At 31.3% G+C, this 72,089-nt stretch overlaps 3 long non-coding RNA genes and 2 other non-coding genes across 5 annotated transcripts; 2 read left to right on the forward strand and 3 right to left on the reverse strand.

Annotated features, from left to right (window-relative positions):
• Window positions 1–19,061: 19,061 nt before the first annotated feature.
• Window positions 19,062–19,134, reverse strand: Trnar-acg (transfer RNA arginine (anticodon ACG)). The gene has a single exon. It is a non-coding gene; the product is annotated as a tRNA-Arg (tRNA).
• Window positions 19,135–19,647: 513 nt separating this feature from the next.
• On the forward strand, window positions 19,648–19,720 carry Trnak-cuu (transfer RNA lysine (anticodon CUU)). Its single transcript has one exon. It is a non-coding gene; the product is annotated as a tRNA-Lys (tRNA).
• A 1,363-nt stretch (window positions 19,721–21,083) lies between these two features.
• LOC126886380 (uncharacterized) lies at window positions 21,084–25,316 on the forward strand. Its single transcript, XR_007698586.1, has 4 exons — window positions 21,084–21,353; window positions 21,463–21,623; window positions 21,745–21,978; window positions 24,773–25,316. It is a non-coding gene; the product is annotated as an uncharacterized LOC126886380 (long non-coding RNA).
• Window positions 25,317–25,804: 488 nt separating this feature from the next.
• Window positions 25,805–32,042, reverse strand: LOC126886379 (uncharacterized). Its single transcript, XR_007698585.1, has 2 exons — window positions 31,720–32,042; window positions 25,805–27,757 (listed from the first exon to the last, which is right to left on the reverse strand). It is a non-coding gene; the product is annotated as an uncharacterized LOC126886379 (long non-coding RNA).
• A 15,055-nt stretch (window positions 32,043–47,097) lies between these two features.
• Window positions 47,098–50,192, reverse strand: LOC126887511 (uncharacterized). The gene is made up of 3 exons (XR_007699094.1): window positions 50,105–50,192; window positions 49,419–49,558; window positions 47,098–47,241 (listed from the first exon to the last, which is right to left on the reverse strand). It is a non-coding gene; the product is annotated as an uncharacterized LOC126887511 (long non-coding RNA).
• Window positions 50,193–72,089: the final 21,897 nt, after the last annotated feature.

Genomic DNA, 72,089 nt, shown 5'->3' on the forward strand with positions numbered 1-72,089 from the left:
GTAATTCCCAATATTTTTGGATCATGTACCACAAAATACTTTTTATTATTTTTGTTACCTCCTAACTGAAATAGCTAGGTAATCTTAGTTACCTTTAATAATTGTGGCTGATTTTAGCTGTTTTTGTGTTTTGTGAACCACCGCAAATATTGATATGTACCACCAGTGGTACATGCACAACAGATTGGGAACCGCTGGTGTAGATATTTATTAATTTGGCTGGTCTTTATTATGGCTATGATATTCCAGCTTAAAATGTACCTCTCTGTTACGTTGTTCAAAGATATTCAATATAATAGGCTAATGGGCAAATGCGAGACTTGCAAGACTCTTTCTGCAAGACCAAGATCGGGAGCACAATACCAAGACCAAGACCAAGACTAGGTGTACTGGCGCAAGACCAAGACCAAGACTGTTTAAGTCTCGTTTTGATCTTGCATTTGGGCAACACTAACCAAACCCTAATAAGGGTTTAGACGGTGCGATAATTGCGAGCAATTTATCATAACAATCGAGTTGTTTCAATTTATCGTCGTGGTTATACACGGTGTATAAATAATTTATTGTCGATATATCGCTGCAATGTACCGTAATAAAAAATCGATAAATCTTAACGATTTATCGTTACGATAAATTGCTCGCATTTATCGTAGCGTCAAAACCCTGCCTAAATTATGGCCTCTGTACCATATTTTTATTGTCCTGTGGAGCCTCGAATTGTTTTCCGTAAATGTTCGGTGAAATGACACAGTTCAAAGAAATTTAACATACAGGTGCTAAAACGGCCACCCTTCCAATACGGAGCTACGATCAATGCCGTGGTAATTTTACTATTTGGTGATCTAACCACGTTGTGTTAAGAGTTTTATCATTGTATGAATTATACAACTTAATAAAAATCTACCGCCCACACTGGTAGTGTATCGTCCTTACTCTAGCTCCGACCGATTTTATCAAAAAATAAATATTTAATAATTGCACAGTAACAAGGTATGCTAACCGTGTTCTCTTTCTATTGCACTATTATATTATTTTCTATCTCTCCTTGCCGACGTTTAAATTGGTAAACCGCTTCAACGCGGGCTTCAAGCGTCGTTGGAATTGGGCTTTAAATTAAATTCATTCTACTTTGGTTTTGTATAGTGTCCATTTCCATATAACGCGATAGCTTTTATTTGTCACACTATCATAACTTTCTCTGACAAATAATTTAATCTTTTAAATACTGTGTTGACAATAGTGCAAATAGCACATCCCGTTCTGCCATAAAACCACCCAAATGGACGGCAAACACACATTTATTATACGACCCCTACGAACTATCACCTTCCTGTGTAGTTTACTTACATACAGGCAGATTAATAGCAAACAATATGGTCAAGGGTGGACTAAATGACCACCTTTATGGAATTAGAAATTTCGGAAGAGCCTCTGTTACAGGCAGTTAATGACATACGTACAGAAGCGGCTTAAGGAGTAATACAAATTGTAATAGTACTAAATTGGTAGCAACAATAAACCGAAGTATTTTGTATTTTGACAACGAAACTCGATTTGGGCTTCGAAACGTTAATAAATTCATTTTTTAGTAAAATTGTGGCTTATTTCCAATAGAAAATACTTAATTATAAAAATGCCACAAGGAAATAGCTTCAGAACAACATTAATAAAAAGACGGTGGTCTTACTACTTTTACTTAAATATACATTTGAACAGGGTTAATACAAACACCAACTTGGTTATTTAACCCTTTCACCACTCTGAGGAACTTTAGTTCCCAACCGTTAGTTTGCTTACTTTATTTACTGATATAAGATAATTCATTATAATAATTCATTATTATCATTTATTAATTGCCTGACATCACATCAATTTATTATGGCATGCAAAGGGCTGTCTGACTAATTTTTTATGAAATTTCGAGAACCTGTTCCTGTTACTTATTTAAAAAAAAATTAATAAATACATTAATCGCGATCTTCAAATAAAGGTTATCATAGGTTAAATTGCCAGCTACTCCCAAAAATGCGACAGCCGACTGCAAAACCACCCCAACAGGCTAGCGACGAACCTTATGAGGCCCCAGGCATACAGAAGGCTTAAGCGTCACACCCCAAGCGACCTACCAACAATATTTTAAATTTTCAAAAGTTTTTAATTTATTATACACATTTATTCCAAAGTCACAAATAGAAACAGTATACAGTCTTCTGCAAGTGTCTTGTAATGTAATTAAACAATTTACTACTTTTTACAAATTGTAAATAAATGGGATGTAAAAAAATGCCCCAGGAATTGACAAAGCTAAGCTGATTTTCTCTTTTTTATACTATTCCAAAAAGTTGTCAATCCATGCCCATTTGCCTTAGAACTTATCATTTTAATGTCCATGAAATCTTTAGCAAATACCCACCATATCCAAGCTTTTGCAGATTTCGCATTACCACGTTGACGGACAGAACGTCTACAGACGTCTAATTTCCATTGATGTAATGTGACACAACGTCTATAGACGTTGCATTTCCCCCTATTCTACTTTGCAAAATACATACAGGGTGGGGCATTAGTATGACAAAGTATAATTACTCGTTTGTCGTAAGAGATACGAAAAAAAGTTATTTAGGTAAAAGTTGGGGCACTGGTAGGACCATAATTCAAAAATATTTTCAAATATACCGGGGCGTGCGTATTGACAGGGTGACACAAACGTATGTTTTTTTAAATGGAATACCCTGTATATTTTTACATTTTTGGATTCTCTTCAATGTTTCCATTCTTAAAATATATGGTTTTGTCATATTATACGAGATAGTTTAAAAGGTAATTACGTCTTTTGGTTAATTTCGTAGCAACATTTATACCCTGTAGAATTGTAGTGATTTGACATCAAATTTTTATTTTATGTTCAAACGATTATAAATATAGTCTATTATTGTTAAACATTAACAATATAGCGAAATGTTAAAATTTAGTATACAGGGTTGGTCGAAACTCGGAATGAGTATTTTCTTAGTTTTCTTAAATGGAACAACCTGTATTTCAGTATTAGGTATAGTGAAATTATATTTTATGGTACTTTTTTATTTCTTAAGCATTCTCTATACCTAAGTGCTTTAATTTGTAAGTTATTCGTGATTCTTTAAGCCAAACATTAATTGCAAGAAAAATTACGTCAAATTTTGTAAGGTGGCCGTGAAAATATTCAATCAAAAATAATTTTTCAAAAAAAATTCGTCACAATCTAGCCTGATCCTTAATTTATTAATATTGGATGAGATATCCAAATAAATTCGTAGTTAAGATTGTTGGTGCGGAAAGTATTAATAAAAACATACAATATTCTACCTAGTGGGCTATGACACTAAATTTCCTTTAAAATTTGACATTATACTATTTTTATAGTTCCAGTTGCTTTGTTACCATTACTAATATGAATTTTTCTAATGAGGAACTGATTAATAAGATTTTTGTGCTAGTGGAGTATAACAAAAATGTGCTACTAGCAATAAGAATTTTTCATCAGAAATTCCCTGATAGACGACAACTAAGAAGAGAAACGTTTAAAAATATACTAGAACGGTTTCAACGGACTGGACACTTAGATTGTGATAAATCTGATCGAACAAAAACTATTGTAAGTGAAGAAAACAGGAATTAAATGTAATCCTTAGTGTCACTGAGGATCTGCATATTAGTACAACCGTTCTTACAATCTAAGTATCTAGTCTGTTGAAACCGTTTTAGTATACTTTCAAAAGTTTCTCTTTTTGGTTGTCGTCTATCAGGGAATTGCTGATGATAAATTTTTATTGCAAATAGCTCATTTTTGTTATACTCTCCTAGCACAAAGCCATTTTAATCAGTTCCTCATTAGAAAAATTAATATTAGTAAAGGTAACAAATCAACTGGAACTATATAAATAGTATAATGTCAAATGTTTAAGCAAATTTTGTGTCATAGCCAACTAGGGAGAATTTTGTATGTTTGATTAATATTTTAAGCACCAACAACCTACGAATGTGTTTGAATATCTCAACCAATATTAATAAATTAAGGATCAGGCTAGATTATTACGTATTTTTTTTTTTTTCGAAAAATTATTTTTGATTGGATATTTTCACGGCCACCTAATAAAATTTCACGTAATTTTTGTTGCAATTAATGTTTGGCTTAAAGAATCACGAATGACTTACAAGTTAAAGCACTTAGGTATAGAGAATGCTTAAGAAATAAAAAAGTACCATAAAATATAATTTTATTACAATACTAAAATACAGGGTTTTCCATTTAAGAAAACTCAGAAAATACTCATTCCGAGTTTCGACCCACCCTGTATACTAAAATCAAACATTTTGCTATACTGTTAATGATTAACAGTAGTAGACTATATTAAAAATCAATGGGAAAATCCCAATAGTTGGCTGTATACCATAGTTTAAAAAACCAATACAGAAGTAAAAACTTCGAGATGTATTCTGGTATAAAATCAGATTTTATACCAGAATACATCTCGAAGTTTTTACTTCTGTATTGGTATATTAAAAATCGTTTGAATATAAATAGAAAATTTGATGTCAAATCACTACCATTCTGCAGGGTGCAGATGTTGCTACGAAAATTAACAAAAAAACGTAATTAACTTTTAAACTACCTCGTATAATAATACAAAACCATATATTTTAAGAAAGGAAACATTGAGGAGAATCCAAAAATGTAAAATATATAGGGTGTTCTATTTAAAAAAACATAATTTTGTGTCACCCTGTCAACACGGACGCCCCTATATATTTGAAAATACTTTTAAATTATGGTACTATGGGTGCCACAACTTTTACCTTAATAACTTTTTTCGTATCTCTTACGACAAACGAGTAATTGGACTTTGTCACACTAATGCCCCACCCTGTATAGTGTCACAACACTTGCTTATACATTTGACGCACTGTCCTTCAACGTGTTAAACCAATTTCCAACGTATATGTTGTATATATGGATGCTTTCGAATCTGGTCCCATGTTCGAACTTCTTCTGCTAACAAAATACTGCACAATTCTAACAATAAAACACTAAAAACTTTTTTTTTACTACTTCCACAAAATTTATTCCAAGTTACCGTCATTGTGTCGATGTGATTTTACTATAAACTTAAAGTTTCTAACTGAATAGGTTGAGGAGTGGGGAGCTGTTTATCTCAACTTGGTCTCATGGCCTTTATTTTGAATATGAAGAATTTAAAACTGTTAATGATCATTTTTCTCTATTATTAAAAGCCCTTTTGTTTTCTGCTATATGTTTATCAAATGTTCTGCCAGTTTGACCAATGTAAGTTTTTGGACAGTTACCACTCTATGATTGCTGTTTCTCTTGGCTCTTATTGTTCTTAATAAATTTGCTTTAGTTGTTGTTTGTTCTGAGAGCTGGTGTTAATATCTTTCCTGTATATGTGATAGAGCAGAAGGTAGTGAGTTTTTCTGTGGTAGTGGGAAGACTAATTTTAGAGCTTTCTTATCTCATGTCAAAAAAGAACTTCGAGATAAAACAAATAGCAGTAAATAATGGGTAGGTACAACAAACAAACAATTAACAAAATTTAAAAGTAAAAACTACATAAGAAAGTTCTAAAATTAGTCTTCCCACTATCAAAGAATATCCCAGTACCTTCTGCTCTATCACATATACAGGCAAGATATCAACAAAAATAACCAAACACAAAAAGAGAAAGGAGCAACACCATGTTTCAGAACTAACAACAACTTAGGCAAATGCATTAAGAACAATAAAAACCAAAAAAAGCAATTACAGAGTGATGTATACAAACTGACATGTGGTGACTATCTAAAAACTTACATCACTCAAACTGGAAGGACTTTTGACAAACACATAACAGAACACCAAAGGGCTTTCGATAATATAAAAACAGATTCTTCGTACCCAGTTCGCCTACTAGATCATAATCATTCGTTTAATGAACAGTTTCAAACTCTACATATTGAAAATAAAGGTATTAAGTTATCCTAAGTCTATGGAAATTAATAAATTAAAAAATAGAGATATAATTCTAAATGACCAACTTGAGAGAAACAGCGTCCCACTCCTCAACCTATTATGTTAGAGACTTTAAAACAGTGGTTTCCAACTTTTTTGTACCTGCGCCCCCCTTAAAAAAGCAAATAATTTTTGCGCCCCCTTATTTTTTCTAACAATCTAATCTAATAAATACTCAACTGATATTATACTTTATTTAATGCGCTACAAAATAATATACAATATCATGTAAAAATATACATAAAAAATAATAAAATTTGCTTTTTAATAGTGCTTATTTACCTCATTTTTAGAATTTTCAGACATTTTGTTACAATTTCCTACTTGTAATAAACAAAATCCACGAGGAAAATAAACTTCCTTTATACCATAAATCACAAAAATACCAAGTTTTTTGTAAAAGGTATATATTAAAATACCCTAAAAAAGGGTCTCAATACAAAACGATTTCGGATTAAGGAATCCATCATCAGTGTTTAAAAGCCCTAAAATTAAGTATAACCTAATTAATTTAGAGAAAAGTTAAAAAATTGACAGAGGTTTTAAGAACAATAGGCCATACTTACAAAAATTGCACATGTATTGGGTAAAAACCCTTTAAATGTAAATGATATGGTTATTTTACATATTTATATAAAGACCATCTGATGTTAAAGATATGCCTGGATGTTACCCAGGGCAACAGAGGACTCTTCCCACGTGGTTGAATTTTTTTTTTTTTTGAGAAAACCTCACATATTGGATTTCAATGGCCAACTGACAACTGAATTCAAAAGCAACCCAAAATGACATTAAGAACTGTCAATGTAACCTAGTTGTATTATTACTTCAGCCACAACGTTTAAAGATTATTTTGAATGTTTAAGATCAAAAACAGTATCCAATTTACTTATATTAGAATTAAAGATGTTCGAAAAAAAGATGAAAAAATTTTTTTCCTAGAAATAATCCATTAATTAAGTATTCAAATAGGAAAATAAAAATAAAATGTTTACGTTACCAGAAGTTATGCAGTCAACAATACCAATAGGTGTTTTATTAGTGGTGTGAAATTATCAATACAATTAGACAAATAATGGGAAAGGCCTTATACGGACGTCTAGGAACACAAAATAGTATGTAATGTGTACATATGTGTACGATTCTAAAAGTATTAATTAAAGCATAATATTGTTTGATGACTAATAACTTGCTTAGAAGTCGACCCAACATAAATTGGATAATGATGGGAAAAGTGAGATGATAATTATAGAAATACTGTTTTGTTTTTTATCTGACTGAAAATGAGACGAGTAACTTGATGAAATTAAGTCCTCCAGAGACCTGACATCAAATTGGTTGTAAATGAAGTGATCGTAAAAATGGGGGGAGTTGGAAGGTATGAAAAGTCTGACAGAGTATGTTGTGATATTGGACCAAGGAAGATGTGTAGCGTGTTGTTATGATAGATTAGATAACTCTCCCATCCTAACAACACACTACACATCTTCCTTGGTTCAATATCACAACATACTCTGTCAGGTTTTTCATACCTTCCAATTCCCCCATATATTTTACGATCACTTCATTTACAACCAATTTGATGTCAGATCTCTGGAGGACTTAGTTTCATCAAGTTACTCTAGTCTCATTTTCAGTCAGATAAAAAACAAAACAAAACAGTATTTCTATAATTTATCATATCTCTTTTTCCATCATTATCCAATTTATGTTGGGTCGACTTCTAAGCAAGTTATCAGTCATCAAACAATTATCCTTTAATTAATACTCTTAGAATCGTACACATATGTACACATTACATACTATTTTGTGTTCCTAGACGTCCGTATAAGGCCTTTCCCATTATTTGTCTAATTGTATTGATTATTTCATTCATAGAAGATTCTGACCAATAGAAAGCTACAGAAATGCAAATTAAGGTGATAATTTTTGATAATATCCCGTCGTCAAGTATATTACGTCAGATGCCCTTCGTTGCTACGAAAAAATACGTTCAGTGACATTAATGACAATTAATGTTTTAAAAGTTATAAAAGTGATGACTTTCAACCGTAAAATATTTTATATCAACTGTGTGTTTAACAGTACTAATTTGTACTTACATAAATTACACAAATTACAATAAAATTTTGGTTTTGAACAGTTTTATTCATGAAATACTCGCAACAAATTACACTCGATCTCTAAAATTAATATAAAATTTTAGAGCTCTTGTGCAATTACTACTGATAATTTCACACCACTAATACAATACCTATTGGTATTGTTGACTGCATAACTTCTGGTAACGTAAACATTTTATTATTATTTTCCTATTTAAATATTTAATTAATGGGCACCGTAAATAAACCAATGGGCGCCGTAAATTATCGCGCCGTAAAAAATCGCCGGTGTGACAAAATCCTTAGCGAACGGCTCCGCGGGCGAGAAATTGACGCTAGCAATAGCCGTAAAACGAACTTAAGGTTCCACGGAACGGAATAGGAATAACCGAACTGTACCGACTATAGGACTTGTGCGTGGTCGGTTCAGTTCGGCTATTCCTATTCCGTTCCGTGGAACCTTAAGTTCGTTTTACGGCTATTGCTAGCGTCAATTTCTCGCCCGTGGAGCCGTTCGCTATGGCTTTTGTCACACCGGCGATTTTTTACGGCGCGATAATTTACGGCGCCCATTGGTTTGACTACCTCCTCCACCAATTTTAGATGAAATCATTTCATCTAAAATTGGTGGAGGAGGTAGTAAAAATCGCCCGTGTGGCTAAAGCGTCAGTGTTGTGGAAGTATTAAAAACAGAAGTCTTCAGTATTTTATTATTACATATATTTTTATTAATTTTGTAAGGACCGGTCCTGTACAGTGTTCACATTTATTTTTGGAAAATGCGGCCCTCCAGTGATTTATCGGCTGTTGAGGTAGGGGTGTGCCCCTTTTAGGAAGGTTTACGCAGTAAAATCAAATTACAGTGATTGTTCTATTATTTATGTTGCAGACATGGAGACAACAGCTTCAGAAACATATGGCGCTGGACATTTTATCTGTAATGTATTGGAAATGGATAACATGCGTTAAAGAATACAGATTGGATCTTTCCTTGGCAATGTTATGCAGATCTGTCAGAAATGAACAAAATAAATCTTGTAGTTTTAAAAATCTAAAATTTACTGGGGGCTATTTTTTAAATGGAATATTAATCTTGGCTGATTATCGGAGAATAAGCCATTTTTGGGAAAAGTTATTTACCAGCAATTTTATTGCTGGAATCGAAGCTTATGATTATAATATATTAATAATATAGGTATGCAAAGTCCACAGATAGTGTGCTACTTTTTTTTATTACCAAAATGGCACCTACAAAACGTGTTTTTTTTTTTCAATTTTTGCTCCATAACTCCGAACATTTTAACTTTACACCAAAAACACCCTAATAAAAATTAACCGAAATTGAATTCTGCATAAAGAAATGTTTTTTCCGATCTGCTCCGATGAAAATTTTCCTCGGAAAATGCGGGTTTTCCCAACAAAATCTTTAAATTTCAAGTAAAGTTTTAGATGAGTAAATATCCACCAATAATTAAATAACTCGGTGACAAAAGATTTCTTGGTTTAGATTATAGTTCCAGAAGCCGGTGAAAATTAAACGAATATTTTAGCAACAATTCAATTGTTAATTAATAATTTACGGTCACAATAATGACCAAAATAATTATGATACACTGATCAAACTTTGAAATCCTATAAAGATGAGATGCCTGTTTAATATTTTGTCGACAAAATATAAATTTCTAAATTTTTTGAATAATCTTTAAATGTTTAAAAAAAATAGTTATATACAAATTAACGTTTCTCAGAAAGTTTTTGTTATATTCTAATTTTAAAAAATAGCTAAAATGCGTATTTCAATGATCTTTAAAATGAATGCTTTAAAACTTTTTTGCAACCATTTGCAAAAAAGTTATGAAACAGCAAAATAAACATACGATTACTACGTTGTTTTTATTTTTTTTTAATTCTTTCAAAGCGTAAAAGTGAATTTAAAGTACAAGCTAACTAATTACAAAAAATACCGATTATTAGTTTAATGGTTATATTTTAATTAAATATTATAAATATTTTTTTTTGTAATTTACACGCGCGACAGTAGACTAATACAGTACCGTATCTAAATATTTACTCGAAGCGACGACCGTCGCGCGACGTACAGTAGTATTTGTATGCTGCGTGTCAATCGCTTCGAGTGAACATTTCAGCTCCGGCTCTGTATCAAGCCTACTTTCGCGCTAAAAAATACAAAAAACATTTTTAATCTTTGATGAAAATATAACCATTGAACTAATGTTTGATATTTTTTGACAGTAATTAGTTTGTACCATAAACTCATTTTTAAGCTTTGAAACAATTAAAACAAATTATAAACAACGGAGTAATCGTATGATTATTTTGCTGTTTTATAACTTTTTTGCAAATGGTTGAAAAAAATGTTTAAAGCATTCGTTTTCAAGACCTTTGAAATACGCATTTTAAGTATTTTTAAAAATTATAATATAATAAACAATTTCTGAGAAATGTTGTTTATAACTATTTTTTTCAAACATTTAAAGATTATGCAAAAAAATGAACAGTTTATATTTTGTCGACAAAATATTAAAAAGGCATCACATCTTTATAACCTCTCTAAGTTTGATCAATGTCTCATGATTATTTTGGTTGTTATTGCGACTGTAAATTGTTAGTTAACAATTGAATTGTTGCTAAAATATTTGTTTAATTTTCACTGGCTTCTTCAGTTATAATCTATACCAAGGAAGCTTTTATTTCACCAAGTTATTTAATTATTGATAAATAATTACTTGCCCAAAAAATTTATTTGGAAATTCGAGATTTTGTTGGGAAAACCCACATTTTCCGAGAAACATTTTCGTCGGAGCAAATCGGAAAAAACATGCCTCTATGTAGAATTAAATTGGGGTGAATTTTGATTTGAGTATTTTTGGCGTAAAGTTAAAATCTTCGGAGTTATAGACCAATAATTGAAAAAAAAGACGATTTGGGGGCGCCATTTTGTTAATAAAAAAAGTAGCACACTATCTGCGGACTTTGCATACCTATATTATTAATATATAGGATCATAATAGTCGATTCCAGCAATAAAATTGCTGGTAAATAACCTTTCTTTGTACTTTACTACTTATAGCAGCGTATTATTACTATTTTTTTTTTCAAAATTTAAAGATTATGCAAAAAAAACGAAAAATTTATATTTTCTCGATAAAATATTAAATAAGCATGTCATCTTTGTAATCTTTATAAGTTTGATCAATGTATCATGATTATTTTGGATATTATTGCGATCGTAAATTGTTAATTAACAATTGAATTGTTGCTAAAATATTGGTTTAATTTTTACCGGCTTGTGGAATTATAATCTATACCAAGAAAGCTTTGATGTCACTAAGTTATTTAATTTATTGATTAATAATTACTTACCTAAAACTGTATTTGCAAATTAGAGATTTTGTTGGGAAGACCCGCATTTTCCGAGGAAAATTTTCGTCGGAGCAAATCGGGAAAAACATATCTCTATGCAGAAATTAATTGCGATGAATTTTTATTTGAGTGTTTTTGATGTAAAGTTAAAATCTTCGGAGTTATAGAGCAATAATTAAAAAAAGTACGATTTGTCGGCGCCATTTTGTTTATAAAAAAAGTAGCACACTATCTGCGTACTTTGCATGCCTATATTATTAATATATAAGTTCTTATAATTCGATTCCAGCAATAAAATTGCTGGTAAATAACTTTTCCATGAATTTTGCTAATTAGCCCAGAGTATATGAAATATCAAGGAGAAGTCAATAGAATAATAGTCCAGAGAAATAAGATTTTTCTCGTGCCACATCACCCTCCAGACTGAAACCAAATTTTTTGAGTAGTATGGACATCTATTTTAATAACCTATATGTTTCCTGCATCCGTTTTTGATGATATATCCGTTATAAAAAAAAATGAAGATCAAAAAACGGTAAATTTTGGCTTTTTTCGTCTATTGCTAAAAAGTAAAGCATTCTAAACAAATTTGAGAATAATAAACTATAAACTCATAAATCATATAAAAAACTTCAATATGGCGTTCGCCGAATAAGCCTATCCTTATTTGTTGCTTAGAAAATTGCAAAATAAGTCATAAATTTTGAGATTTTATAATGTTAATAACTTATGTAAAAATTAAGTTAGAACCTTCTTCTTAAGGTTATTTGATAAAGTTAAGGATATTTGAATATATTATGAAAGTGTGTCAAACACAGTGCGAAAAAGTAAGTCCCATTTAAAATACATTGTTACTTCACGCACATTTTAAACACTTCACGCACTACGCACTGCTATGTATAATTACAGTTTTCACAAACTAAAATACATAATATTATGACATAGAGTAGATAAAATACATTGATACCATGATACTACGACAACCAGAGATAAAGCCACTTCGAGAACAACTTTTAACCGGTGACGTCAGCGCCCGACAAACTTGTACGGAGACTTATGGGAAAGCATAGAGTTTTATACGGTTTTATACATTCTCGTATTATTAAATAACTGAAATTGTTGTTCGTCTGTTCTGTTACACTGTTTAATTTATACTTCGATGCATTATTGTAATCATACAAGTATGTAAAATAATATAATATATTATGTAGGAATTGTACTAAAAAACGTAATAGTTTTTTCACTGTAAAAATTTAAGAGGTTTCTTGACATGCAGAAAACTTTAAATAAATCGCGTCAAATAAAAGATGGTTTAACAAATAATAAAAAAACTAAAGTTTCAAAAAAGTATTAAAATTATAAAAACAAAATTAAGTAGATAGATTTAGATGGATTTAAAGAGGTGGCCGTTTAGCCTATTCCGCTGCTACTTTTTCGGATCTATTGTGGTCCTCTAATTCTAGATTACATTCTTTAGTCTGGCCCTTTTTAAAAGGTCCAATAAGCCCCCAATTCGCACCGCACATTCTTCTACATTTTCCCAAGGACATAGTAGCTTTCTGTGTGGTTTTCAGGATGTGAGTATTCCATTTAAGCATATGATCAGTATAAACCCCAAGGTATTTTGTTTTTTTGGCAAATGAAATCTCTGTTCCTCCCAGCACACCACCGGTAGTTTTAAGCCTTCTAGTGCTCCACTAAAAAGTGAAATTTAAAATTATTTACCACTAATAACTTGCATCCACGTTCACTCATTACGAAATCTGTTACAAGTATTTCAGCCATTTTAACAAAATTTATTTCGACTTTCTCATGTAACTCGTCCAAGAGACAATACATAAATGATGAATAACTTTTACACCACCTTCAAAGAGGGTAATTTATACAAGTAATACCTGGAGTACCGGTATTAGATTATCAACATCGTTAAGAATTTTTTAAAAAATGAGAGTTACAAATTCACCGGTAGTTGATGGGTTATCGAAAAATTAACTCAGGGCCAGAGTTACCAGTTGGCCTATAATTAGGATGGGGGATTAAAATCAGTGGCGACGCGTGACTTTTTCTAAATTGTTACCAAAACCAGATATTAAATATATACCAGATATATTATATATTATCATATAATGTATTTTATAAATATTTTTATATATACAGTGTTCCCATACATCAAAGTTTGTTCGACTAGACACCGTGAATTTTCAGCTTGCTATTAATCAACTTTTTTTGGTACGCGCGATCCAGGTCTATTATAAAAATAGATGAAATAAAATTAAAAAATTAAAAATTTAAGAAATTATATAAAGTATCTACAAACTAAAAACATATTTGTTGTTTTTAGGTAAAATATGTATTATATCACCTTTATACTTTATTAAAAAATCCAAATTGTATAATTAGTATACTAATCAGTACATTCATTTGTCATTTTTAGCCTAAAATATTAAATAATTTTTATTTTATTGATTATACACTACAATGTACTGTATAAACAATATTATTATATGTCATATTATAATAATGTTGTTGTTAATTAATATATTTCGACAAGTAATTAAAATCGATTAATATGATTTATATAGGATAAAAAGGTATAGATATATTATCTGTATAATAAGCAAGTACAGTTACAAGTTATAAACTAATAATTAATAATGCATATTATGCAATAATCGAATCCAAAGGGCCGGTACGGTTAACTAACCGGAGTTTAATCGAGAAAATACCGGCCCTAAGAAAAACAGACTTCATAAATGGAATTATAATTATTACCTATAATTATAATAATAACTAAAATTGCATTTATTAAGTCTGATATTCTTACGGTCGGTATTTTCTGTCCCGATAGACACCGGCCCTACCTAGCGTCACCAAATTAAAATTTGGTAACACCAATACGCGGTTTCAGAGCCATCGTCCCCGCAAAATTTTCAGAGACGATCCAGTCAAAGATCCTACTATCGTTGCCACTCACAGAAGTGGTAAACGGCGCGGCGCTCGGTAAGGGCACAGTATAATAAATATGGAACCTCTTTATACTGTGGTAAGGGCGTATTATAATAACGTGCAACCGATTTTACATAAACTCGCTGATATTTTCGTGCGTCTAGTTGGCTATTTTACTGAATTAGGTAGATACTATTAACAAATATTTCTATTTTTAAAAAATATAAATGGAATTATTTCATAGTAGTCATAAAATATTTATTTACAAATTTTAACTGTTACCAATGGTAACAATGGTTACATGGACGCTTCGCCAGTGATTAAAATAGTTACGAATTCACCGGGACCCGCAATATTACCTCTGGTTAAAGCAACCATCAAAGCAAGAGTAGATGGAGGCTGTCCACAAGGAGGAGTTCTGTCACCTCTACTTTGAGCAACCTTGGTAGATGATCTCAAAAATCTCTCCACATAAGACTTTTTTGTCTAGGATACACTGACGATATATCAATCGTAATCAGGGGCACGTTTGCCCAGCTGGTGTCTGGGAGAATGCAAGTAGCCCCAACTATAGTTGACAACCGGTGTAAATAAGAGAGACTGATAGTCAATGTTCAGAAAACAAATCGCCAACTGCACCAAAAGGACAGCACTAGAAGGCTTAAAACTACCGGTGCTGCGCTGGGAGGAACAGAGATTTCATTTGCCAAAAAAACGAAATACCTTGGGGTTTATACTGATCATATGATTAAATGGAATACTCACATCCTGAAAACCACACAGAAAGCTACTATGTCCTTGGGCAAATGTAGAAGAATGTGCGGTGAGAATTGGGGGCTTATTGGACCTTTTAAAAAGGGCCAGACTAAAGAATGTAATCTAGAATTAGAGGACCACAATATATCTGAAAAAGTAGCAGCGGAATAGGCTAAACGGCCACCTCTTTAAATCCATCTAAATCTATCTACTTAATTTTGTTTTTATAATTTTAATATTTTTTTGAAACTTTAGTTTTTTTATGATTTGTTAAACCATCTTTTACTTGACGCGCTTTATTTAAAGTTTTCTGCATGTCAAGAAACCTCTTAAATTTTTACAGTGACAAAACTATTACGTTTTTTAGTACAATACCTACGTAATATATTGTATTATTTTACATACTTGTATGATTACAATAATTTATCAAAGTATAAATTAAACAGTGTAACAGAACAGACGAACGACAATTTCAGTTATTTAATAACACGAGAATGTATAAAACCGTATAAAACTCTATGCTTTCCCATAAGTCTCCGTACAAGTTTGTCGGGTGCTGACGTCACCGGTTAAAAGTTGTTCTCGAAGTGGCTTTATCTCTGGTTGTCGTAGTATCATGATTGATACATCATGCACACTTTTTAAACACGTACTGCTATCCATTTCACAAACGAAAAACTTATACATAATGTGAGATAGAGTAAATAAAAAACATTTATCGCCAACCGTCATTAAAGTCATTCATTATTGTACTCATTTGCCCTCATTTGCGGCAGTAAAGTAACACTTTATTGTACTGAGAGAAGAATTTTACTTTACCTGCCGCGATTAATCAAATTAACTGAGATTGAATGTGAGTGGTCGATGACAGTAATCGAATGACGAGTATTTGAGTGAACTTAAAATTTATTTACTTTAATTATTGTAAAAATATTGTACGCAATATGCGATATTACAAATTAAATTTATGTCAAAAAGTGAAATTCTGTAGTATTTTGTAATTAATTATATTCATATAAAGTAAACTAAAACTTTACCGATTTAGTATTTATTCAATATTGATAACTATCGATTAAAAATCAAAAGCGGTCATCTTGCAAGTTATCTGTCATCACTGCCATGAAATTATTATGACGTCTAAAATTTAAAAATTCTTAAATTGTAAATTGTAAAGTAAGTGTTAAAACCAATATTAAATTATGTTGGCAAATATTATTTTATATCAATAAAACATATCTTAACCGATTGTCAAATATACCAGCAAACGAGAAGTAAACTCAACCTTCCCAGGGACATATCTGAGCTTCTTAGAGACACTACAAAAATCAACAATATCATACAGTTTTTAACGGAAATAGGAATAAAAGACATTTGATTGTATCACAAATTTTTCAGGTATACTTTTTGTTAGTACATATTATGTATCTACTTAATATTATAATCTCGTTTATAACCACAGTGGTTCGGACGAAATTAAATTTAAAAAAATATGTTGGCGATAAAATTTTGTATGCACCACGTCAGTAAAGACTCCTTATCGAACTCGTCTGTTACTCGCCTCGCTCGCTACGCTCGCTCTTCTCGTAATATCAGACTCGTTCGATAAAGAGTCACTTTACTGACTTGGTACATAAATACCTACTATTATTTATGAAATAAAGAAATTTACTTTATATAACAATTTGGTCACCACCTTCCCCACTACCCCCCTCTGACTGTACATAGATACTAAAATACAGTATCTACATACATGGTAAAATTAAGTTGTATTGTGTATTAATATAGCCATGTATAATAATACGCATTTAATAGTTTTTTATGATATAAGTGTTAAGAGTACACAGTAGCGATCAACAGGTAGCAACAAACGAGGTCCAAGATTGCGAAAGTTCTGCGAACTTTCAAAAGTGAGGCAACAGTGAGTCAGTAATTCGACACTGACAGTGACGTTTATACTATCAAAAACAATAATTTTTATACACATAGGCGCGAAATGTTGCCAAGTCAGTGATGTTCGATTTCTTTTTATAAAAAAATCGATTTTTAGTAGTTCCAATGTGACACAAAATCTAGGCTTTAAACTAAAAGTTTATTTGAAGAAAGTGTATTTTTTTGTCTTTCTTAATGGCGGTACAGGCTAATTTTTTCAATATTTTATTTAGTAGAGTAATTTCCATATACTAAAATATTTCTGAAATTGGGCTCTGTACCGCCATTCTTTATTATATTACGAATGTGTGTGCCAAATATCTCGACAAAATATTCAAAATTAGAGTCGCAATCTTGGAACGCGTTTGTTGCTACCTGTTGATCGTTACTGTTTGCTCTTAAAAGTACAATAATTTTAAGGCACGCATGTCAAAGTTTGCAGAACGAACGAAGCCGTATATCGTATATCATACAATATTTTTTCTTCAAACGTCTTATATATCAACAATTATAATTTATTCATTCTCAATTACAGGACAATATCTACAAAAGCTTTTACTTGAACTTGACTGACATTCCACTTTTATATTTTTCTTGACATACATCAAAACTGCCTATACTGTCAATACGTAAATCAAAACAACATCTACTTTTAGGGCCGGTTGTTCGAACGCTAATCAACAATGATCACTATCAAATATTTAATTACTGTCACCAAAACTGTCAATGTCAACTTTTATTGGGTTGCTGAAAACATAATTGGTTAAAATTATGAGATTAGTTAATCAATTAACATAACAATTATTAACATAATTGATTAAGTAATTTCATATTATGTTTTCAGCAACCCAAACAAAGTTGACATTGACAGTTGGTGACAGTAATTAAATATTTGATAATGACCATTGTTGATTATCTTTCGAACAACCGGCCCTAATAGGGCTTTTCATCGATTGTCATTTGTTTCGAGCTTCTGTCATGTGTCACATAATATTAATATATCTACGGCATACGTCTTTGGTTTGTATTATTGTATATACCAGTAACGTATGTCGTAGATATATTAATATTATGTGACACATGACAGAAGCTCGAAACAAATGACTGTGAATGAAAAGCCCTATTGTTGTATACCTATTCTAACAAATTATAATAGTTTTTTTCTACAAACCTGTTAAAAATGCAATACTACAGTTTAAATTAAATTTTAAAAAACCTTTTAAACCACCTTTTTCAAATTGCGCAAGTTGTACTATTAATATTAATGTTAATAAATTAAATATAAATATTTTGACGTTTCACAATTTGACAATTCCCTTTTAACTGCAGTGTCTTAAAAATTTTAAAGCACTATAGTTGATTTTTTAACCAAGAAGAGTAAACTAAAAAGACAGATTCACACCCAAGAAAGTTACTAGAAAAGTCACTAAATACATCTTCTTTTTTGGTTGATCATGTCGATCTTCGACGCTAATCCATAAATATTATATTAAACTAATTCGTGGCTAAAAAGTTCTAAAAATAACTGCTTTTTATATAAAAGCAGTCTGAAAATGTAAAAATTAAAGGAATAACGCAGAAAACATAAAAAATCGCCTACGTAACTTAATTAACCTATGAAATGCCAAAAGTGTCAAAATTTCGTAAATGTCATTAGTGTCAAAAATTAATAACAGTGGAGTAAACTTGGCTGCGGTTGGACCAATTAGACACAAGCATTACGGCGCGGTAAATTTGAATCACTCCTCTTGGTTAAAAAACAAACAATAGTGCCTTAAAGTAGCATTTTTAACGCTCCTATGGAGTGCTAAAAATTGCGTTTTTAACACGGTTGTAGAAAATAATATGTGTACATATTATATTTTTATTAGCATTTATAAAAAAAAAACAAAAATTCTCGATCCTGCCAGGATTCGAACCTGGAATCTTCTGATCCGTAGTCAGACGCGTTATCCGTTGCGCCACAGGACCTGTGCTAAATTTGTTTTAATGTTGGTATATAAGTGGACTTTGGATATATAAATATTTACTTAATGCATTGTAATATAAGAGTTATTTTATTTTTAAAAACTATGTATCCCATCTCATAACATATTCGAAACGAAAATACATACTATAATTATTAGTTCACGAATAATATGTATGTCCAAAAGCGATGTAAAAAATACTTTAACAATTTATTAATAAATAAACAATTTGATTATTTGATAGAACTGTGAACTAATCATGGTGACTGGAGACTGTGGCTACCAAAATAAAAAAATGACGAAGTTGCTAAAGTATTTCAAAAAAATAAAGTTTAAGGTCATTTAAATATCCATAATATTATACTGCCGTGCTTCCTAACGTCGCGCGTCGTTATCTCCCCAATCTAATGATAATTTATGTAATTGCAACTGAATAAAGTAAATTCTTTGATTGGAAAAAGTTCTTCAGTTCTTCTTTCCTTGCCGGTCACACTTTATTGGATCGCCGTCGAACATAGCCCGGCTAGCTCAGTCGGTAGAGCATGAGACTCTTAATCTCAGGGTCGTGGGTTCGAGCCCCACGTTGGGCGAAATTTTTATTATTTATTGATGTAATATTCAAAAGATATTTTACAGTTATTATAGTTATTAAGGTACCAAGGGTATTTTAAGGATAATAACGCTTGAGGTTAATGGTGTATATACCGAGGGCCTTTGGCCCGAGGGATATACGTTGACTGCGTTGACCGAAAGCGTTATTATATCTATAATACCAGTGGTGCCTTCAACGTTTAATGTCCGACTAAATTATTCTTTATATGCAAAAAATTTGAATGATTTTGAATTAATTAGTTTTAAAATAAGTACATTTACCAGCAGTAGAGCTTTTCATCGATTGCCATTTGTTTCGATCTTCTGTCATATGTTGTATGATCTGTGTATAATATTAATATACACGGATTATAAGATATAATATGACAGAAGCTCGAAACAAATGACTGTGAATGAAAAGCGAAAAGCCCTTTATAGTTGTAACGTAATTGTGGTAACCATAGTTTTACTTAGGTTGTTATTTGTCAACTTAACAGTATTTGACTAGTTATTTAAATTTAATAGGTACTCAGAGCATTATATCACACTTAACTGACCTCGAAATCATGTCATTATTTGTCAAATAATACATATACCAGTCGGACATTAATACATTAATAGGTCATAGTTTTACTAACATAAGTTTATTTGACATTCCGATTTCCACTTTGGAAATACCTAATTGTTTGTAATTATACAAATTCCACAAATTTTGTTATTCATTCTTTATTGGGTTGGTAATAAAATAATACCTAATAATTAAATTTGATCTGACTCAATCATATTAAAAAGTAAGACATTTAGTACATTCTTTCACGGTTTTTGCCGTAACTTTTAAGCGCGTGATACACACGCAATCTTTAAGTAGGCGGGTTTAAAGAACGCGGTCGCCGTCGGTAGCAAAAAATTTAGAAACTGTCTTCGTGGTTAAATTTTTTATTTTCTGTGTACCTAATTTTGCTGAAATCTTATGTTTTTTAGTAGAGTTTGATTATTTTTTTGATCAGGTTTTGTTAAATAGAAGAATAATTTGATTTTTTATAAGTGTGGTAAGCTGTCAAAATCATGATGTGAAGTATAGCACTTGTTTTTGATCTATTTTAATTTAATACAAGGTAGGCATAAACAAACAAAATATCATAGATAAGATGGTAATATTTTCATCAGGAGGATAAAACAGCCTATAAATAATTAGGTTTACTCAAAAACAAATAATCAAAATAATTTAGTATAGCTTAAAATAGTGTTTTACGGTTTTCTCAAAACTTATAAAATGTAACTTGTCTCCTTTCAACAATAAACGATTGAATTATTTCTAGGCAATTTGCTTAATTAGTGAAAATATAACTTTAACTTTTAAGCGCGCCACGCACGGCGAGCTAAGCTATAATATATATTTCAGATTTCGGATTTATTCGCGCTGCATGTCTCTTTGACTTTTGTTGGTGGAGACAAGAGACAGTTGACAATTCCTGACTGTAAATTGTCAGATTTTTGGTTTGATTGTTGTTTTTTTACCAAAAACTTTTTGGTTAACTTATTACTTATTTATTTTTAGAGGTGATAATACATATTTTTATATAAATATAACTAAATCTTACATTTTTTTAGTGGTAAAAATAAGATAAAAAAGTAAGTATTTATTACATTTTAATACATTATAAATATGGAACTAAAAACAGTACACATATTATTTTTATCAGTATGTATTAATTTATTAATGAATTATTGTTATTTACAGATGAGTGATCATTTTACATCCATCCAGTGATGAGAATTTAGAAGGAATTGACACTTAGGGAGTACCAAAAAATTTAGATTATTTTGAGGAAACTGTGCCTTTGTTTGATGGCGATAAGTATGTCCTGGAACATTTTGGCATCATCAGAGTAAAAGTAGTAGGTAAGCTTATCAGAAAGATTTAGGCACTCTAAATATTCTCATTATCAAAAAGGAGATTCGCAAAAGATTTCTCTGTTAAAATGTTTGACCATTTTCATGCTAATGAGGTAATTACTTTTAGAGATGTTACAGGTCCATTCAACACATCCAAAAGTTGTTTACACAAAATAGTAAGGAGAATCACTTTTTTATCTGCTGAATACGTTCGTTGGCCAAATGAGTAAATGACAATGAAAAACAGACTATTTAAAGATATTTTCGTTATTGCAATTTCCCAGGGGGCTTATGTGAAAATCGATAAACCAAAGGAAGATCCAGATTCATATTAAAATAGGAACAAAAATATTCAATACAGGTAAAAATATGTAATATTTTTGTAATTACATATACAGAGTTAACCTAGTTAAACAGGGTTAAGGCCGGTTTTTCAGTGATGGGTTAACCTATTTATTTTTCAGTCACCGAAATATTTATGGTTAATCAGTTTTTCAGTACTAGGTTAGAGATTAAGCCCGTTTAAATTAACCAAGATTTTAACCGATACTCGTTAGATGGTTTAACTCCGAATTTTGTGGTTACGCTTGTGCATGGGTGCAGTGAATGCATCAGAGTCGAATTTGGAATGTTTATTTTGAAGAGAATAGTTAGGTATTTTGTTTTTATCGTGGGAAGTATTCTTCCTTGTTATTATTATAAGAAAATTATATATTATTATGGTTATTATAATAGGAAGGAATTGTAAGGAAATATGTTTTTATAACTGTAACAGGTATCTATGTTTACACATACTTTAACAGGATTTAATGCATGATTCCTAGTAATATTTTTAAAAGATAATTATGTCTATACAGCAAAATAATTATTTACTACACAGTTCGACTTCTTATTTCCTGGCTACTAATTTCCAATAGCGATATCACCCTGGTCTTTGACAAACGAAATCGGCAAAAAAATTCTAAATCGTCCCAGTAATTGTAAATGGTCTCTTCTGTTATGAAACCGAGGTAGATGCTATGAACTAAATAAAGAATCCGAACTTGATATTCCATTAAACATTTTTTTTTAATTTGGTTATGAAATTGTTTTTATATATTCTTTTGAAGTTATACTTCTTTGCGATCGAGGGTGAAATTTTATACTTGCCTGGTGCATGCGCAGGACAGACAGTATGTAGTTCGTTGCTAATCTTTCAAATTATGTAGGTATGTATCAGCGCAAATAAGTCATTAAAAGAATATATTAGTGTTTTTAGTAAATGTATTATTTATTATAATCTTTGTGTCTTTGGATTTGTCTTCCTCAGTAATAAAATATTTTATAATAATAGTAAGTATATTTCCTTTAAATTTTAAAGTATTTTGTCAGTATGTATGAGAAATCTTGTAACCTGTCAAAGCAAAGGGATTTAGCTCAGTGGTAGCACGTTCGACCGGAGATCGTGAGGTCCCTGGTTCAAATCCTTGTGTTATCTAACTTTTTTTTTATTTTAGTATTGTTTTAATAAAAATTTTTGGAAAGTAGTAAGTAAAAATTAGTTTAATCTTTAAATACAAATAACCTGTTGAAAGTATATTTATTTCGTTGAAATCATATATAAGTATAACTTCTTAGGTGCGTACAAAGTACACACACATTCTTTTTTTCTGTCAAATTGCTCATTATTTCTCGAATTGCACATGCGCAAGTACAATTACTGCAGCCAACATAAGAAAAAAAGTGGTTAGCTAACTGAAATTTTTTAAACTTGGTTTAAAGCACTGAAAAATGCTAGGACAGTTAAAATATTGGTTAAAATTTAAACTAGGTTAGCTAACCAACATTTTAACCTCTCACTGAAAAACCGGGCCTTAGACATGCAATTTATTTGAAAATTAGTTTATGTATACAAATAGGGCCAGTTATCCATTCATAGTTTTCAAACCTCTCTAAACTATCTGTACTATCTATTACCCAAAGACATTGGATATTATTTTAAATGTGTATAAATATGAAACAATTTAACAGAAATTTTCATTAGACAATGATAGATACAATAAGTTGTCCTCCTCACCAACAAATACATTTTAACCCTTAATTACAGACATTCCATTATTACAATGTTACAGAGCCCCAGTATTTTTTACCGGTCATTATAAAATAGAGTCGATATATAGGTAAAGCTAATAAAAAGAAAACATAAAAATTATGCATTATTATTTTTCTGGAGTCTCTAGATATAGGAGAGCTGGTGAAATGAGTGATTTTTAATAATATAATACAAATTTTTTTAAAGAATAATCTAATAAACGATAATTGTGGTAACATTTTTGGTCTATTGGAACAAACGGCCATAAATGCTATGAACAAAAATTTTGATTTTTGTAACAAATAAACCTAACATAGAATTACAAAGAAACAGAAAATAGCATTTACAAAAATTTATACATCCATGAAAAAAAATCTGCAAGAGTTTAAATTGTGACAAAATTAAATGGCAATTCCATTTTTGCAAAGTTTCCTCCTCCAAATTTAATCTTCATTAAAGGTCCCCGATGATTTCCACAGTCCATTTCTTCACTTTTTCCATAAAAACACAAAAAAATATTATAAACATTTCACATTTCACCCATGTAAGACTAATTAATACTTACTTAAAACAGACCTCTGGTAATTTTTACCGGTTAAGATTTTTATGTGGGTTACAAAAGAAAAAAATATTGACAATACACACTACCCGCTTTGACTAGTACTGATATACAAACTGCCCGAGAGGTACAGAGACACATGAACTTAAGTGGTGAGGTTACCACAAAATTTGCATTGTAGGAATGCCCACCGGTAATAAATATCTGATCTCTGTAGTTAAGGGTTAGCGCCGGACTCCACTTGCGATTTGCAGTCGCGAAGATTGAACACATTGTTTCAAATACAAGTCAATCCATGATTATTTAGTCGTAAATGGATTGACTTGTATTTGAAACAATGTGTTCAATCTTTGGGACAAAACTATCGCACAACTACAAATCACAAGTGGAGTCTGGCGCTTAAAGTGCATTTAATATACCTATATTGATAAGCTTTACAGAAGATCTGTGCTTGGACCCACAATTTTGAGAATGCAGTTAATTTTTATATTCATATCACTCAATAGGCACATATTTTTGTTTCAGGCACAAATGGTTTATGATCACGAGAAAATGATCAGGGATATATTTGTTGTATATCCAGGTTCTGTACACTATAGCAGAGTTTTAAGGAGATCCAATTTGTTTGCAGCTCTTCCACAAAGATGTGGTGAATACTATATTTTAGGTGATAGTGAATACACATGTTTAAACATTTTTTGACTCCAGTTAAAGACAAGGGTCATTTAACAAGACAGTAAAGAAATTATAATTATTGTTCAAAAATACATATGGGATAGAGCATTGTTTTGGATTTCTCAAACAAAGATTTATAGGCAGCTGTATCACCATCCATTAAGAAATATTAGAGATATAGTCCCATTTATAAGGGCTAGTGCAGTGTTACATAACTTAGCAATTGATGATAATTTGCCCATCAATTGAATGTTGATGCACCTCATCTTCTCATTACCAACAAATATGAAATTGATGCTGTATATAGGTGGTGTTACAAAAAGAAATTCATGCAAGGTTTAAATTTGATTTTGTAATAATTGTGTTTAATAAACTATATTCAGACACTTTCAAATTATTTGCTTTATTAAAACAAACCATCATTTTATAATAACCTATGTATCGATGGCTTTAGTATGAAAACCTCCTATCTTATTTTGAATGAACTGAATTTCACAAGGTAGGGTCACCAGCGACCCCAAAAATATTTTTAAAAATAAACGACATTTCAATATTTTTTAAACTTATTTAGCAAACATAAAGGATTCGATTTCTAATCAGAAATTGTATTGTTACATAACAATAAGCAATACTAATATACAGAGTAAGTCAAAATATAAAAGCACTTATATTTGACATATCGATGGCAGAAAGGCAGGACCTCATAACTGAAAAATTTGTATAAAATGAGTTACTTCGGTTTTCACTTTAGAATAAGTGTATCAGCACCTATTACACATACACTTATTCTAAAGCGAAAAGCTAAGAAACTCATTTTCAGTTATGAGGTCCTGCCTTTCCGCCGTCGATATACTTTATAAGATATCATTGATATAAACAAAGTTAGAAGTTGAATAGTTTATTTTTATATTATTTACAATCTTTACAAATACTAAATTGATGTTCTGCACAGTAAACACAAATATAGCAGCCTTTTCTATCCTCAGGTGGGGTCAAAAATCAGAAATGTGCTGCATTTACGACTAAATGTGAACTTTCATAAAAACATACGTATCATCGGAGTAACTCGCATGTCAAAAAAATTTGAGCGGTGGGGTCACAGGTGACCCCACTTCGTGGTTCTAGGGTTAATAATAATTTTGGATATTGTGAAAAATGAAAGGTAGTTTACTCTTTAATAAAATTCATATTTTTTGACAAACCTAGTATACAACTGAAAATTTTTTATATTTGATGGTTGTTTAAAGGTTTCAAATCATGCAAAGCTTTTAGAAAGAATAACTTGTTCCTAAAATTGATAATAAAAAAGTTTTTCATATGGTTCCAACCATGGACGTATAAATAAAGATATATCTTTATTTATACGTCCATGGTTCCAACTTACTGAGACATAAATTTCTTTGCATTTATTTTATTATATTATGATAAGGTTATTAAAAGGCTACAAATGTAAAAACATGCATTTTAACTTTTGTTCTGTGTCATGGATAACATACAGTCAATATTTCACATAATGTTTTATGTTGTTCATAAAACAACAGCTAACACACTACATATTTACATAATTAACTATTTAGATAGGAAATAAGCCACAATTAAATAAATAATTTTATTAACGTTTCGACACCCAACTCGGATGTCGTTGTCAAAATACAAAATACTACTAAATTAAACAAAAATGTTGTTGCTAAGTAAAAAATTCTTCTAATAATTTATTTAATTTGACTCATTTATATTGGCAATTCAGACATATATTATACATTTTAAAGTAGAAGACTTTAAAATGATATTGCCAATATTTATGAGTTGCGTTCCTGGGACGAATTTACTGAAAGATAGTTCATTCGATTACATGAAATCAACCTCAACTCAAGAATATCCGTCACAAAAAAAAATCATAGCATGTGATCTGTCTTTAAAAAGACAACCAAATGCAACGATGACAGTAAAATTCTCGCGTTAGAGATTCCATAGTAAATCACTTTTTTTGCATTTGGTTGTCTTTTTAAAGACAGATCACATGCTATGATTTTTTTTGTGATGGATATTCTTGAGTTGAGGTTGATTTCATGTAATCGAATGAACTATCTTTCAGTTAAGTCGTCCCAGGAACGCAACTCATAAATATTGGCAATATCATTTTAAAGTCTTCTACTTTAAAATGTATAATATATGTCTGAATTGCCAATATAAATGAGTCAGATTAAATAAATTATTAGAAGAATTTTTTACTTAGCAACATTTTTGTTTAATTTAGTAGTCTTTTGTATTTTGACAACGACACCCGATTTGGACGTCGAAACGTTAATAAAATTATTTTTTTCAATTTAATTGTGGCTTATTTCCCATCTAAATAGTTAATCATAAAAATGCCACAAGAAAATAGCTTCAGAACAATATTTACATAAAGTACAAATAACACAGAACATACATTTTTCCAAACTTATTGAATTAATTTCTAAAATTAATTTGAATTAGCATTTGTTGTAGTCTTCTTCCTGTGAGCAGATCTCTATCACGAATTCTACCTTCTATATTTATTCCATTGACATTTCCATAATCAATATCTATATGGTTGTTTTCTTCATCACCTAAACCAATAGGGGGTACATTATGCATACCAATGCACAAATTGTGCAGCACAGTGCATGCATTATTATTTATTTTATTCAGCCATGGTTGGAGTGTAAAATTCTATGCCTCCATTTTAAAATCCCATTGCATCTCTCTATAGGGGATTCAGTTCTTCTGTGATGAATATTTCTTCTAGAGTAGCAGGTAATGCATTTTGGATGGATGTCAACATCAACTGACTTAGAGCATATCCAGAATCACCTTAAAGTAAGAATAATTGCATTGCTACAAAATATTATGTACATTTATGGCCTGAAGACCATGGCAAATAGTTTATGTTAACTCACATTAAAAAAAAGACCTGTGTCTGTTGTTATTAATGTTTCTAATAAATTGGTAGGCTACACTATCATGACTGCTAATTAAACGAATTAATTTGTTGAATCGAAAAGATCTGCAAAATGAAACTACTTGAATTGAAAAGGAGTTTTGTACACATAAATCTATGTATTTACATCAAAATGATGCTGTTAGCGTGATTCCTTGGATAAATAATATGTGTAATAAATAAGGTGATGAATCACCTGTAATTTATTACAAATTACAATCGAAAGTAGCAGAAAATAATATGTATAAGAAAGACGATATTGTTCTGATCTTAATGACCCAGTATCAGATTGAATTATTAAAGAAATTTGGTAGAAACCTCATTAGTATAGATTCCACACATAGCACAAACAGTTATGATTTTCTATTAAGTACTCTTGTTGATGAGTATGGAGAAGGTATTCCTGTGCCATACTTAATTTCAAATAAAACGGATAAATTTTTTATGGCCCATTTCTTTTAAATTATTAAAACTGAAACTGGATCTATAACTGCTAAAGTATTTATGTGTGATGATGATGCTGTTTTCTATAATGCTTGGGTAAGTGTAATGGGTTTACCGCTACCTTGCTTATTTTGTGCTTGGCATGTTGATCAAAACTGGCAAAAACAATTAAAAACAGTAAATAATGGCTCTCAATAAGTTAAAGCTGAAGTATATAAATGTTTAAGACTTCTAATGAACAGTACCAGTGAAAATGAATTTAGCAATCTTCTAGAAAATACCCTAAATGAACTTCACAACAATGGCACTACAAAAGAATTTACTATTTATTTTCAACATAACTATGCTAATTGAGTGAAATCATGGGCATATTATTATAGGTATGGATTGGGAATAAATACAAATATGTATTTAGAAGCATTCCATAAAGTCCTAAGCATATTTTTTATTTGGAAGGAAAGAAGGTAAAAAGACTGGATAAAACGACAGATGATCTAATGAAATTTACTAGGGATAAACTGTTTGATCGATTGACAAAAACAATAAAAGGAAAGTCAACTTATCGAATTACCTTAATCAATAAAAGTCAACAAAGTAGTTTTGAAATAAGAGGAAATTACTGGCATTTTTCAAAATTATACAGGGTGTCCCGAAAAGATTGGTCATAAATTATACCACAGATTCTGGGGTCAAAAATAGGTTGATTAAACCTCACTTATCTATATACAATAGTGCACACAAAAAAAGTTACAGCCCTTTGAAGTTACAAACTGAAAATCAATTTTTTTTTCATATATCGAAAGCTCAGGAGATTCTTTATTGAAAATGGACATGTGGCATTCTTATAGCGGCAACATCTTAAAAACATTAAAGTGAAATTTGTGCACCCCATAAAAATATGGGGGTTTTGTTCCCTTAAACCCCCCAAACTTTTGTGTACGTTCCAATTAAATTATTATTGTTGCACTATTAGGTAAACACAATATTTTTAAAACTTTTTTGCTTCCTAGTATTTTTTTTGATAAGCTAGTGTTTATCGAGATATTTTGAATATTTGTTGAATCCGCCACATATTTGTATATGATTAAGTACGATTATAGAGAGCTGTTAATAATCTGAAAATTTATTTATAATTTAGATCATTTGGTATATTTTGAAAAAAAAGTTACATCTTGATAAAAGGTGACTTATCAAAAAAAGACTAAGAGGCAAAACAGTTGTAATACTGTGTTTATTTAATGGTACCAAAATAATAGTATAATTGGAATGTACACAAAGATTTGGGGGATTAATGGAATAAAACGCCCATAAAATTTTTATGTAAACATCTTAAAAAAGAAGCTGCATCCCGATAAAAACTGGCTTATGTAAAAAATACCAAGAGGCAAAAAAGTTTTAGAAACATTGTTTAACTAATGGTACCAAAATAATGAATTAAATGGAACATACACAAAAGTGTTTGGGGGGGGGGCTTAAGGGAACAAAACCCCCATAAAATGTTTATGGGGTGGACAAATTTCACTACCTATATAATTTTATCGATAATGATCGATTGACAAAAACAATAAAAGGAAAGTCAACTTATCGAATTACCTTAATCAATAAAAGTCAACAAAGTAGTTTTGAAATAAGAGGAAATTACTGGCATTTTTCAAAATTATACAGGGTGTCCCGAAAAGATTGGTCATAAATTATACCACAGATTCTGGGGTCAAAAATAGGTTGATTAAACCTCACTTATCTATATACAATAGTGCACACAAAAAAAGTTACAGCCCTTTGAAGTTACAAACTGAAAATCAATTTTTTTTTCATATATCGAAAGCTCAGGAGATTCTTTATTGAAAATGGACATGTGGCATTCTTATAGCGGCAACATCTTAAAAACATTAAAGTGAAATTTGTGCACCCCATAAAAATATGGGGGTTTTGTTCCCTTAAACCCCCCAAACTTTTGTGTACGTTCCAATTAAATTATTATTGTTGCACTATTAGGTAAACACAATATTTTTAAAACTTTTTTGCTTCCTAGTATTTTTTTTGATAAGCTAGTGTTTATCGAGATATTTTGAATATTTGTTGAATCCGCCACATATTTGTATATGATTAAGTACGATTATAGAGAGCTGTTAATAATCTGAAAATTTATTTATAATTTAGATCATTTGGTATATTTTGAAAAAAAAGTTACATCTTGATAAAAGGTGACTTATCAAAAAAAGACTAAGAGGCAAAACAGTTGTAATACTGTGTTTATTTAATGGTACCAAAATAATAGTATAATTGGAATGTACACAAAGATTTGGGGGATTAATGGAATAAAACGCCCATAAAATTTTTATGTAAACATCTTAAAAAAGAAGCTGCATCCCGATAAAAACTGGCTTATGTAAAAAATACTAAGAGGCAAAAAAGTTTTAGAAACATTGTTTAACTAATGGTACCAAAATAATGAATTAAATGGAACATACACAAAAGTTTGGGGGGGGGGGGGCTTAAGGGAACAAAACCCCCATAAAATGTTTATGGGGTGGACAAATTTCACTACCTATATAATTTTATTTTAAGATGTTCCTGCCATAAGAATGCCCCATGTCCATTTTCAATAAAAAATCTCTAATAATTTTCGATATATTGAAAAAAATCGATTTTCATTTTGTAACTTCAAAGGGCTGTAAATTTTTTTTATGAGCGCATTTTTAGGTACTAAGGTAAGTTAGGTGCAATCAAACTATTTTTGACCCCGGAATGTGTGGTATAATTTATGACCGACCAATCTTTTCTGGACACCCTGTATGATATGACAGAGAAAATTATTCAAGTAAAATTTATAAACCCCAATGCAAATACCTGAGGGATCAGTTCTTATTGTACTATTTTTTATTTGCATAAATTCATTATCGCTACTACATTTAGAAGTAAGATAAAATTATTTGCTGATGATATCTATCATTATAATTCATTTTAATAATATCCAGAACAACATAGAAAGTTATTTAAAAACAGTAATTATGGAGGAAGATGATACTTTTTTACCTACATATTTTTAGTAATTAAATAAATGTAGTTAATTAATGGACTAGATCATAAATTGTTACATCCCTTTATTTACAGCGTAAGTTGTGATACAAATTATTAAACTTGAAGGCTAGAAAAAATTTGAAAATTTTGTAGGCATAAACATTTTTGAAAACATGATGTGCTTTATTTAATATCTTACTCATTAAAATAATGGTTAAAAATTCTTGTACCATAAATAAAGTAAATAATCACGTAATATAGAAATAATTAACAAAATGTTACATTTTTCTGAAAATTCATAATTTTTGGTGTTTAATCTTATGATCTTAAAAATCATAAGGAGGAACACATTTTAATTTGTCACTATTACCTGTATTGACTAAGGTTTGCTTAATACAAATTATTCTTTGAATATACGTATAAAGATGTTTTGTTTGCGTCTTTTGATCCCTGAAAAATTAGGCGAAAATAAAAATTATACATTGAAATTGAAATTAAAATTTTTTTCCTTGCATTCTTGGATGAAATGACAATGACATCCGTCAACACGACTGCTTTCATTAATATTTCTTCATTCTACCACATGGCGCTGCCATCGCGTCAAAATATTTGCAAAAATATATCGCTCCCATATCGCTCGGGTAGGCATATTCGAGATATACATAGGATATTCGCGAAGACTCGCCTGCCGTTGGTGAACTGAAAATCAACTGTCATCAATACGCCTAACTTCACGCGCAACTATGATATGAGAATTATAAAAAAAATGCATTACAATCCAGATCCCGTAATTTTTTGAGCATTATTAGTGAGTACAAAGACATACATAGTAAATTTGGGTCAATGTCTCCACCAACAAAACTTATATCCTGGGAAAAATCAGGATACGTTCGGGATATGCAGCGCGAATAAATCTGTAATATATATTATAGCTTAGCTCGCCGTGCGTGGCGCGCTTAAACGCAATAACATGATGGCTCGAGGCTCGTGGCTCGTGGCAGTGATACACGTACGGGTTACGAGTAAGATTTCAAACTTGTTGGATCGACGGCGTACTTACTTGGCGGACTTAAAGTACGCGTACTTGCGGTGATACACGCGCGAAAAAGGTCGCGAGCCATAAGTTCGCGTACTTACTCGCGTGTGTATCACCCCTTAAAGAACCGTACATGGATTGTGTATGGATTGACATGAAATTTGGCATACGCATAGCTAACATGTCAAAGAAAAAAAGTGATATGGTGCCGATGTGTGCTTTTGCCCTGGGGGTGAGTTTCACCCCATCTCGGGGGGTGAAAAAATATATGTCCCAGATAAGTCCTGAAAGGGATAAACTGACTAATTTTAAGCAACTTTTGTTCTATAGAGTTTTTTCACCAAACCAATACTTTTCGAGTTATTTGCAAGTGAATATGTTAATTTTGCAACAAAATAACAACGTTTTTAGACGGTTTTTCGCAAATTACTCAAAACATAAGCATTTTGTCGAAAAAAATATTCTTAGCAAAACTATAGCCTATAAAAAAGTGAAAAACACGGTGTATACCATAGATATATAATACTCTAGATTGCGCCCTGCCATCTTAAAATGGGTGACGGTTGCGACAGAGATAAATGAGCCTATTTGGTCGGTAGTCTCTTTCTAATTCAAGGGGAGTATCGATGACGTCACTATCCTACTCTATCGAGTATTATTTAAATGTTTTGACAGTTCGAGCGGATGGCGACGAGAACTGGTCTTTGGTTTTCGGACGTAGATAATCGTGGTTCGAACCCCATACCAATCTTTACTTTTTTTATTTTTAATTTAATCAATATTGCGTTTATTAGATATTACAGTCGAACCCGCTTATTAGAATACCGGTTAAAGGAATATCCCGGTTTAAGGAATAGAAATTTGAGGTCCCAAAACGTTTTTACTAGGCTTATATGATCGGTTATTAGAATATCCCTGTTATAGGAATACTTTTTCTTGGTACGACAGCTATTCCAATAAGCGGGTTCGACTGTATTACATCTCTAAAGTAAATCTATACAAAGAAATATATAACAAATAAGAAAAACTGTGTAGGTACCTATAGATTTTTAAAAATATAAAAGCCAATGTTATTTTTTTACTAAGTTAATGGTAGAATAGTATAAAGTAATTGTTAAGTATTCGTACAAATTACCAATAATTAATATCAACATAATGTACTATCGATTTATTAATTGAATCGGTCATTTCAAAAACAACACGAGTCACATATTGCTAATTTTACAGAAGAGCAAAGAAAACTAACTATATAGTTGAAAGATGGATGACATCAAAATTCAGAGTTATATTGTAGTTTTGTTCCTAATGTTTTTACTGGACTGGTGTCGTTTTTGCACACAACGTTTATCTTAAAGGAGTATATTCCTCTCAAAAAGTTAGTTTCTGAAAATTGTGGACTTGCTGTTTTTGAAATGACCGATGCAATTATAAGCAATTAGACATTATTTTTATTTATGAAACTATTGTTATAATTTTTTGAAAAGGTAGAAGCAAAACAAACATTATTCACATCATTCGAATAAGGCCGAATTTATATTAATAACGAACGACTTTTATTTTACTATGCGCAGTTCACAAATTATGTATTCCAATATTAACTTACTATATACAGAGAGAGTCTGTAAAGTGGAATAAATTCAATATCTCAAATACTAATTGTTTTTTTGGAAAATGCTCAGACCCGTCGATTAGTATTTCAAATTGTCCTTTTTGACATTCAATAAAAATGTATACAGGGTGTCCCAATTTAGAGATATGACGTCATCGTCGATTTTCTTAAATGGCAACACTGTCATTTTGATAGCTAATTTGATAGGGTTTGTAAAGTTATACATAACTGCAAAATATCAAATTTTTATTCTCGACCATTTACAAGATAATAGAAAATAACAAAGTTATATCTGTAATTTGGAATATATTCAATAATTAAAATACTAACTGTTTTTTTGAAAAATGCTCAGACCCGTCGATTAGTATATCAAATTATCATTTTTGACATATAATAATAATGTATACAGGGTGTCCCAATTTAGAGATATGACGTCATCGTTGATTTTCTTAAATGGCAACACTATCATTTTGATAGCTATTTTGATAGCGTGTGTAAAGTTATACACATCTGAAAAATTTCAAAATTTTATTCCCTACCATTTACAAGATAATAAAAAATAACAAAGTTATGAAGAACAAGAAGTAATCAAATAATAATTGAATTTATTTATTTCAATTAAGCAAATGCTCATAACGTTGCCCATTGACAATTTGACAATAATTGAGGGCAACATTATGAGTTTTTGCTTAATTTATTGAAATAATTAAATTCAATTATTAGTTGATTACTTCTTTTTCATAACTTTGTTATTTTTTATTATCATCTAAATGGTAGAGAATACAAATTTGAAATTTTGCAGTTGTGTATAACTTTACACACCCTATCAAAATAGCTATCAAAATGACAGTGTTGCAATTTAAGAAAATCAACGATGACGTCATATCTCTAAATTGGGACACCCTGTATACATTATTATTATATGTCAAAAATGACAATTTGATATACTAATCGACGGGTCTGAGCATTTTTCAAAAAAACAGTTAGTATTTTAATTATTGAATATATTCCAAATTACAGATATAACTTTGTTATTTTCTATTATCTTGTAAATGGTAGAGAATAAAAATTTGATATTTTGCAGTTATGTATAACTTTACAAACCCTATCAAATTAGCTATCAAAATGACAGTGTTGCCATTTAAGAAAATAGACGATGACGTCATATCTCTAAATTGGGACACCCTGTATACATTATTATTGAATGTCAAAAAGGACAATTTGAAATACTAATCGACGGGTCTGAGCATTTTCCAAAAAAACAATTAGTATTTGAGATATTGAATTTATTCCACTTTACAGACTCTCTGTATACATGTATTATCTGCTAGCTTTACTTAGGTCCATTTTTCAGATGTAAAAATATCTAATAAACGCAATATTGATTAAATTAAAAATAAAAAAGGTAAAGTTGGTATGGGATTCGAACCACGACTATCCACGTCGTGAACCAGAGACCATTTTCCGTCACCACCCGCTCGAACTGTCGAGCGTAGAGTATTATTATATCTATGGTGAATACATTAGGTCTCTGTACCTAGCATATAGCTAATGAAAAATAGGTTCATATTCGAAAAATTCAAAATAGAATAATTCAATATGAAATATCCAAATAATGAAGCATTCTTTAGATTCAGATTAAACTTTTTTAAAGTGTTTAAAAAAAGCTTTACTTCTGTTTTTATAAAAAAAAATTCTAGCATCAAATGTAAGCAAGTTACCCTCAAAATAAAGTTGGTCCCTTTTGTTTTGGCAAAAAAAATATCACGAATATCACCCCCCAATTAGCAACTTAAATGAAATTAATCGTTACCGCTTCACAAGTAACTTTACTTATGTTGTGTTTATTTATACGATCAGTAAGTTTTATCGATTCAAAGTGCTTATTTTTGAAAAAAAATGGATTTAAAGTAAAATTTTTAAAAATTTTAAGTTTGAAATTTTTTTTTTTTCAAAATAACTTAAAAATTGTTAGAGATACCAAAAATCTTAAATAATAAAAAAGTTGTCTTTACTTTTCTGAATAATATTTGGTATTTTTTTGTTTTTCTGTAAGACAAAAATTGGTTAAGATTCGGTGTTTCTAAATTTGCATACACTCGTGATAAGTGACTCGTTCAAGCCCTTTTAACTACAGCTCTTTCAAAAATAAGGACTTTGAACCGATGAAACTTACAGATCATATGATCAATACATACGCGAGTAAAAAACTTGTGAAGTGGTAACAATTAAGTTCATTTGAAATGCTTATAAGGGGGTGATTTTCCTGATTTCTTACCAAAAACAAGGGACCAACTTTATTTTGAGCGTAACTTGTTTACTTTTGATGCTAAAAAATTTTATTACAGAAAAAAATAAGCATTTTTTAAAGACTTTAAAAAAGTTAAAATGAGTTTTTCCCAAAAAAGTGCTTTGATTTTTGGTTATGGCACGTTAAAATATTCGATTTGGAATTTGACGAATATGAACCTATTTTTCATTAGCCATAACTCGCTTCTACTAGGTACAGTGACCTAATATATTGTTATGATCTGCTTTTAGGCTATTGATTATGTACTATAGAAAGGAACTACAACGTTAACGGGGTTTTATTATTTCATATGGTCAATGAATCTCTATATATGAAAAAACCGCGGAGTGCTACCATTTAAAGGGGTGCGTTTTTGAGAAATGGGTGAATTAGTCCCTGGGCACAGGTTACATAAGAGTGAGTTCTATGCACTTTTGGTACAAACACGTCTACATAAAAATTGTTCCTGGTTAAATTTGCTATCTAAATATAACTTTTTAAAATCAAAGATACTTTTTTCTACAAAAATATATTCAAAAGAAAAACCACAAAGAAACCCAAAAGAAAAAAATTTTGTTTTTTTTCCCATAACTTTTGTCCACGGGGATATAGGTATAGACATTGCTTCACAGAAAAAAAACTTACATATTTTCTCTTTAAAATGATGTTTGGTAGAGATCATTAGGATTTACAGTTTTTAAAATATGATTTTTCAAAGTTCGCCACTCACAGCAATTTTGGGCAATTTTCCTTGTTATTTCGCAAATATTGTTCTGTAACTTTTTTCTACGTAACTTTACGTATATGCAATGGTACATGTAAGAGGAATAGAAATCAATTACCTTTAAAATGGTCTACAGTATAATGTTGTACGACTTCTTTTAAAGAGGTTATCTTTTTCAAGACTTTATACTTTTAACGAGTTTTATATTTTTTACGATTATTTTTTAAATTTTAACTATAACTTTTTTTTCTATATGGTATATATTATATAATAAAAAAAAGCTTATTCTGTTTACTTTAAAATGGTGTATTATAAAAAATTCTAGGTTTTTTTTTTAATAAGATATGCTTTTTCAAATTTTAATAAGTTTATTCGTAGTAAATAAATAAATTATACATAACAAAATAAACTCAGTTTCTCACTGAAGTTGTAGGTATTACAAGAAGTACTTGCAACGATTTTTGATTTTAGGATTATTTTTTAAATTCCTCACTATAACTTTTTTATGTGATTTTGTGTTATGATTGAATCTTATTTTTATAGGTAATACTTTGGATCCACTTGACTCGGCAGGGCAAACTTCAAAATATGGATTAATTCCAATATTTACTGTCAAAGCTCCTGCACCACAAGCTTTGCTTGAAAAAATAGCATGTAAATGTACCAAAGGATGTACAAAAAACTGCGGTTGTAGGAAGATAGGAATAAGTTGTTCAATATTCTGCAAAGGGTGCATGTGCATGGGTACTAATTGTGGGAACTCTAAGATAACTGAGGTGTCAGAGGAAGATATTGAAGCTAATGCTAACGAAGAGATGGACTTTGATTTTGAAAAATTTTTAAATGTCAACGTAATAATAATTTTAACTAAAGTGATGTTTTTTAAAACTAATGTTTATGAAATTTTTGGAAAAGAGATCATTTTAAATAATACAGGGAAGAAAATATCAAAGAATCACTCGGTTTCCATTATGTATTTAAATATAGATGATACACCATTTTAAAGAACAGAAAGTAAGCCCTCTTTGTTGCGCAATATATAGATAGTATATTCATGTACAAAAAAAATTATAATGAGAAATTTCAAAAACAATCGTAAAACAATGTAAAAAATAATATTTTTTTATTAGGTATTATATAATATATAATATATTATATAATAATTTTATTTTATTTTTATATTATATTATAAAAAAATCGTTAAAAGTAATAATATAATATAAATAAAATCTTGAAAAACCATAATCCCTTTAAAAAAAGTCGTACAACTTTATACAGTAGACCATTTTAAAGGTAATTGATTTCTATTCCTATTACGCGTACCATTGCATATACCTAAAGTTACGTAGAAAAAAGTTACAGAACAATATTTGCGAAATAACAAGGAAAATTGCCCAAAATTGCTGTGAGTGGCGAACTTTAAAAAATCATATTTCGAAAACTGTAAATCCTAATGACCTCTACAAGACATCATTTTAAAGAAAAAATATGTAAGTTTTTTTTCTGTGAAGCAATGTCTATACCTATATCCCCGTGGACAAAAGTTATGGGACAAGAAACAAAATTTCTTTCTTTTGGGTTTCTTTGTGCTTTTTCTTTTGAATATATTTTTGTAAAAAAAAGTATCTTTGACTTTAAAAAGTTATAATTAGATTGGAAATTTAACGAGGAACAATTTTTATGTAGACGTATTTGTACCAAAAGTGCATAGAACTCACCCTAATGTAACCTGTGCCCTGGGACTAATTCACCCATTTCTCAAAAACGCACCCCTTTAAATGGTAGCACTCCGCGGTTTTTTCATATATAGATGTCCATTGACCATATCAAATAATAAAACCCCGTTAACGTTGTAGTTCCTTTTAGCTATCTTATTTTGAATATAATCAATAGCCTATTTCTATTACTTTTATATTAATTATTATTTACTTGATCAATTATTTAATTAACGCAAATCATACATAAAAATTAAGAAAGAATCTCAGGGTGCCCTTTTATAATATAAAAAAATGTCTAAATTATCTTATGTTATACTTATCTTCTCTCGTGGTTTCCGTATCTCTTAGTTGATCCTTATGGGGATAAAATAGGAAAAGGAAATAAATAGAAAAATCATAAATAAAACCTACAATTACCTTTATTATCAATAGCAATGTTCTGTAAATTTATAAATTAAATTCTGTGGGCATAACTGTCCAAAAGAAACTTTTACCATATAAATTAATCTAATTCAAACACATATTTATCGCTTTGTTCTTGATACCATTAATAAACCCAGCTAAACAAACAAATTTGGTATTCGCAAAATTACTTATACTTCCTATTAAATTTTTGAAATGTTGGAATCTTAAATTCATATGCTTTTACGTAAAAAAATTAACTTCTGATTAAAAAAAAAATCTATCACATAGGTTATTGACTGACCTTTTTGATTCACACACAATGATGTCTCGTCTTGACCCAAACAGCTCCTCCTTGTTGATTATGTTAGGCTACCAATCAAAGCCCTCTCCGTTCTCAGCAAACAATCCAGCAGGATACCAGCAACTATTTCTCCAAAACACAAGCCGCCTCTTTTTGTAAGTACTCGTTCAATAAACTCCAAAACTCTCTCCTCTCTTCCTCTCAACAATAATCTCCTGAGACCCAAGTATCTTTTTCACTTGGTGTCACAAATAATTTTAATAACGATAATTCTTGTAACTTACTCTCTTGGACTTTACAGAATCAAAGAGGTATTTCTTCTCGATTTGATTTGTCTCTCGTTCCACTTTTCAGCTACTCCCACTAATCAAAACAACCACTAGTACTTGCTTCTGAACTACTCACGAAAACTTTTGACTGCTCTTCTCGAATGCTGGTAACACAATAATCCCTCTTTCCAAAACTATCTGAAAATTCAACCTTCTCTCTTTCCCATTCCAAATTGCCAAACCAATCAGAGACATTTCATCTTCCCCATTCTTTTTTTCATTCGAAACACCCACTCATACTTTCAAAAATATTCCTACCATCATAATAAATTACTTTCGGGAAATTCTACAAAATTTACTCGGGGTTAAACAAAAAGAGATTAAAATTCCAAACTTTCTTTACCTTAATTTTCTAAGAACTAATAATTACATCTAGCTGTGGTTTTACATCTCCCGTAAACAATCTGTTTAAAATAATAATCCTAAATAACTTGCACTTCACTTTTATTTACAAAAATGTTTTTAATATTCTTCATGGAAAAATTCATTAAGGAGAAACCACTTTGCGTTGAAAGCTAACTTCTAATAAATATTTACAAATCAATATACAGGGTGTATCAAATTTATGTGCCCGAGTTATATTAAAAAAATTAAAATTTTTATTCTATCTTTGATTGATAAATTGAAACACAATAATATACACCATGTTTTTCACTTATTTACGTGCTATATTGTTGATAAGAATACTTTTTCGGCCAAATACTTACTTTTTGAGTTATTTGCGAAAAACCGTCTGAAAACGTGGGTATTTTGTAGAAAAATTAACATATTCACTCGCAAATAACTCAAAAAGTATTAACTCCGGGAAACATTTTTATAGAACAAAAGTTGCTTAGAATTAGTCATTTTATGCATTTCCGGACTTATTTCGAACATATATTTGTCACCTCCAAAAGGAGGTGAAACTTACCCCTAGGGCAAAAGCACACATCGGCACAATATCACTTTTTTTTTTTTGACTTTTTAGCTATATGTATGCCAAATTTCATGTCAATCCAAGTGGTTCTTAGAGGTTTTTCTTAGAGGAAATTTAGAGGTTTTGCAATATTTTACCTTCAAAGAACGTACTAATTATACATTTAGACAAGACGAAAACGGCAAACGGCGGGTTCGTTGGAAAATATATTCCCATGAGATTTTTTTGCATAGTCACATTCGTGAGACACCTCACACCGAGAGAAAAAAATTCTTGACATAAAGAAACTTTATTAATATTTAAGAAAGATCGACTTGGCATATTGCCTAAGAAATATATCTTTGTATGTAAGATATAATTTTCTAAAATATTTCAAATAAATTCCACTATAGCCAAAGAAATATATCTTAAACATGATTGAACTATCACTTTCTGGCAAACTTCAAACCCATTTATCAGAAAGAAATTACACTTGATGTTAATTATTTTTATTAGTCATAAAAATATATTTTCTACACATTACAAAACTATTCTTTCTGAGCAATAATACTTCTTAGTAAGAAATAATATTATTTTACTATTAATAATTAATGTATTTAATGTTAAGAAATATATTTCGCAGAGATAAACGTATATTTAGAGTTAAGTTAATATTTCTTGAAAATAAAGTGATATTACATACGGCGAAATAAATCATTGTGTTAAGGTAAAATCATTATTTATTAATAAAACAAGATATAAAACGTTATTATTACATACAAATATTTTCTCCACTCTTAAAACCACTGGCTTCCACACAACAATAAAAGGATGGAGAGGCAAATCCAACTTCCTCAAATTTTCCTTCTTTTGTTAATAGCACTTTGTACACCGAGAGAACAATTTCTTTTCTCCTAAAACACCGATTTCTTTGAGCAATATTTCTTAAAAGTTAACATATCCTATCAACTTAAACATACCGGTTCACATATAAAGAAACGAGTTTTTTAAACACAACTCAATAATTTCTTACAGATAATTTCTTCAATACTAAGAAATGCTTTAATGGTTACATTTAATATTCTTGTCCTAAAGTTTTTATTTCTTAAATTGAAAACTACAAATATTTTGCAGTATAAGAAATATAATGTTAAGTTAATCCATATTTATATTTGTGAATAAGAAATTTTCTTGCAATCAAATAAATATTTTAAACCACAAGAAATAATTCTTCAGAAATACCCTCTGTAGTAACTGTGGTTATAAAATAAAAACTTTGTCATTAATGCCGAAATGTTACTTGCAAAAAGATTTTCTTCCACAAAAGAATTGCGCAGATTAACTATTTATGATTTAGTCGTCAGTGTTTGTCAAGATGGCGTGATAAGTTTATGTTCATATAGATGGATTTTAGATTTATTGGTGTTCTTTAAAAATTAACGGATATTTTGAAGGTACGTACATATATAGGTATTAAATAAAAGTAAATTGAGTAATTTAAGATGTAATAATAATATTGTTGCGTATCAGAATGGTTAAAAAAGAAACATAATAGTATCTTTATATGCTTTTTAGGTATAATGATGGACGACTCTGAAATAAAGGAGCTTATTATTCTAACTGGGAAATATGCCACAATTTAAAGCTGGGACAGAATGATATAATATATATCTTCAGAACAATATTAAGAAAGGAGTTATTAACCAACTACGGGGCTTTCCAGAAATGGTAGAACTTCATACATGTAAGTACCTTTTTAAAAATGTGTATACTTAGGTATCAACTATAATAGGTTTCTTGAATATATCGTCTTCTATAAAAATATACAATACAACGCTATATCAAACATGGCGAATGCAACGCTGAGGATATTTTCTGTTAATTTATTTGAGATAAAGAAATCAGTTAGTCTAAAAGAAATATATGTTTATGGTTAAGAAATGTTATTGCCGAGAACCGTGAATTAGTTAATATGTATTAAATGACTTAGATGTAAACTAATAATACTTTCCCGTAATAAAATTTCTTAATGATTAGGTATGCTGTCTCTTTTAGATTATAAAAATTAAGAAAATTACATATTTATTATTATGTCTGCTTCAATGTTTTACATTGGTTGTATTTTCCCTCTTGTTTTAGCTAAACAATGTTTATTGTGTGACTTAATATTATACAGATAAATATAATTTATATTTCATTAACAAAAAGAAAAAAATAAACAAAGATGTGTAGGTTAAATAATGCCATGTTTGAACTAAATATGATTGATTATTATTAGTGTTAATAGTTCTTATGTGGGGCCCTGTTTTTGTTTTTTTTTTGTATTTCCTAAATTTGTCAAAATAAATATCTATATCTTTATAAAAAAAATTTATTAAAGTAAGTTTACTCTTTCGACATAACGATTTCGTTTTTGTGAATTGCCGATATACAAAGTGCTATTAACAAATGAAGGAAAATTTGAGGAAGTTGGATTTGCCTCTCCATCCTTTTATTGTTGTGTAGAAGCTAGTGGTTTAAGAGTGGAGAAAATATTTGTACGTAATAATAACGTTTTATATCTTGTTTTATTAATAAATAATGATTTTACCTTAACACAATGATTTATTTCGCCGTATGTAATATCACTTTATTTTCAAGAAATATTAACTTAACTCTAAATATACGTTTATCTCTGCGAAATATATTTCTTACCATTAAATATATTAATTATTAATAGTAAAATAATAATATTCCTTACTAAGAAATATTATTGCTCAGAAAGAATAGTTTTGTAATGTGTAGAAAATATATTTTTATGACTAATAAAATTAATTAACATTAAGTGTAATTTCTTTCTGAGAAATGGGTTTGAAGTTTGCCAGAAAATGATAGTTCAATCATGTTTAAGATATATTTCTTTGGCTATAGTAGAATGTATTTGAAATATTTTAGAAAATTATATCTTACATACAAAGATATATTTCTTAGGCAATATGCCAAGTCGATATTTCTTAAATATTAATAAAGTTTCTTTATGTCAAGAATTTTTTTCTCTCGGTGTATATCAGCAATTCACTAAAACAAAATTGTTATGTAGAAAGAGTAAACTTACTTTAATAAAATTTTTTTTATAAAGATATCTATAGATAAATACAAAAAAGCAAATACACGGCCCCATATAAGAACTATTAATACTAATAATAATCAATTATATTTAGTCCAAACATGGCATCATTTAACCTACACATCTTTGTTTATTTTTTTCTTTTTGTTAATGAAATATTAATTATTTATCTGTATAATATTAAGTCACACAATAAACATTGTTTAGCTAAAACAAGAGGGAAAAAACAACCAATGTAAAACATTGAAGCAGACATAATAATATGTAATTTTCTTATAATCTGAAAGAGACAGCATACCTAATCATTAAGACATTTTATTACGGGAAAGTATTATTAGTTTATATCTAAGTCATTTAATACATATTAACTCATTCACGGTTTTCGGCAATAACATTTCTTAACCATAAACATATATTTCTTTTAGACTAACTGATTTCTTTATCTCAAATAAATTAACAGAAAACATCCTCAGCGTTGCAACCGCCATGTTTGATATAGCGTTGTATTGTATATTTTTATAGAAGACGATACATTCAAGAAACCTATTATAGTTGATACATAAGTATAAACATTTTTAAAAAGGTACTTACATGTATGAAGTTCTACCATTTCTGGAAGGCCCCGCAGTTGGTTAATAACTCCTTTCTTAATATTGTTCTGAAGCTATATATTATATCATTCTGTCCCAGCTTTAAATTGTGGCATATTTCCCAGTTAGAATAATAAGATCCTTTATTTCAGAGTCGTCCATCATTATACCTAAAAAGCATATAAAGATACTATTATGTTTCTTTTTTAACCATTCGGATAAGCAACAATATTATTATTACATCTTAAATTACTCAACTTACTTTTATTTAATACCTATATATGTACGTACCTTCAAAATATCCGTTAATTTTTAAAGAACACCAATAAATCCAACATACATCTATATGAACATGAACATATCACGCCATCTTGACAAACACTGACGACTAAATCATAAATAGTTAATCTGCACAATTCTTTTGTGGAAGAAAATCTATTTGCAAGTAAGATTTCGGCATTAATGACAAAGTTTTTATTTTATAACCACAGTTACTACAGAGGGTATTTCTGAAGAATTATTTCTTGTGGTTTAAAATATTTATTTGATTGCAAAAAAATTTCTTGTTGACAAATATAAATATGGATTAACTTAACATTATATTTCTTATACTTCAAAATATTTGTAGTTTTCAATTTAAGAAATAAAAACTTTAGTTTCAATACTAAGAAATTATTGAGTTGTGTTTAAAAAAAAAGAGTGTGTGTACTTGTGTACGCACGTAAGAAGTTATACTTCTTTGTCATCATAAAAAACAGTTTTTTTATATACCTCATACAAAATCGGTAATATTTGCTATAAGATGGTTATATTTTAGGGTTTAGTTCATTCAGAACTTTCTATGACTTTTCTTTCGTAAAATTAATAACAAAAGTTATCATAATTGAAATAACAGAAAATAATGTTGATTATATATGTTGAGAAAAATTTTTAATTTCTTTTTCAATTAGAAGGATGTAATTCCATATTAGAATATAGTTCTATTTCCAATTAACTGTTCATAATAACAATGTTCAATATTGTAAAAATAAAGCTACTTTTCTCTTGAGTGACATTCATATTTTTTTTGACATACCCTGTGTAATACCCATAAAAATTTACTATCTGATGGTTGAATCAGAGATTCTAGATATTGCAGAACCTTTTATGTAGAACAACTATTTTTCGTAAAATGAATAATAAAAAAGTTTTCCATATTATGGTTCCAACTTACAGGGACATACTGTATATTATGACAAAAATATTTTTAAATCTGTAGGCAAGTCAAAAGTGTAAACTCAACCTTAATTTAACAAGAGTTATAGTCGGTTCGCTAAACTCACGACACAACTGGCTAGTGTTTTTAGTAGATATTTTTTTTTGTTTTTGGCCAATTTTGTGAAAATTGGCAAAATTACTAACTATTTAGTAATTATTTTCTTGTCAATTTTACAAAATTGGCAAAATTACTTACTAAATTCACTAGACATTTGTAGTAACACTGGTGGTACTCATTATTTTCTTTTAAAATATCATACAATATACAGGGTGTAACAAAAATACAGGTCATAAATTAAATCACATATTCTGCGACCAAAAATAGTCCGACTGAACCTAACTTACCTTAGTACAAATGTTCACATAAAAATAGTTACAACCCTTTGAAGTTACAAAATAAAAATGGATTTTTTTCCAATATATCGAAAACTGTTTGTGGTTTCTTATTGAAAACGGATATGTGGCATCCTTATGACAGGAATATCTTAAAATAAAATTATAGTGAAATTTGTGCACACCATAAAAATTTTATGGGGGTTTTGTTCCCTTAAACCCCCCCAAACTTTTGTGTACGTTCCAATTAAATTATCATTGTGGCACCATTAGTTAATAACAATATTTCTAAAACTTTTTTGCCTCTTAGTACTTTTTCGAAAAGCTAGTTTTTGTCGAGATATTTTGAATATTTGTCAAATCCACCATATATTTGTATACTGTTACGTACTGGTAATAATACGAAAAATTATTTATAAATAATTACAGTTTGAGGTATATTTTGAACCGTATTAGAAAAGAAGCCACATCTCGATAAAAGATGCCTTATCGGAAAAATACTAAGAGGCAAAAAGTTTCAAAAACACTCTGTTTAACTAATGTAACCGCAATAATAGTTTAGTTGTAACGTACACAAACATTTGGGAGGTTTAAAGGCACAAAACCCCCATAAAATTTTTACGTAAACATATTAAAAAAGAAGCCGCATCTCGATTGAAAATGATTTATCGAAAAATTACTAAGAGGCAAAAAACTTTTAAAAACATTGTGTTTAACTAATGGTACCACAATAAGAATTTAATTGGAACGTACATAAAAGTTTGGGGGGTTTAAGGGAACAAAACCCCCATAATATTTTTATGGGGTGCACAAATTTCACTATAATTTCTTTTAAAGATGTACCTACCATAACAATGCCACATGTCACTTTTCATTAAAAAATCTCTAATAGTTTTCGATATATCGGAAAAAATCGATTTTCATTTTGTAACTTCAAAGGGCTGTAACTTTTTTTGTGTGCCTATTTGTACTAAGGTAAGTTAGGTTCAATCGAACTATTTTTGGTCCCAGAATATGTGGTTTAATTTATGACCTGTATTTTTGTTACAGCCTGTATTATTTACAAAAGTATATACAAATCCGGTATAATATCCCTACTTTATAGCATTTTCAATATCTTCCGTAAGTCTAAACGGTGAGCTTAATTTTTTTTTTCCAATGCATCCAACTTTCTTTGAAGCGAAGCTGAATTGTTCAAATATAAAAAAACTCTCCTGCGGTGTTGTCCGTATGAGATGATATGCCAGTCTCTAATGCATCATTGTCCTCTATGTTTACTTTTAGATTTATCTGTATAGCCTACAAAAAAAATTAATCCAATTTAAATTTTAGATCACAACTACAACTGATATGAATAACATTGTAACTCCACTTATAATGTTTTTCAACTATTGCTTAAATGATATCTACAAAGGACAACTTTCATTTTGATCTAAAAACTTTTATCCTATCTTATGTACCTTAATATAAAGTTTTTTAATAAAATAACCTCATTGTAAGTGCAAATTTTGAATCACTCAGTGGAAAAACTTTGTAACCAATGTTACAATACTATAAATTTCTATTATTGATGAATATTTTTATAAACACATTGTAACATCTATATAATTTACGAGTGAACTAACTTCCACTGTTATATCTGATGTTCACAGTGGATTACATGTTCAAGAAGCATCAACAGCGAAAACCCCTTCCTGCATCAAAGGCATTAGTTTATTATTAGATACGTCTGCTAAGTAAAAATTCCCAAAGAAGAAAAATCTTGGAGAGACAAAGAGATCCAAGTGTTTTCAAAATTAATATTTTGAAGAAACTGAGGAACTCTGACCAAGAATACACTAGAAAAACTGTAAAATTAATGTAAATGAGAGAGTAGAGTAGAGTAGAGTAGAGTAGAGTATTTATTGGTAATAATGTACAAATGTACTTTTACAGGTCAGCAATAATTAAAATTGTCTAAAATTACATTAAAAGTTGACAGTACTTCAGTAAAAAAAAACCTATTACTAAAATTTAAAAACTAAACACTAATTAAATTACAGGACAAAACAAAATTTAGATCTGAAGTACTCCTCAAATGAGTAGAAAGCACCCACCAGAAGATAATTTTTAATTTGTCTCTTAAATTGGTTAAAATCAAGACTTTTAATAGATATTGGTATACAGTTATAAAATTTCAATGCTAGGTATCTGGTTCCATTTCTGGTCCTCTCAAGTCGACTGAAGTCTGGTACAAGGGCATCATGATTTCTAGTCTGATAAGTATGCTGTTGTGTTTTATACAGATCTACATTTTGATGAACATACAACAGGCACTGCATAATGTACACAGAAGGTAGTGTGAGAATCCTCAGGTTTCTGAAAGACTGCCTACAATCGTCCCGATAACCCTGACCTGTGATTATGCGAATACACTTTCTCTGCTGACCAAACACCTTATCTATATGGCAAGAGTGTCCCCAGGAAAGGATTGCGTAAGTTAGTCGTGAGTGAAAGTTGCTGTGATATGATGTAAGAAGGGTTTGAAGGGAGGTAACCTTAGATAGGTTTCTAAATAAAAAGAGTTGGCTTGAGAGCTTTTGGGAAAGTTTCAGTATGTGCCGTTCCCAAGTGAGTCCCTGATCAAGATAAACACCAGGATCGGAGAATCGGGACCTCGATGTAACGATAAATGTAACATTAAATGTAAATCGAAATTATATAAAAAAAAGAATGACTCAATTCATTTAATAATTTTTGGGCAATAGCTGATCATTATAAACAGAGTGATTTATGTAGAGTTTGTAGAGCATACTTATGCAGATATAGTCCGTCCGCTATAACTTTTCCCATACGGTATGAATCATTTTCAATCAAACTAAATCAAAACATAAATTGAAACGAACGTCGATGTGTATATACATTTTGTATACTGTATACTATATACTACACACATCGGCATACGTTTCACTTTCTGTTTTGACTTAATTTGATTGAAAATGAATCACACCGCATGGGAAAAGTTATAGCGGACGGACTATTCTCAACCAATAGTGAAAAGTTAAATGAGTCCACGTAAAACTGGTAAATATGAATATAATTTGCAGTTAGCAGAACACTGACACCAAGTTTGTAAGAAACATTTTTGATACTTTACCAGATAATATATGGTTAACTACGCTATTCAAAAAAAGTGGCATTGCAGCTCGACTTAAATCAGAACCATTAATGCTAACAACAATGTGATACATGAAAGCGAAAAGCTGAGGAAAAGTTATAAAATATGGATTAAGCAAATTGTAGCTGGAGCATCACATGAGCTAATGGTTTATTGCATATTATTATAAGGAGACAGTCTGTTACCAACGCATTGTACTTAGCTGAGAATATTTTTTAACAAAAAAACAAAATATTAAATTATTCTTCATTATTTATTTTTTAGTTGTTATATCCACTTGAAAAAGCATAAGATAAATGTGTTTATTGGTTTTACTCACTCTCAATTTACTTCTTTCTTTTCCAATCTCCTCGTTCTTTCAACATCATGTTACCTACGCACTTTTTTGAGGCTTGCGTACCATTTCCTGTGATGGAACTTGATCAGGATGATTTTCGTCCTCTAAATAAGCTGGTTCGTCTAAAATTAATAGATTTATGTAAAATATTATTATGTGAATGTATGAGATAGCCACTTTACACGATGCAAGTAATTGCGCAATTTCTTGCAGCAATTGAAATTGCATCGTGTCACACGAGAATTGCACAGAAAAGGTGCAATTACTTGCAGCAACTTCTTGCTGCAAGAAGTTGCAGCTAAATAGAACATGTTCATGCAATTCTTTCTGCAATTGTTATATATAACACATATTATAATTTTCTCAATAATCTAACATTTTTAATCTAATATCTGATAACTCTACTCAAAAAATCACATTTAATTTATAAGAACAACATAACCTAAAATTTATGGTTAGGTCAAAGTTTCTGTCTATTTCATATCAGCTTCTGTAATTACTTGTACCCTGTAATCATTTTATTGCAGAAATCTAGTTGCAAGTTGCAACTGATTGCAGAAGTTTTTGCTGCAAGAACTTGTACTATAAATTTCGCAATTACTTGCAATGTGTAAAGTGGCTTAAATGTAGGAACAAAATTTGTTTTAACTTATTTTCAAAACACTTACCTGTAATCATTGACAGTAATAAAAGACTCCAAGTACTGGATCCTCCGAGTCTTTAGTTTTGAATAAGTGAGATCGTAAAATCGTCCCGGTTGATTCATGTTTATCCACAGTTCTCTGATGTAGAGAATCTCTACACTACCTCTACGAGCCAATAGGTTTTTATCAGTAATTTTGCGATTGAAAATCGCACTCACACAGTTTGGGCTTCCACAATGACATGCAACAAGCATGTTAATAAGTCCAAAAATATAATATGAAAACTATTTAAAAAGGCAGTATAACAATCACTCTATATTTATCAATCAACGACATAACCAAACCACAGCCCACAGCTGCGCTACAGCTGCCATATTGGATAATTTTTGACATGTCATTTGAACATCCAATCAGAACAAAGTTATAATGCGCGTATGCGCCTGGCCGATGCGTATGAGCCTGGTTTTAACATTAAAAATTCACCCTCAACGCGCGTAAAGAAGTATAACTTCAAAAACTCGTTTCTTTATATGTGAACCGGTGTGTTTAAGTTAATAGGATATGTTAACTTTTAAGAAATATTGCTCAAAGAAATCGGTGTTTTAGGAGAAAAGAAATTGTTCTCTCGGTGCAGAATAAGGTTCAAGAAGTCGCCCACACGAAAAGTGGTCCAAAATTTTTTTAACAATTTTTTTAATCAAGTTGCAAAAATAAAATAATTGTTTCGGTCCGGACAATTTTTTTTTAGGTTTTTTGGACCATTCTGGACAAAAAAGGTCTCGCGTAATTTTTCTGTAAAGTTGATAGTTTTCGTTTTATAAGCAATTTAAAATTTGAAAAACGCGAATATGGCCATTTTTAAGACTTAATAACTCTGTTAAAAATTATTATTATGAAAGTCAAAGTTACTAAATCAAAGTTTAAAGCCTCCTCTACATGATCCTGAACAAATTTGTGTCATTAATTTATAACTAAGCTGTTATTTTTAATTATGAACAATGAGAGGTAAGATCGTGTTGACGCGGCAGTAATTGTAAGTGCGAGTAGGGGAGACTGGGTACGGTTGTAACAGGGTACGGTTGTAACAACTCGAATATTATCGAAACTGTGTACGGTAGGCGAGGGGCACAAGGGAAGGAATACGCAGACAACGTGTCCCGACACGATTATCAGTGCTGCATCACCTTTCGCGCGGTAATTACACTTACAGTGAGACCTATTGTGTTTTGTCAACGAAAAGTAAGTATTTTTGACGAATTTCTTTCTGTTATAACTTAAATATTAATATTGTCACGTATTTCAAAATATGCTTATATAATCGTCGCAGTTTAGAGATTATAATAAGCATATATGTTTTTGTATAGGTTATGCTACCTCGTGCTTGCGACAGTATTATTATCAAAATGGGGGGGTGGGGACGGTTGTAACGATTTTCATGGGGACGGTTGTAACAGTAATTTTAATTGTAAACCGGCGTTACTACAGTACATAAGCCTGACAGGGTTGTTGCATGACGTGGCACAAGGCAGGTGGGTGCAATTACTTCTGCTGAACGAGGCTCTTTGGTCACACTAGCATTTGCAGCTAACGCATTAGGCAACGCCATTCCACCTATGTTCGTGTTTCCTCGAATTAGATATCAAGAGTATTTCATTAGAGACGGACCAGTGGGATCAATCGGTGCCGGTAATCCATCAGGGTGGATGCAAGAAAAGTAATTCATTATATTTCTTAAACATTTTCAAAAACATACGAATGCCTCTTTGTCGCATAAGATATTATTAGTGCTAGACAATCATTCGCCCCATATACATATCAACTCCTTAGATTGTTGCAAAGATAATGGGATAGTATTACTGTCATTTCCGCCCCACTGCTCTCACAAGCTACAGCCCTTAGATAGATCCGTTTATGGGCCTTTCAAAAAAGCCATTAATACTGCCTGTGATGCCTGGATGCGAAATCACCCAGGAAAAGTCATGACTATTTACGACATACCGGGTATTGTAACTATCGCAATGCCACTTGTTTTCACTCAGGTGAATATCCAGGCCGGATTTCGAAAGAGAGGGATCTTCCCATTCAACCGCGATTTGTTTCAAGTAATTGATTCTGCGCCATCGTTCGCGACAGACAGGCCTAATCCAAATGCTACTGAAGAGGTGGGCATTTCTAATCAACATAGCATTAGACTTGCTCCTGATGACGAATCACTATCACCTTCGTTACTGAAGGAGGATTCACCTTCATCCAGCGCAGTAAGCCCCACTGAGCCCGAAACTAGAGCTTCAACTAAAGAATTTACTAACAGTGATCCTAAAAAGGAAACATCCATTGACCGTCAAATGCTCACACTAATTGAAATATCCGAGCTCGAAGCAACAATAACACCGCCTAGACAAACATCTCTAGAACCTAGCCAAGAATGGCAAGCTGGTACAGTGAATCTGGAATCAGACATCTCTCCTCGTGATGCTGTTTTGTGTCAGCCATCAGAACCGTCTACAAGCAAGCAGTCTGTCTTCTCGCCTGAGACTTTACGGCCTTACCCTAAAGCTCCACCTAGAAAACTAGGAAACAGAGGTCGAAAAACCAAAAAGTCTGCTATCTCCACAGATACTCCAGAAAAGGAAGCTGCTAGAAAGGAGTATGAAGAGCGACAAAAACGGTTGAAAAATAGACTAACAAAGAAAAAAGTACTCGAATCATCTACTGGAAAGGTAATCAAAAACAAAGGGAAAGGAAAAGCGAAGAAAATGAAGATTAATACACCATCAGAAGAAGAATATTATTGTCTTATTTGCTTAGAGACCTATTCAGTGAGTCGATCTGGAGACAGTTGGATTCAGTGCCAAGGTAGCTGCAAACAATGGTCTCACGTGGCCTGTATACTGATGGAAGTAGATATTATATATGCCACAACTGTGATGAGTCTGATTAAATATAGGAAATTATAATTTGTTTAAACTCAGATTTTGTTCGATATTTTTTATTAATAAATTTGATTTTGATGTTGTTTGGTATTTTTGATTAATAAATATGATTAAAAATAATAAAACTGATTTTATATGTGTGATTTATGTATTATTTTTGATTGTTACAACTGTCCCCTATTCGTGTTACAACCGCCCCTGGTATGGGGTCGGTTGTAACAATCGCACACACTTATTTAAATGACATATTCCCTCCGTACTATTTTACTTGAGCTATAGGTTTTGACATTAATTTAAAGACAAATGAATATTACTTCACATCAAAGACTTTGATCGTTGCTTACAGCTATAATAGCTGTGCTATGAAGCACTAAAGAAAAATTGTTACAACCGTACCCAGTCTACCCTAATATGCACCATTGACTGCCGGAATGGCATCTCTCTCGCACTCACCATTGACGGCAGCCTAATACGTGCATGGCACGCATTATTATTACTTGTAAATAACAGCTTAGTAATAAAATAATGACAAAAATTTCTTCCGGATCTTGTAGGGGTGGCTTTAATCTTTGGTTTAGTCACTTTCTAACGTTCATGATAAAAACTTTTAACTGAGTTACCTATTAATTTATTAAGCCTTGACAATCGCCATTTTTCGTTTTTTTCAATTTTAAATTGCTTATCACTCGAAAACGATCAAATTTAGAGAAAAATTATAAGAGACCTTTTTCATCCAGAATGGTCCAAAAAACCTAAAATAAATAAAAAAAAATTGGACCACTTTTCACGTGGGCGACTTCTTGAACCTTAAGGCGGGTTCCCAGATAGCACGGCACGTCCCGAGGACGTCTGTTTCAGGTCCCACTTAAGTCCGAATGTCCGGGGACCTCAATCGGACGTCCCCAGGAATTAGAAATCCGGACGTTCCCAGGAAGTCCGTTTACGGACATCGCCAGGACGTCTGTTTCAGGTCCCACTTAGTCAGAATGTACTGGAACCTTAATCGGCAGTCCCCAGGAATTACAAATACAGACGTTCCCAGGAAGTACGATTACAGAGGTCCATAGGAATTACGAATCCAGACCAATTCAGGAAAAATGTCAGTTTACGAGCTGAATGGCTCCGTATCGTGTATAGAAAAATTGACCCAACCTTTTTTCTGGTTTTATTTAAAATGCCATAACGTTTTTAGGACTTCATTTAATTTTTTAATAATCCAGAAATTAATTAATTACGTACCTCTCATCAATATTTTAGTTATTTTAATTTGTTTCGGTTGGATGGTTGCAGTGAATGCCTGTCAACGATCAACGAGGTGTTGGCGGTGGCGTCTGGCGTGTGGCGTGTGGCGTGGGTGTTTGTGTTTTGTTATTGTGTTTCTTGTTTCTTCATTTCTTCTGTTTGATTTCATAATTTCATCATTTGCTTTGATCACTTGATGGTATCAACTTGGCGATAATTAAATTGGATATTAATTATTATTAGCGTGAATTCTTGGTAAGTTTTTAAGTTATTTTTATACTTGGTTTTCTTTGCAAGATACTTACTGTTTTATCTGCTAGCTGAGCATATTTTTATTTCTATAGGTCTTGTTAGTTTTGTATGTTTTGGTTGAGCAAAATTTTATTTTTAAGTTTTGTTCCTTTTGTATGTTTTGGCCGTAATTAGATATTCATATCCTTGGAATCATTAGTGTGAATTCTTGGTAACTTTCTAAGGTTATTTTTATACTCCCTTTTTATTCGCAAGATATTTAATTTTTTATAGTTTTGTACATATAGCAATGTAAGTACAAGTACAATGCAAAAGAATTACATGCAGGCAAAAAGAAAGAACAATGCTACTTCTTTCTACTTCTTTACGTCTGAATAAAAGAAGTAGACCTGTTCCAGTCGTTAATTGTACGGAGAACGAAGACATCATTGTTGAGAGCCATGAAATATCCAATGTTTCTGAGAAACCGTCCAACAATGAGCTTCAGAATGTTCATTCAACTGACCAGCAGAGAACTGAAGATTCTGTAAAACCTAAAGATTTTTAGTGGATTGGGCTTTGCGTCACAAAATAACTCGTACAGCCATTAATGATTTATTGAAATACTTCACAAATTACTTTCCAGAACTTCCTACTGATGCAAGAACATTATTAAAAACGTGTAGAGAAATACAAAGAAAAACTGTCCCACCTGGAGAATATCATCACTTTAGTGTAAAGTCTTGTTTAGAAACGTTATACATTCAGAATATTAATTTATTGAAAGACAAAAATATTTTTAAACTTGTTATTAATATTGATGGTTTACCTTTAGCAAAAAGTAGTGGTAGTCAGGTGTACCCTATTCTGTGTAAGTTGAAAGGAACAACATTTGTAGAAATGATTGGTATTTATCATGGCTATGAGAAGCCAGCCTGCAGAGGCTAATATTTTTTTAGACATCTTTGTATCAAGCCTTATTTACCTTATAAATTATAAAACGGTATTGAAATAGATGGTCGAACATTTTCTATAAAAATTAATTCTATTGTTTGTGATGTACCAGCAAAAGTTTTTATTACATACACAAAGGGTCATTCTGGTGATGCTTCATGTAGCAAATGTATAATTATTGTGTACGTAAATTGTGTATGTAAATTATTAATTTTCAATTGGTATCTATTATAGGTAAAAGACATCAAAATTTGGCAGATCAAGCATATAATTTTATCAAAAGAGTAATGTCAACTATATTGGCAGACAGTCTTATTATTGAGTATAGTTGGCTGGGTCGAAAAGGAAAACGTAGGCTTGAGAGTACGATGGTGGGAAAGCTGTTTGCATGTGAGTATTATATCACAATAACTACCACTTAAAAAGATATTTTAAAAATATGTGCTTAGATGAACTCACATATTTAATTCATATTATAATCAAACACAACGCAACAATATTTGATTGTGCTTTTGTTTTTCAATAACTGTTAATTCTAATTTATAAAATTTATTTACAAATAGGAAACCTCTTATTTTCAGCAATATAATACTAGTATTTTCAGCAATATGTAGATTGGATAGCGTAGCAGGACGAACGGTTGGCCGCACATCACTTTGCCTTGATGAATGTGAGTTAAATCCCCAGCCCGTTGAAAGGAAAACAAAAAGGCTAACACGTCAGTTTAAAATTCATAAGGCTGATCAGCCTATGTGATGGAGCAGTACGACAAGTGATAAGGGCATGTGGCTCAGTGATACTCCCTCATAGATCCCTACCGGAAGGATATATAATCATATATTTTCAGCAATATAATATAGTAAACACTGACTAAAAATGTAATAAAACTGTAATGTAACAAGACAATCGATAGCCAGTAGTTATTTTGTATAAAAATTAATTATTTTAAATATATTTCTTATAGTGTTTATTTTTCAATTTTAGCTGCAGCTGACAAAAGTGGTATTTCGCCAAACAAAAAAACGGAGGAAGCGATTAGAAGTTATATGAAAAGGGGAAAGGAGAGGCTGACTGCGAAAGAAAATAAAAATATGAATTAACATGAATATTATTTATGAAATTTTAATAAAAATTTGTTTAAAATATATTTGTTTTTTTTTCATTTTAAATGCAGATTTCATCTTTAAAAGTTTCAAGTAAATTCAGTATAAAACAATTTAATATTTCCTTTTTGACATTCTTTAAGAGCTTAGGCGCAAAATTTTGTGCCAATGCTTTTTAAATACATTCATTTTTTTTAATCCTGAAAAAGGATTTTTGTAAAATTTAAAAACTGAATGAAACATTACATTATTACTGAGGGCCGAAAGTTCCTGAAAACTTCTATAATGTTTATTTTAACAAGTTACAGGGGTAATAAACAGAAAATTTAGTGTGATTTTTAATATCAAATATCTCATTCAAAAGAAACTTTGTTTATTTTAAGGGACTTTCGGCCCTCGGTAATAATGTAATCTTTCATTCTGTGTTTAAATGTTTCAAAAATATTTATTAGTTTTATCAGGATTCGAAAAAAATGAATGCATTTAAAAAACATTGGTGCAAAATTTTGCGCTTACGCTGAAATTTTATAAAAACTTTCGGTAGGCAGTCCCAAGGAGGGTTTGGTCGGCCGTTCCAAGGAGGGTTTGGTTGGACGTCCCAAGGAGGTTTTGGTCAGACGTCCCTAGGAAGTCTTGCTCGGACGTCCTAAGGAGGGTTTGGTCGGATGTCCCGAGTACGGATGATTTTGTAACATCAGACGTCCTCGGTACGTCCCGCGGATGTCCCAGGACCTGAAACGTATGTCCTCTGGACGTACGAATGTCCTAGCGGTACGTCCCGGGTAAGTCCCAGGGATGTACTTGTGCTGTTTGGGTTGACATTACTAGTGACTAACGAACGTGGCTCACGTTTACGTATTTTGCCCGTGCTCGTATTAGATCTTTTATTATCTATTTTCAAACTCGAGCAGTACATTTGTATTAATGCAATGCATAGATAAAAATGTACTGCTCGATTTTGAAAATAGATAATAAAATATCTAGCAATAGTACGGGCAAAATACGTAAGCGTGAGCTACGTTCGTTATTCACTAGTATTGTCAACCCGCCTTTATTCTGGGATGTCTCACGAATGTGATTATGCAAAAAAATCTCATGGGAATATTTTTTCCAATGAACCCGCCGTTTTCACCTTGTCTAATTTTAAATTAGACGAATTTAAAATGATTATAAAATTATTAAGACATGTGATAGCCAACCTTATCAAATCTGTATGTATCCTATTTTAAAATTTATCAAAATGGTTGTTTCATAAATAATACATAATTGAATTATTATTCTATACTATTGTAGTCAAATTTTTAATATAAGATAAAGTACTCAACTATTCTGTTATCAAATGTTTTTAAAAGGAAATAACGGGGGGCCTAGCTCAGATGGTAGAGCGCTCGCTTAGCATGCGAGAGGTACCGGGATCGATGCCCGGCGCCTCCAATCTTTTTTTTTATTACTTTAGGAGATTGATGGTTTATCATGTTTTTATGAAAGTTTTGCTTTTCCTTGACGTGAGTTAATAATAAATTTTTCACGTCTCTTCAAGACTATGAACTCTTGTAATACGAAATTTTATTATATTATATAAACTTATTATTAGGTTAGGTATGGTAATATTTTTTTATACACGCAGCTACAGAATATACACACGCATTTTATACACGCGGCTTACTAAAAATATCAATGCATATGATGTTACAGTTCAAGTTGATTCTCAGTTAGAGTTGACTCCAACTTGGAGTCAACTCCAACTGAAACGAGCAGTAAAAGTTGATTTTAAAAATTTAAATCAACTTTTACTAGTTGGAGTTGACTCTTCCTGGATCGATTCAGTAAATGTTGATTATACGAGAATCTCAAGTGCATTTTTTTTTTTTTTTTTTTTTATTTACACACATAAACCCGCATCAACCACTAAGGGTTATTAGCGGGGGGACATACACAAACAGTAAGATACATATTATTATATAAACATGCTTTACAATCTGGTGTATTGTTTAGTCATTTTGAGATAATTTAATAAGGAGTTTAGGTTTGAAGTCAGTACACTTTTAATATTGTCACTAAGAGCACACGCGATCCTTTCTTTCTGGTACACTGGACACTCGATAATTATATGTTTCACTGTCAGTTGCGTGTTGCAATTGGTACACATCGGAGCGGCCTCCTTGTTGAAGATATGCTTGTGTGTTAGTAACGTATGTCCTATTCGGAGTCGGTTGATGATGACTTGGTCTTTTCTATTTCTTGGTAACATGAGTTTAGTTCCTACTTGACTTAGGCATTCTTTTAGTTTGTTGTTAGTCTGATCCCAAGTAGTTTGCCACGTTCTGTGGACATGACCTTTGATATTTACTTTGTGATCAGTCCAAGGTATTTGATCTGTGATAGAAATACTTTGGTCGGTAGTTGCATTGCTTGCTAGAGAGTCCACTTCCTCGTTGCCAATTATTCCCATATGGGAAGGTACCCAGATGAAGAGAATATCTTTCTGTTGATTCCGTAGATAAGATAATTCTTCTTTGATTTTGAGAAGAATAGCGTGAGTTGTATATAGCTGTTTTATCCCAAGTAATGCGCTCATTGAATCGGTGATAATCACAAATTTGCTTTCATGGATAGAACCACATTTTTTCATTGCCTGGTGAATTGCTGTAAGTTCTCCGGTATATATACAACAATTTGTTGGGATTCGTACGGTAGACTTGATGTTTCCGCAGATATAAGCTGCAGCATGTCCTTCATCACATTTGGAAGCATCAGTGAAGATTCGATGAGTTGTTGGGTATTTGGAAATTAAATTTTTAAAAGCTTGCTGGATAAGGAAAGGATGTGTGGAATGTTTAGGGAGATCTTTTAGAGACATATCTATTTTTGGAGGATTGATCATCCAGGGAGGAAAATTTACATGAATGGGTATAGTGAGACTGAACTGTTCTAAATTAAAACCAATACGTTTTGTTCGCTCAGGAAATGGTAGCATATTTCTTGCAATGTTTTCGTAATGATCAGAAGATATATTTGTTCTGTAGAATATTGTTGAGTAGGTTACGTTGCTTTTGTTTGCTGAAATTCTGGCAACGTAATTCAGTGATAGAAGTTGCCTTCGTTGGCTTAAAGGGAGTTCATTAGCCAGAACTTGTAAACTACTTACTGGACTAGTTCGTGTGGCACCTAAAACCAATCTCAAGCACGTATTTTGAATGTAGTCAAGTTTTTTTAAAGAAGTTTTGTTAGCAGTATCGTAGCATAAACAGCCGTAATCTAATTTACTTCTTATTAATGATCTATATAGATTAAGTAAAGTTGTTGTATCAGCCCCCCAAGAGGTATTTGACAGCATTTTTAGTAGGTTAATTCTGGATTGGCAAGAACGTTGCAGATTCGTTACGTGGTTTTTCCATTTTAAGTCACGTTCAAAAGAAAGTCCTAAGAAATTTATTTCTTCTGACTGCTTCAGCATAACTCCGTTAAGTGTTAATTGAATATTAGGATAGTCTTTCCTTTTGCTAAAAATTAAATAACGTGTCTTTTCGCCAGAAAATATAAAACCCGTGTTTTGCGACCAGTTTTCAATTGTATGTAAGGCCGTTTGCAATATATGTGATCCCAGAGTTACATTATTTGTTTTTAGATAAATGACTAAGTCGTCTGCATATAGGCTAGTAAATACAGGCAGCTTTATTTGATGTATAATACTATTTATTGCAATCAGAAAGAGTGTAGGACTTAGAGTAGATCCTTGTGGAGTGCCATTTTGCAGTACTCGTCTGGAAGATGTGAATCCATTGGCTCTAACTCGAAAAGTTCGTGTTTCTAGAAAATTTTTAATAAACGACAACATATGCCCTTGGACATTCCATTCTTGAAGTGTTTTTAGTATAAGATGTCTCCATGTTGTGTCAAAAGCTTTTCTTATGTCAAAAAATACGGCAATAAGTTTTTGATTGTGCAGAAAAGATTCATGTACAGCTGATTCAAGGGTTATTAGATTGTCTGTTGTGGATCTACCCGTACGAAATCCACTTTGTCTGATACTTATTAGGTTATTGTTTTCGAGATACCATTTAAGACGATAATTAAGGATTTTTTCTAAAAGTTTGCAGGTACAGCAAGTAAGTGAGATTGGACGATAGGAATTTGGATCGTCTTTTGGTTTATTATATTTAAGGATTGGAATTATAGTTGCTTGCGACCATAGATCAGGAAAGTCGTGCTGAATGAAAATATTATTAAAAATATCAACTAATATTAGTTTTGCATTTAGAGGAAGATTTCGTAAGAAAAGAGGGTGGATATCATCAGGTCCTGGCGTCGAATTTTTTGCGCTTAAACAAAATTCTAATTCTTGAAGACTTATGGGTTTGTTTATTGGATTGTCGCTCTCGGTGATTTGTATATTTGACGATTCCATTAGATTTTTATATTCTAAAAAAGATATGCTATAGTTGGAATCACTAGAATTAAGTTCATATATATCTGCTAGTATTTCTGGAATAGCTACCTTGTTTGAATGCATTTGGTTATTGTATGATAGCGTATCTATGCCTCGGAAGTATTTTGTTCCTTTTATTCTGCGTACTTTGTTCCATATGTCGCCTATGGGAGTGGAAGGATTTATTGAAGCCACATACTTTTTCCAACTGTCTCGTTTTCCTTTCTTGATCAATTGTCTGCTTTTTGCTCTGAGATTTTTAAAAATTATAAGGTTATCGATAGTTTTATGTTTCTTATAAACGTTGAAAGCGTGTTTAGACAAAGTAAGTGCTTGCGCAATTTCGTTATTCCACCAAGGAACTGGCTGCCTTTTACTTGATTTTGTTTTCCCCACTGCGACTGTTGCTGCAGAAATAATAATATTATTAAATAGTTCCAGATTTTCGTTTGCGGTATTGGTTAAATTAAAGTTGTTTGTTTGTCCTTCTATAAGTGTTCGATACAAATCCCAGTCAGCTGACTTTATTTTCCATGTTTGGTGAATTGGAAAAGTCAATATATCATTAGTATCTATGTTTATTGTGATAGGGAAATGATCACTATCATATAAATACCCCAATGTGTCCCAGTATAATAAAGTAGCTAGCGACGGACTGCATAAAGAGAGATCTATAGCTGAAAATGTACCATTGTATGAATTGAACCTAGTAGATTTGCCAGTGTTCAGTAACACTAAATTTAAATTGTCGATGAGATTGTTTAAGAGATTACCACATTTGTCGGTTTTGTTACTTCCCCAGGTACTGTTGTGACAGTTAAAATCGCCTAATATTATTTTTGGGTGTGGAATTTGGTTTAAAACATTGCTTAGTTCAGTTATATCTAAATCAGTAGGATGAGGTAAGTATACGTTGCAAATATTGATTTTCATTTTGTGGGTGACTGACACTGCAACTATTTCCAGGTTTGTTTGCAGTTGTATTTCGGTTGACTCTATGTCATCCCTTACGAAAATTGCTGTTCCGCCGCTTGAATGATCTGTAACTCGGTTTCTTAGAAAAGGAACATAATTTTTTAATGTTACATTTTGATGTTTGAAATGGGTTTCTTCTATGCATATGACTAAAGGAAGATAATCGTTTATAAGAAGCTTGATGGATTCTATATGGGTAAAATAACCATTGAGGTTCCACTGTAATATGAATGTATTATTGGCCATTTTAACTATTTACTTGAGAACTTGATTCGTAGTCAGTTTCGTCAGTAGAAGAAAGACTGCTTAGAAGTAGTTTCTTCTTCAATCTGGTAATATTGTTTTTTAAACTTTTATTTTGTGTTTGAGAATATATAAAGTTTAGAAGTTCTTTGATTTCATCGCTTTCATTTGAATAATTTTTAGCAATAAGTTCAGGATGTTTTGAGTGAAGGGAATTTGACAGAAAATCACATATTTCATGAAAAGAAAGTGTGAAGGAAGGGATTCTATTTTCAATTTTTTCTTTAATTTCATTGAGAATATCTGGAATAGAATCTTGAGTTTTAGGCTTTTTATTTTTTTGTTTTTCAGTAGTGGGAGGAGGTAGGTCATTTTCAAGGATTTCGGGAGAAGTGGAAATTTGTCTTTTAGTAACATGAATAGCTTCAGAGATTTTTCTATCGCTTTCAATTACTGAATCTTGGGATATTTGTGGTTGTGACGAAATCTGTAGTTCTTTGTTTGTTTGTATGGAAGTGGTTTGGTCGTTTGTGGCTGATGTTAATTCGTGATTTTTTGTAATGTTAAGTTTCGGTTCCTTTAATGTCTGGGTACCTTCTTCGTGTTCTTTCCGTGGTTGTTCTTCTGGCTGGCTATATTCTTTATTGGCAGAGTTGAGTACGTTCACTTGATGGTCAGTTTCCGTTTGATTAATTGGACTACTTAATGATGATAAAGAAGGACAGTCAGAATCTTGATGTCCGACCGTCTTGCATCTGGAGCAGTTTAAACCGTCTATGGAAATGTATATTCTATATGATGTATTGTCGAATGAAATTAGGAATGAGTCAGGAATCGATGCATTTTCTAAAGGACTTATGAAGATTTGCCTTCTAAAGCTAAGCACGTGGCTATATTCCGGGTCTTGCATGCCTACTCGTAGAAACGTCATGTTGGAGACGGATTTTATACCCATAGTTTTTAGATGGTCTTCAATTATGCTATTAGGTATAGTAGGACATACACTTGATATGATTAATCTCTGGGCAGGAGTTATTAATCTTCGTACTTCAATTTGGTTGCCGTCAATAATTACATGTTTGTGGGAGCTAAGAAATTGGTCAACTATATATTTAGACGAGAGGTAGATGCAGATGCGGTTGTTTGCGATTCTGGATGCCCAAATAACGTTTTTGGGCTGTACTATTGATCCAACAGCTTTTACATATTCGAAAACTTGTATTCCTTGTATGGTTGAAAGTATGATACCTTGGTCTTTTGAAGGATGTTTAAAACTGTTTAATGCATGAGAGTAAGAGATATGTGACGTAGTCGGTGTATTTCGTGAAGTAGTAGCTAATTCCGGTTCAGCCATCGTCCCGTTGAAAATTTACATGCATTGGAACAGCGGATCTGAAGCCGGACCTGGCCTCTTAACAAAATTAGACGGCAGCCTAATTACTTGAATCAGCAAAAAGTTGTTGTCGATAATCGATAATTTGGATTGAAATCGATAAAATATTGCCTTTTAACTTCTGATTTTATGGTTAGATATAAATAATGCAATTTTGTACTCACAGAATCGTTGGTTTTTTAACACACTGTCACATTTAAACTTTATCTTGCAAACAATGTAAAAATTAAATTATATTTCAACTTTTAACTACTTGAATTTATAAATTTGTCAGGAGTGATATAAAGCTGTAAGATTTGCTTGCTATCAGGACCGGACTCAAGTGCATTTTTGCACTTGAGTCCGGTCCTGATAGCAAGCAAATCTTACAGCTTTATATCACTCCTGACAAATATAAAGTGCATTTTTGATGAGTGTGCGTTTCTTTGTTTTGACCGTTTCAACTATGTACTTATTAGTATAGTCTGTAACGTCGCCCCCGTTAGGTAAATTATTCTGATTCGATTTTTTGCACAAACTTACTCAAAGAAATACATCCGTATAACAATCCTTGTAACAAATACACAGGGTGTCACGCGGTACCGCGGTCGAAAAATTGTTTAACCAATTTTTGTTAACCAAGTTCACAAAAATAATTTTTATCTACTCTATCTCATATTATGTAAGTAAAGGTTTTATTGTGTGAAAATTGTAAATATAGATAGCAGTACATGAAGAGTTTAAAGTGTGTCTGAAGTAACAATGTATTTTAAATGAGTTTTATTTTTCGCACTGTTTTTTCAGCACACTTTCATAAAATTAAACATCCTTAACTTTCGCCTTCGGGAGGAAATCAGACACGCCCTTGCAACGGCAACTGAAATGCTCACAAAACAGCGACCACGGAAGCAAAGATGGATGACAGAGGAAATATTGGATTTAATGGATGAAACAAGAAAATGCAAACAGCACAAAGCAATGTACAAAGCATTCAATAGAACCATTAAACAAAAAATAAAAATTGCAAAACAAAAATGGATGACAGAACAATGTGAAGAAATCGAAAACTTATATAAAAACATGATGACTTCCGTCTGTATAAGAAACTCAAGGAATTCACAGGCACGACATACTCACAAGGACCAAATAATCTAATCAACGCAGAAGGCAAACTGATTTCAAGCCCTGAAGAACAAATAAACATGTGGGAAGACTATATAAAGGAACTCTTCTATGACACCAGAGAACCTCCTACATTAAATACCGAAAACGACGAAGGTCTTCCAATACTGAAGTCCGAACTGGAATATGCTCTACGTCAACTAAAAAACAACAAATCTGTAGGAAAAGATGAAATACCAGCTGAGCTATTGAAGTTAATCAACGAGGAAAATTTAGACCTTCTTCTTGGACTATTTAATAATGTTTACAATACAGGGACTATCCCTAACATATGGCTTGGATCAGTCTTCATACCACTGCCTAAAAAGAAGAACGCCAAATTATGCCAGGAATTCCGCCTTATAAGTATATTAAATAACATTCTGAAGCTTTTCTTGCGTATCATACAGAACAGAATATATTATAAAAAATGTGATGAGGTCACCGGTCAAAAACAATTTGGCTTTAGGAAAGATATGGGGACACGAGAAGCAATATTCTGTCTTCAAACTCTGGCACAAAGATACAAAGATCAGCAAGCAGACCTTTTTATCTGTTTCATAGATTTTAAGAAAGCGTTCGATAGGGTGAAGCACAAGACCTTGATAGAAAGATTGAACGACATCGGAGTCGACAAAAGAGATTCTAAAATTATAGAGGCTATTTATTGGAAACAGACAGCAATCATAAAGACCAATGGTAATACGTCAAGGCTAATTGAAATACAACGAGGTGTTAGACAGGGTTGTGTGCTATCACCCATACTTTTAACGTCTACACCGAGAGAACAATTTCTTTTCTCCTAAAACACCGATTTCTTTGAGCAATATTTCTTAAAAGTTAACATATCCTATTAACTTAAACATACCGGTTCACATATAAAGAAACGAGTTTTTTAAACACAACTCAATAATTTCTTACAGATAATTTCTTCAATACTAAGAAATGCACTAATGGTTACATTTAATTTTCTTATCCTAAAGTTTTTATTTCTTAAATTGAAAACTACAAATATTTTGCAGTATAAGAAATATAATGTTAAGTTAATCCATATTTATATTTGTGAGCAAGAAATTTTTTTGCAATCAAATAAATATTTTAAACCACAAGAAATAATCCTTCAGAAATACCCTCTGTAGTAACTGTGGTTATAAAATAAAGACTTTGTCATTAATGCCGAAATGTTACTGGCAAAGAGATTTTCTTCCACAAAAGAATTGCGCAGATTAACTATTTATGATTTAGTCGTCAGTGTTTGTCAAGATGGCGTGATATGTTCATGTTCATATAGATGGATGTTGGATTTATTGGTGTACTTTAAAAATTAACGGATATTTTGAAGGTACATACATATATAAGGTATTAAACAAAAGTAAATTGAGTAATTTAAGATGTAATAATAATATTGTTGCTTATCCGAATGGTTAAAAAAGAAACATAATAGTATCTTTATATGCTTTTTAGGTATAATGATGGACGACTCTGAAATAAAGGAGCTTATTATTCTAACTGGGAAATATGCCACAATTTAAAGCTGAGACAGAATGATATAATATATAGATAGCTTCAGAACAATATTAAGAAAGGAGTTATTAACCAACTGTGGGGCCTTCCAGAAATGGTAGAACTTCATACATGTAAGTACCTTTCTAAAAATGTGTATATTTATGTATCAACTATAATAGGTTTCTTGAATGTATCGTCTTCTATAAAAATATACAATACAACGCTATATCAAACATGGCGGGTGCAACGCTGAGGGTTTTTTCTGTTAATTTATTTGTGATAAAGAAATCAGTTATTCTAAAAGAAATATATGTTTATGGTTAAGAAATGTTATTGCCGAAAACCGTGAATTAGTTAATATGTATTAAATGACTTAGATGTAAACTAATAATACTTTCCCGTAATAAAATTTCTTAATGATTAGGTATGCTGTCTCTTTTAGATTATAAAAATTAAGAAAATTACATATTATTATGTCTGCTTCAATGTTTTACATTGGTTGTATTTTCCCTCTTGCTTTAGCTAAACAATGTTTATTGTGTGACTTAATATTATACAGATAAATAATTAATATTTTATTAACAAAAAGAAAAAATAAACAAAGATGTGTAGGTTAAAGAATGCCATGTTTGAACTAAATATGATTGATTATTTTTAGTATTAATAGTTCTTATGTGGGGCCGTGTATTTGTTTTTTTTGTATTTTCTGTCAAAATAAATATCTACATCTTTATAAAAAAAATTTTTTTAAAGTAAGTTTACTCTTTCTACATAACGATTTTGTTTTAGTGAATTGCTGATATACAAAGTGCTATTAACAAAAGAAGGAACATTTGAGGAAGTTGGATTTGCCTCTCCATCCTTTTATTGTTGTGTAGAAGCCAGTGGTTTAAGAGTGGAGAAAATATTTGTATGTAATAATAACGTTTTATATCTTGTTTTATTAATAAATAATGATTTTACCTTAACACAATGATTTATTTCGCCGTATGTAAATCACTTTATTTTCAAGAAATATTAACTTAACTCTAAATATACGTTTATCTTTGCGAAATATATTTCTTAACATTTTTTTTTATTTATTTACGCTGTAACCACAGGGGTTATTAGCGATCTAAAAAATATAACAAAAGTAAAGTTAATAAAAATTACAATAGGTGATACAGTCCAGAGTCTTTAAGATAATTTATTGTGTTTTTAACATTCATGTTTACTCCTAAGGCTTCCTTTATATTCACTGGGATGGTATACTTCTTTTTTATTGTTTCATATGTTTTGCACTCAGTTAATATATGTTTCACGGAGAGTGTTGTTTCACAGTTTTCACACATAGGCGGTACAGTTCGCGTAAAGAGATGTTTGTGTGTTAGGTTGCTGTGTCCCAGCCGTAAACGTGTTATTTTCACTTGGTCGGGTCTGTTCGCTATTATTTGCGGCCACGGTTTCACTGATTGTTTGATTTCCTTGAGTTTATTTTGAGACGCACTCCATTTATTTTGCCACGCACTAAACACTTTATATTTTATTTCTGACTTCAGGTCATCGGAAGAAACCTCGTTAATAAGGATGGAGTCCTGGCTGAGGGATGCTGAACGGGCTAGTAGATCTACTTCCTCATTTCCTTGTATACCTGAGTGTGATGGGACAAACATAAAGTCGACAGTGATCTTATTTTTATTTAGGATCGCTATTTCTGATTGGATATGTAAGGCAATTGGATTATTGGTGTAAAGACGTTTGATAATGTTAAGTGAGCTGAGTGAATCGGTTATTATGAGAGACGGGGATTGTTTCGACTCTTTTATGTGGATCAGTGCTTGTAATATTGCATACAACTCTGCAGTGAATGACGACGTAATAGGCTTGAATTTAAATTTTAATGATGTATTGGGTGTGAGGATGGCTGCACCAACACCGTCTGATGATTTGGATGCGTCAGTGTATATCTTGTAGTGATTTTTAAAGGTTTCCATTTCTTTTAAGAATGATTGTTTGATTAGGTCTGTTATGGTCTCACTTTTTTTGTATATACTAAGGTTAGTATTAATTTTGGGAATTGGTATTAACCAGGGTGGAGAAGTTGGGAAATTTGTTGGAATAATTTCAGGAAATTGAAGATGTAGGTCATGAAGGTTTCTCCTAATTCTTTCGTAAAATGGTGGATCTAATCTTGTTGCAGAGAAAGTGCCTTGAAATCGATCTGTGAATGTATTGGTATAAGTAGGGTGTTCTTTATTACTGGCTATTTTAGAAGCATATGAGAGAGAAAGATATTTGCATCGTAAACTTAGGGGTGGTTCTCCTGTTAAGCATTGTAAACTTTCAACTGGTGTCGTTCGAAACGCACCTGTAGCTATTCGTAGAGCCGCGTTTTGAACAGTTTCTAAGGTTTTCAATACTGACATTTTGCTTGATGAATAAACTATCGTACTATAGTCGAGTTTGGATCTGATTAAAGATTTATATACGTGTAATAGTGTATTTTGATCTGCTCCCCAGTTTTTGCTGGAAATAGTTTTCATAACATTTAATCCTGCTTGGCATGATTTTTTAAGTTCTTCTGTATGTTTTTTCCATGATAACTTTTGATCGAAAACCATACCTAAAAATCGGACATTATTTGTGAAACTAAGGGTTTGGTTATATAGCTTCAGATGCGGAGTTCGAGTGTTATGTTTTCTTGTGAATAGAATACATTTAGTTTTTGTCGGTGAGAATTGTAATCCGATAGACCTAGACCATGTTTCTAACTGATTGATTGTTTGTTGTAAATGTTTTTGTATAGATGTAGAGTTTTTTCCTTTGGCAAATAAAACTAAGTCATCAGCGTATAGTCTTCCTTTGACAATTGGTGAGCATTGTTGAAGTATATCGTTTATGGCTATTAGGAAAAGGGTTGAGCTTATAACTGATCCTTGTGGTACTCCGTTCTTTTGAACTTTTTTATCTGAGTTAACGTTGTCTGATCGAACTATGAAGCTGCGAGATTGAAGAAAATTTTATATAAATTTTAACATATTTCCTCTGATATTCCAATTATGCAATTTCGTTATGATATTGAATCGCCACACAGTATCGTAAGCTTTATTAATATCAAAGAAGACTGCGATACAATCTTGCTTATTTGCAAATGCTTCATGTATGCCTGACTCTAAGTCTATTAAGTTGTCTACAGTGGATCGATTTTGCCTAAATCCGCTTTGCTGTGGGATAAGAAGTTTTTGTTGTTCTAAATACCATCTCAGTCTTTTATTTATCATTTTCTCTAGCACTTTACATATAATATTGGTTAAAGATATTGGTCGATATGATTCTGGTGATGTCCGGGATTTATCAGGTTTGAGAAGAGGTAGTATTATTGCTTCGGACCAGGTTGAAGGGAAAACCTGGTTACTCCAGATTGAATTATAAAGGTCTAATAATAAATTGTTCCCATTGTCTGGAAGATGTAGTAGAAATGCTAGGGGAATACCGTCTGGTCCCGGGCTTGCATCTTTCGAAGAGTTTAAGGCTTCGGCAAGTTCTATTAAGGAAAAAGGAACGTTAAGGTTGTGAATCTCATGTTCGTCAAATCCCAGTATGTTTTTTTCTACGTTGTTTTTATGCATTTTGAAATCGTCAGTATAATTTTCATCACTGGAATTTAACTCGTATTGGTCTGCTAACATATCTACGATTTCTTTTCTATCTCTAATTATTTTGTTATTTTTTGCTAGAAAAGGAATTTTATATGGTTGGCTTTTACCAGAGATTTTTCTTAAGTTTCTCCAAACTGTACTTATTGTTGAAGAGGTATTTAGAGATGAGATGAATTTTTTCCAGGATTCTTTTCTATTCTTTTTTAGAATGTATCTTGCCTCAGCTCGTCGTTTTTTGTATTCCGTTGTGTTTTCGTCTGTTTTGTGACGCTTTAGTTTATTGAAAGCTTTCTTATACTCTCTCGTAGCTTGGCTGCATTCAGGTGTCCACCATGGAAGAGGCTTATGTTTCTTTAATATTTTTGTTTTTCCTACATATGTCATGGCGGCATTAGTGATCATTTGTAAAAATGTACTTAAAAATTTGTCTATGTCGTTTGATGATGTGAAGTTGGTTTGGTTAATGTCCTGTTCAATTTGTTTGGTAAAGTTAGTCCAATCAGCGTTTTTAATATTCCACTTTATGATAGATGACTCAATATTTATTGTGCTCTGATGTGTTAAAGTAATTATAATGGGGTAGTGGTCACTACCGTATAAATAGGGTAGTACGTCCCATGTTAATGTGGTGGACAAAATTGGGTCACACAGAGAAATATCAATTGCCGATATTGTGCCATTTTGGATGTTGAATCTGGTTGGTCTTCCGTCGTTAAGTAGATTCAGATTTTGGGATGTTATTATGTCTTCTATAATACGACCTTTCGAGTTGAGTTTTATGGAGCCCCACATCGGATTGTGGCCGTTAAGATCTCCGACGATAATTCTAGGTGAAGGAATTTGTTCCATAATAGCTATTAAATCTTCTTGGGATATGGATTGATTTGGTGGGATATACATATTACATATATAAATCTTTTGAGGTATATTTATTGAGATAGCTATTAATTCAATGTTATTTGAAGTCACTGTTAACTGTGTGCTCATGAATTTTTCATCTACGTAAATTGCTACTCCTCCACTGGCAATATTTTGGTTTAATCTGTTTTTGTAGAAACATGAATAATTACGAAAGTTATATACGTGGCTTGAATTTTTGAAATTTGTTTCCTGTAGGCAGATAATATATGGGTGGGTTTCAGAGATAATATGTTTAAGTTTTTCGAAATGGGTATAGAACCCATTTAAGTTCCATTGAAGTAGAGAAGTGAATTTAATTATTCTTTAGAAGAGCTTATAGACGAGTCGGAGTCTTCTCCCGAGAATGAAGTTTTTAAACCAATGTATTTGCCAAGTTTTTTCCTTAATCTGGTGCTTTTGTTTTTCATTCTTTTGTCGGTATAATATGGATGTAATTCTGTTAGAAACTTTATAAGTGCCTGAGAGTCATCTGAGTATAATTTTGTTATGCTGATTATGTCTTTTGCTCCTTGTATATTTTCGAATAATCCACTACTTGATCAAAGTTTAACAATTGTGTTTCGCTTTTTTCTAGATATTCTCGAACTGGTTCTAAAAACGTTTTAAGATTTGTTATCTCATCTGTTAAGTTTTTGTCGTCAGTTTTGGTTTTTTTCATTAATTGAAGTTTAGGTTTTTCGAATTCGTCTTCGGCGGGTGGCGATGTTGCATCTTCTAAGGTTCTTTTTCCTGTTGTTTTATCCGAAGTTATCTGGGGTTCGTGAGTATTCATCTGTGTATTTTTGTTTAGAGGTAAGTTTTGACTTGCTTCGGGTGAGGTTGATTTTTGTTTTTGGATATTATAGGATGACTCAGACGATGTAGGTGTTGCGATTGTAGTGTTGACTGAAGACGTGGTTAAATGTATGGATGTATTTGGTAGTGGTGGTTGTTGGGTTGTGTTTATTGATAAATGCGGGATGGCTTCTGTTTGCGATGTGGTTTGAAAAGACATGGTAGGTGTGGAGGGAATGGTATTTGAAATTGTGGGAGTATTTTGCGGAATATCTTGTTGAGTATGATTTATTGGTAAAGTTTGTTTCATCTCTGTTTGCACTGCATTATCATTGTAAGGATGGCTATGAGATGAAATATTTGGACAATTAGCTGCCTGGTGTCCAGTTAATTTGCATTTGAAACATGTATCGTTTTGGGCTATAAATATGCGGGGTGATGTTTGTTCTAACTCGACAAAAAAAGATTCAGGTAATACAAAGTTGTCTGGCAGAGGTGAAATGAAAATTTGTCGTCGGAAGCTTAGA

This window comes from Diabrotica virgifera, chromosome 6 (genome assembly GCF_917563875.1).
Source record: "Diabrotica virgifera virgifera chromosome 6, PGI_DIABVI_V3a".
NCBI classification, from domain to species: domain Eukaryota; kingdom Metazoa; phylum Arthropoda; class Insecta; order Coleoptera; family Chrysomelidae; genus Diabrotica; species Diabrotica virgifera.